This window comes from Nicotiana tabacum, chromosome 16, assembly GCF_000715075.1.
Source record: "Nicotiana tabacum cultivar K326 chromosome 16, ASM71507v2, whole genome shotgun sequence".
Taxonomy (NCBI): Eukaryota; Viridiplantae; Streptophyta; class Magnoliopsida; order Solanales; family Solanaceae; genus Nicotiana; species Nicotiana tabacum.
In genome coordinates, this window is record NC_134095.1 from 26,308,902 (window position 1) to 26,380,990 (window position 72,089).

Below are 72,089 nucleotides of genomic sequence, written 5' to 3' on the forward strand. Positions count from 1 at the left end.
GATTTATTTGAACTTAATATTTTTGATGCGCAATATAAATTTATAACAGCAATCACAACAACAAATTCAGTGTAATCTCATAAGTGACGTTTGAGGAAGGTAGTGTGTGTACCTAGACCTTACCCCTACCTTATAAAGGTAGAGAGACCCTCGGCTCAAGGAACATGATAAGATAAAGCAACCAAAAAAAAAAAACAATGGTAACAACAATGTAATGTAGAAACGAGCGCGAATGACACAACATGTAATAATAAAGACATGATAAGATAATACAAAAATAATCCTACTACTACTGGTAGACCTAGGAGGAACACACTACTATCAGTCAACCTACAACCCTAATCCTCGACCTCCACACCTTCCTATCGTGAGTCACATCCTCGGTAAGCTGAAGCAGCGACATGTCATGCCTAATTACCTCTCCTCAATACTTCTTAGGCCTACCCCTTCCCTTTCTCAGACCCGCCATGGACAACCCCTCATACCTCCGGATCGGAGCATATGTGTCTCTCCTCTTCACATGCCCAAACCATCTCAACCTCGATTCTAGCAACTTGTCCTCTACAGATGCCACTCCCTAATAACTTCATTCCTAATCATGTCTTTCCTAGTATTCCCGCACATCCATCTCAACATCCTCATTTCAGCTACTTTCATCTTTTGGACATGGGACTTCTTGACGAGCCAACACTCAGCTCCATACAACATAGTCGGTCTAACCACCACTCTATAGAACTTGCCCTTAAGTCCAGGTGGCACATTCTTATCACACAAAACCCCCGATGCGAGCCTCCATCTCATCCACCCCGCTCCAATACGATGAGTAACATCCGCGTCAATCTCCCCGTTGCCTTGAATAATAGACCCAAGATATTTGAAATTGTCTCTTCTGGGGATGACTTGAGTACCAATCTTCACTTCCACTTCTTCTTCATACATCCCATCGGTGAACTTGCACTCCAAGACTTAGTTTTTGACCTACTCAACTTGAAACCTCTATACTCTAGCGTCTGTCTCCAAACTTCCAACCTAGCACTAACTCCGCCCTGCGTCACGTCAATCAAAACTATGTCATCAGCAAATAGCATACATCATGACACTTCTCCTTGTATGTGTCACGGCAACACATCTAGTGCAAAGGCAAACAAAAACGGGCTAAGAGTCGATTCCTAATGCACCCCATCTCCACAAGAAAATGATCCGAGTCTCCTTTCGCAGTCCTCACCCGAGTCTTTGCTTCCTTGTACATATCCTTAATCATCATAATGTACGCCACCAGGATACCGCTAGCCTCTATACATCTCCATAAAACTTATCTCGGAACATATATTTATAGGTAAAATTTGTTAAAATTACTATGAATATCTAACGAATATATATGCACACATAATTTTTGAAAAATATTAAAATTATAGAGTTTAGAACTTGAATCCGCCTTTGCCAATATAAAGCCCCACTTGCAGGAGCGTGGCATGACCACTATTTTCTTACTTGCAGATACGATTTTATTTTACTTCTCTATTGTTCTCACTAAATTAGATAATATAGTCAAACCTCTTTATAACAACCTTATTTGTTCCGAATATTTTGGATGTTATAGTAAAGCGTTGTTATATAGAACATAAAGTATAACATAATAATATAAAAATTGGTTCCAGAAAAACTTGGATTTTATAGTGAATTGTTGTTATATAGGGATGCTGCTATAGAGAGGTGTGACTGTATTTTTTTCTCAGGCAAATACAAAATAAATGTCCTTTTCGCTGTCGAATTTTGTCATCAGACTCCATAATGAAACATGTCCAAATGGTTCAAGTGCTCCACAAATGATTGTTCCGTTATACTTGATGTATTTTTCTCTTCTTCTTAATTTCGTCTTGTTCATTTTTTTTCTTTCTATGTTATTTCTTTTTGGTGAAAGAACACTGCCAAAATAAAATTTAGAAATCAAATGCAGTCTATTGCGCAGATGAGTAGGTACTTTATATTGGTGATCATTTGACATTTGAAATAGCATTAATGTTGTAATTAGCTTGATTGAATCTTTTCCCGGACACTAGCTTTAATTTTTCTTCTCCGGTAAAAACATTTAGTACTCACTGCGCCATTTATTCAGATTCAAAGTACGGCTAGATCTATTAAAAGGGAACTGCTCCTTATTAAGATCTCGAACACGAAATATTTAGTAAAGAGTGTATGGTTCTCATCTATCTCACAATGGTTGACATTAGTTATTTGTCGGCAGAAGATGCTTGGGATGATCGATCGGATAAGTGGATTCCTAGATACTATCTCTAATTATTGGGACCAAAATGAGTGAACCAGATTAAACTGCTTTGATATATGCTTTGGTTCACTGTACCCGGTTCCACACGTTTTAAACAAAAGAATTAGCCGCTCGTCCAATTACTTAAACTAGAAATAGCAAGCGGATGTATAACCTAAGCAATGAATCAGGCAAGCTATTTGTGTAAATATTGTAAATTGTTTCCGCTAGTGTTCTAGGTCGGGCTTAAGCCTACACCAAAAATCGGCTCTGCTACTGCCATTGCATGTTACCTATATTTATGTTGTAACAATAACCCTACATGTTATATATATAATATATGTCGTGTTACATATGAGGTTCCTTTTACATATTGAAGCAACAACCTGACTAGAATACGCTAAACACACACGACGAGGTTAATGAAATGGGTTGAAGCGAGAAAAACCTCCTTATAATGTAGACAATGCTTTTGTATAATTTGTTGTCGAAGTAGTATTCTATACTTTAGAATGTCAAAAGTGATTTTTGCAAACTGAATTCGAAAGAATACGTTACGAGACTTCTTTCAAAAAATATTTCCACTCATATTCAACTCTACAATGTTATGAATACACGTTTCTCCTTGGGCACGTGGTTGAACGAATGGTTTTCCAGGAACGGAAAAAGCAAATTTACATAAAATCTTCCTCAAGTTTTTGAACCAAAAGCCGGCCTTTAACTTTTCTTTTTTACTTTGGTCTCCAGACGTATACCCACAGTGGTCGCAACTAATCCCAAGTCGCGCTGCTAACGTCCATTAAAACCAGCTTTTGGTTAGGAAAAATCATACATGAAAAGAACAAGTTTTTGTGTAGTTTGCACTTTGCACCTAAGCTGGCCCAGATCCGTGGCAGCAGAAGCCCCAAGATATACACTCAGGAAAAAGATGATTCCGTTGCCGGGACTTGAACCCGGGTCTCTCGGGTGAGAGCCGAGTATCCTAACCAACTAGACTACAACGGATTTCTGATTTACGTTCTCAAACCTTGATTATTATCAATGTCAAGGATAAACATTAATCCTCCACCTAACACCTGAATAGAGCTGCATATCCGGTTATCGCTACCAGCCATTACAAGAAATAACAAAACAAAACCACGCTTACTGATTGCCGTAGCATAAACTTCCAAAACCAACATGATAGTCTCTTCAGTTCTTCTAAACTTCCAACTTTAAACAGAATTATTTGAAGGGTACAAACCACAAATGAACGATCTTCTCACGCACTTCCTCAAACAGCGGAACACTCATTGCCCAAACAATTACACGTTCATTTCAGACTTCTCAAGTAGAACCAAGAATCATTCAGTGAATTGTCTTGTTACTAAGTTTCAAGACATTCACTATTATCTGTCACAATGTGTTCCAAGCTTTCCTCAACAGAAAGGCTGCGAACCAGCATTGAGAAAAAGGTTATGCAACCGCATGCCCATCCTTTCCAAAGGAAAGCGAGAGAAATCAGCACATAGTTCTGTTGAACCACTAGGAGACACTCGAGCGGGAACCATCGCCAAAGAGTAAACTGTGTCTTTATCGTCACGCTGCACCAACATGTTTATGGCAAGCCTCACATCGACTACATTCCTTCAAACCAAATGCATGCAATTCATGGAGGGACAACTGACAAGGCCTAGGGCAAATTAAACTGATTAACCAGAAATAAAGCCGTGTCAGATACCAGACCACTAGTTCAAGGAACTTACAAAAGAGAAAGGACGACCACTGAACAGCCATTTATCATACACTTCCAGTAGATCGTTAACCTTTATTAACATATAAAACTTCAAGAAAAACAGTCCAAACGTGTATCTCCCTTTTCCTTTAGATGATAGGAGATATCTTTAAGATTTTCCAATGCGTACAATGTCTCCTATATGGTGTTTTTAAAACTCTGCAATGGTAAACTGTGATTGTCCAGTGATATCTAGAATAAATCTATCTATTCACATTCAGGCAGACATTCATCCAAAATATCATTCCTTGTAGAGGAAGACTAAACAACGGCATCCAAGCTCCCGGCTATGAACGATGCCTTGCACATACAACTCATGTTATTTACGGCATCCTATCAAAATGTATTTACAAAAAAGTATGAATTACCCAGATTCACGAAAAGAACCACTCTCGTCATATATGTTATTTACAGCATCCTATCAAAATGTAATTTAAAAAAAAAATGAACTGCCCAGACTCAAGATAATAATAAAAAGAGCACCTTGATTTGCAAGGGTTCTATGATTGCTATCAAGTAGACCACACTGTGCAAAGGACTTCTTTTGAGAAGAAGAAACAGTGAGATTATATATCTGCAGCACAAAGACACTGCTGGGAACACTTTTTAGCTCTCAGGCACACTCCCGAGGAGCCTGAGTACAAGAATTTTTAGCTTTCCATGAACACCATTAGACAGCCCCGAGATTCCGACCACTCCACTGAATCTTTTCCGATGAAGCAGCCTCCACGCGCGGCCCTTTCCGGCGACCTTTCCCACACGCGCCGGGCGCGTGAGCCAAATTCCGGCAGCTTTTCAAAAAAAAAATTTGGGACAGCTTCCTTTACTGCAAATTCCGACCAGATTGGTACAATTTTTTTAGATTTTCGACGACTTTTATTTTCCCGGGAGTGGGAAACCTCTGTTTTGGCCCAAATTTCAGTTTCTTTTACCTCAACAGCTCAACTATGATGACCATCAAATACTCCTTATAATTTCCATAACCTTAACAGTTGGGTTGTACAATATGGGAAACAACCGAATTTATTTCAACGCAGGATTCAAATCTTTTGACATCACCAGATGGAATTCCAACAAAGAGGTATGGTTCGAATGGGTGGAGAGAAGCCGCAGCATGATGAGACGTTCATCCATGGGCAGAAAGGTAATGGAATGGATTTGTTTTGTACTTAAAGAAGCGTCGAAAGATCAAATGAATTTAGTGAAGCGATGGAAGTGCAAGGAACATATGACAGAACATTTCTGTACCAGGAAATTCAACGTTCACGGAAGATACATGAGCATTCTGTCACTGAAGGGAGAAGGGAGGTCTGTTATTATAATTCCAGAGTTAGCCTTGAATGCAGGTTGGAATGACATAGCAGCTAAGATAGAAAGATTCATACATCCCCAAAATGAATCCCACAGTCCCACCTAGAATCACGGTGGACAACTACCCTTATGTCAAAGCAATCAAGGAGAGTAAATGGCAATCCAATACCCTTCGAGAGGCAAAGGTCAGCATAAACAATGGAGATATCTCTGTTGTGGAATCGACAGGTAGCAAGGATTCTGGTTTACTAAAAAGATGCATTGTCGGGTTTTTTGGGAAAGAAATCAATGAGAGACCCACTTTAGCATACATAAGGCGATGGGCTAGTGCGTCATAGAACAAAGCATATGGAGTAAACATGTATAAAATGACAGGCAATATGTTTCTTTTTGAATTTCCAAACAGATTCATGGCGGAGCAGATTATGCAAGGAGAATGGAGTTGGAAAAAGTTCAAGCTTCATCTGGAATGGTAGAGTCATACTGCTGGATGCATTCCAAACTCACAAATCGAGGAAACATGCTGGATTAGAGCCATGGGGATTCCTTTACATCTATGGTCACAAAAGATCTTCAAAGAAATAGGAGATCTCTGTGGGGGATGGATAGCTACTGAAGAAGAAACTGATCTCAAAAATCATCTTAAGTGGGCAAGAATTAAAATTGTTGGTGATGGCAGAAAGACTCCCAATGAGGTTGGGATTGTAAGAGACGGTATCAAATTTTTCATCCCAATCTGGGCTGAAAGACAGACAAGATATGAGCTGAAGATGCAAGAAAACGAACAATGTTTTGAAATAGAGAGATATTTGAACAATCAAGTGGGGTGCACCATATTGCAAAACACTGATAAAGGAAAGGCAAGTGTGCAACTTACACAAGGTTCGAGTTCGATGAATCAGAGCAGTAAAGTGACAAACAACGAGCTGAAATCCTATGACTCCGACTTGGCTGCACAAGTCATTTTTAATGATCTCTCGTGTGAGTTTTCTGATGATATTAGGCTGAAGCCTTGTATTGAGGAAATGGGAGGACCTTCTTACCTGGGGGCAAAAGAGTCCACTCCAGGGGATCCAATCCCCAATGAAAACCTTGAAAGTATGACAAAGGCAACATTCAACAGCTGCAGTCAGCCAGAAGGTGGACCAAAGATAGCAAGACTGGAACTGAAGGCAGGGAAGCAGAGCATAAACACAAATATGGGGGAAGATCAAGTTGGAAGAGTTTTGGAACAACTAAAATACTTTAGCTCTATCCAAGATTGGTAAATCGAGGAGGTGAATCCTATAGCAGTTCAGCAACACAATCCTTTAATGGATAAAGACATGGACGCAACACTATGGGTCCATCAAAATATGATCAAATTGGGGAAAATGTTTGGAGTAGATTTTCAAGGACATGAAGAAGAAGCATTGGAGTTATTAATGCAAATTGACAGTTGCAGACAGGTTAGAAAGGTGGAGACAGAGTTGGAGGTGAAGAAACAAAGATTCAAAGGATCACTGGAATTAAAAGGTTTAACTTCGTTTGATGTCAAATTCAAGAGTGGCGGTAAAAGGAGTAGGAGAAGAGATCTATCAATCATTTCAATATGAAGATCAAAGTAATTTCCTGGAATGTAAGGGGTTTAAACGACAAGAAGGAAAAGGGAGATCATAAAAAGTCAAGTGCAGAACTAGAAGGCAGACATTATATGCATGCAAAAGACAAAAGTGGAGGGAGATATTAAGAAAATAGTCAGTCAAATATGGGGTGGTAGATGGGTGAGGTATGCAAGTTTAGAAGCTAGCGGCACGAGAGGGGGGATTTTGTTATTATGGGATTGTAGAGTATGGAAATGGGAGGTGTTGCAGACTGGTGCATACACTTTGACTTGCAAGTTCGAGGCTCTTTTATAGAATTTTCAATGTCATATAACATGAGTGTATGCCCCAAATTGTAGAATTGAAAGGAAAATAGTATGGAGATAAATTGGTGTAGTGAGGGGATTGATGGAAGGTCCTTGGGCGGTCTGTGGCGATTTTAACGTTACAATGTACCCTTCTGAAAAACGGGAATGTTCAAGGAGGTCCAAAGCGATGGTGGAATTCTCGGATTTTATTGAAGATATGGAGTTGATAGATCTACGACTTGAAGGAGGCTACTATACTTGGTTCAAAGGGGACAATCATACAGCCGCTTCAAGAATTGATAGATTTCAGAAGAATGGGATGAAAGCTTCAGAAACATCAAGCAAACTATCCAACAAAGGTTAATTTCGGACCATTCACCTGTGGCTCTATACTGTGGTGCGTGGGAACAAGCTAAATCATACTTTAAGTTTGAAAATTGATGGCTGAATGTGGAAGGTTTTGATGACAGAATTAAAGACTGGTGAACATCTTTTGAATTCTCAGGAAGACCAGATTACATTTTAGCTTGCAAGTTAAAAGCTCTCAAGGGCAAGCTAAAAGAATGGAGCAGAGTTTATGAAGGTAATTTGGAAATGCAAAAACAAAATTGCGAAGTCAACTAGCAGGTTTTGAGACAACACAACAACTAAGAGCGCTGACAGAGGAGGAATCAGTGAGGAAAACAGCTACTCTAATGGAGATTGAGGAACAACTCAAGAATGAAGAAACTGTATGGAGACAAAAATCAAGAGCTTTGTGGCTCAAAGAAGGGGACAGGAATACAAAATTTTTCCATCGCACTGCAAATGCACATAAGAGAAACAACAACATTGATCAACTAATGATTTGACATGAAGTAGTCGAGGATCCAGACAGAATAGAGATTGAGATAACTGAATTCTACAAGGAGTTATACAAAGAGCCTGAAGAGTGGAGACCAACGGTCAATTTCGAAAAATAGCTCAAGAATTTCTGAATCAGAAAGGGAGCTTTTACAGAGTAACTTTGAGGAACAAGAAGTTTTGACCTATCTGAAGATGTGTGCAAGTGACAAGGCCCCAGGTCCGGATGGATACACAATGGGTTTTTTCAGAAAGTGCTGGGACATTTTGAAGGAAGACATCATGGCGGCCCTCAACAACTTCCATTCTCAGGAGATGTTTGAGAAAAGCTTCAATGCAACATATATAGCTTTGATTCCAAAGAAGACAGGTGCGAAAGAATTGAGAGATTTCAGACCGATCAGTCTGATAGGGAGCTTCTACAAATTGCTCTCAAAAGTCTTAACCGAAAGACTTAAGAGGGTGGTAGGGAAAATTGTCGATGCTCAACAAATGGCTTTCATCAAAGGAAGACAAATAATAGATGCAGTGTTGATTGCCAACGAAGCTGTGGATTCAAGAATAAAAAAGAAGGAACCTGGAATCTTATGCAAATTAGATATTGAGAAGGTGATCATGTAAATTGGAGCTTCCTACTCAGAATGTTAGAACTAATGGGTTTTGGGCAAAAATGGAATAGATGGATGAAATTTTGCATATCTACCGTAAAATTCTCCATTCTTATAAATGGATCTCCTAAAGGGTTTTTCCACTCACATAGAGGTCTAAGACAAGGTGATCCTTTATCTCCCTTTCTATTCATTATAGCCATGGAAGGATTGAACAACATTATCAAAACGACTAAAGTCAGTGGATGGGTTAAAGGTTTTGAGGTAAACATGAGTGGGGCAAACAATCTAGAGATCACACATCTCCAATATGCTGATGATACTCTAGTTTTCTGTGATGCCGAAAAGGAACAACTTAGATTGCTAAGAATCATTTTGGTCTTATTTGAGGGAGTCTCAGGATTACACATAAACTGGAGAAAGAGCAATATTTTTCCCATTAATGAAGTTAACAACATGGAGCAACTGACACAGATATTGGGAGGAGAAGTTGGGTCCCTACCAACTGTTTACCTTGGGATGCCTCTTGGTGCAAGATCCAAATCAAAAGAAATCTGGAATTCAGTCATAGAACAGTGTGAGAAGAAGCTGTCAAGATGGAAATCACAATACCTATCATTGGGGGGCAGGCTAGTTCTAATCAACTCAGTATTAGACTCATTTCCTACTTAAATGATGTCTTTGTTCCCAATTCCAATAGGCATTAGAGATTGGACAAACTCCGAAGATCATTCCTTTGGCAAGGTAAGAAGGAGAAAAAAGTCTTTCATTTAGTTAAATGGAAGACACTCACAATGGATAAAAAATAAGGTGGTTTAGGAATAAGGAATTTGAAGAATCATAGCAAGGCTCTTAGAATGAAATGGTTATGGAAGTACTCTCAAGAACCCAAATCTTTATGGGGCAAAGTGATCAAAGCAAAGTATGGTGAGGAAAATAACTGGGTGTCAAAAAAGTCAGAATATCATATGGAGTAAGTGTGTGGAAATCCATCAGAGAATTTTGGCATATAATGAAGAATCACTCCTCCATAAGAGTGAACAATGGAAGGAACACATCATTCTGGAATGATAATTGGTTAGGAAATGAAAGCTTAAAGGAAAGATACCCCGACATGTTTGGTTTATCACAAAACCAGCATAAGACAGTAGCTGATATGAGGAGTCATCAAGGATGGGAAATCGCTCTAAGAAGACAGTTGAACGACTGGGAGATAACAAGATTAGCTGACCTTTACAAAGAGCTGGAAGCATTTAGAGGATTACAGGAAGGTTTTGATTCACTTTGGTGGATGAGGCACAACAGAAGGGTATACCGGGTGAAGGATGCATATAAGATTTTGAATCATAATAATCAACAAGTGGACCCATGGCCTTGGAAACATATTTGGAAGACAAAGATTCCATACAAGGTAGCTTGCTTCACTTGGCTACTGGTAAAAGAGGCGGTATTAACCCAGGATAATCTCATAAAAAGGGGAATTTCTCTGTGCTCAAGATGTTTTCTGTGCGGGAAAAATGCTGAAACTGTCACACATTTGTTTCTACATTGCAAGATTACAGACCAACTATGGAAAATCTTTATTAGTCTTAGGGGTATTTCATGGTCAATGCCATACATGCTTAAAGATGTCCTTTATAGCTGGGAAGAAGCTGGAGCTGAAGCAACTAGTAGAGATAGATGGAGGACTGTCCCGGCTTGTATCTGGTGGACAGTTTGGAGGAAAATGAATGCTAGATGTTTTGAAGATAGGAGCAATCCAGTGCAGAAGATCAAACTCAATTGTATTCTTCTTTTTTGTTTTTGGTGCAAACAGAGTTACATAAAAGATACATTGACAATCATAGACATACTAGGATCTTTCTAAGTCTCGAATTAGAACATCTACTAATCCTCTCCATGTAAATTTGGTTTTCAGTGCAACCTATGTACTGATGTTTTTAATATATACAATAGTTACTGTAAGCATGTAATTTTTGCCCTATGTGAGAATTACTCCCAAAAATTAAAAATAAAACAATTTTCTTTTGTGTGCAATTTTGAGAATTTTCGTGGCATTTTTGGATAATTATTTGTATTTGTCCGTGCATGTTTATTTGTTAAATTAATAAAAAAAAATACAAAAATATGTCGCATTTGCACTTAGGATTTGATTCTACAATTAGGAGCAATTAAGTTTATTTTGCAAGAACAAAAATCATAAAAATAATGTACGTTGTATTTTTAGCATTTAATGTCCAAATTGTGTGATTTTATCGTAATTGCTATTTAATTGTGTGTTAATTGTTATTAAGAGTTAATTAGCACTTTTATAAATCAATTTAGTTATATAGGTTAATTTAGGATTTTTAGAATTTTAGTTTTATTTTAAGAAAAATAAAAGAAGAAGAAGAAAAAATGGAAATAAAAGAAGAAGAAAATCGGATTGAGCCCTTTCTCCAATTTAGCCAGGCCCAAAACCAAAACTCAGCCAAACCCAAAGAGAATAAGAAGAGGAAAATCTGGTTGGGCAAATTTAGCCAGGCCCAAAACCAAAACTCAGCCAAACCCATTGAGAATAAGAAGAGGAAAATCTGGTTGGGCCAATTTACTAATTGAGAAGCTTCTAATAGTGGTAGGGTAGTATTTGCATTATCAAATTAACTAAAAGCACTAATTGAGTGGACAATTAAGTGGATGATTAAAGAAATAAAAAGTTAAATTGGTAGTGGAAAATGCACTAATTGAATGCCCATTTAAGGGAGTTGAAAATCAGATTAGAAAAGAAAAAAAAAAGAGGGGGCGGAGAGAGCGGTATACACTCGATATACACTCTAGATACAGGGACAGAGAGCTAAGAAAACTTGGAAGAGATTCTGAGAGAGGGAGAACATTAAAAGAGGGTATAAGGCTAGGAAATTCGGAGAGGAGAAGAAACAAAAGGGGGCGGAGAGAGCAGTATACACTTGATATACACTCTGGATACACTGAATATACAGAGGCAGAATTCATTTTGGAGAGTTTTGGGAGTTGAAAAAGAATAGCTATTGTTTCATTGCCTCGCTTAGGATCTGAAATAGCTAGAACCTTTCTTCCTTTTACTTCTGCTCTATACTTGGAGTCGCTTATAGGTTTGGATCTGTTTGTTTGAATCAAAATTCAATACCAGTTGGTTTGGTCAAGGTTGTGTTTGGGTGTTCTTTTTTTGGTTTCTACTGGGTTCATACTATTCCTGGTTTGGTCGAGTTAAGCTCTGGGCTGTTGTTGATTTCTGCCCGTTACTGCTGCTTGTTGATTGTTGAATACCAGTTGACTACTTGCTGCTGACCTCTCCTTTTCTATTTGATTCGATTTCCAGGTACATATCTCAGACTGTTTCAATGTATCGTCTCCTGTCGGAATAACGAAAATGAAACTGAAGTTTTTTGCCGTAAATCTGTTGTCCTCATAATTTCATTATGTTTTTATATAACTTATGTAGTTTGGTTTGCTGTATGCTGTAATTAATTAGGGTGTATAACTGGACTGATTAAGTTGAATTATGTAGGCTGCTGGACTGTTGATTTATGGTTATTCTAGCTTTAGACTTAGTATGGTTAGTATTTATTTAGTTGAACATTTGGCTGTTTAAAATTTAAGAACCAAAAACAGTTTAAAATTACAACCAAGTTGAAAACAGGAGGCACTGACCACATCAAATTCATTTCTAAGCCAAACGTGCTTCACTAGTTGGAATTTTGACATAACGGTTAATATTAGTTCAGGGCTTAAACCATTTCTCATGAGTAAGTTTCTTTTATTTTGATTGGCATGTGAACTCAAATGGCCCTCCCAAATTAATATTAGTGTTTGAGTATAAGTCAGTGAAGCAATGGTCAAGTCTGTTAAGTTTTGGTCAATAAGTTGGTCAATTTGATTTAGGTAGCATAAGTTGAATCCATATGATAATCGTGTTCTCTATTTCAATAGCATGTTCATTAATGCCAATTAGTAATATTAGTTCTGATCAACCTAAAAATAACCGGGTTTTCACGATCGTGTTTCCAGTATCTAATACATAAGTATTCTGAGTCTTAAACTAGGATTCTAGGAATCACTATTTCATTAATTTCTAATAAGTAAATACAACTTCTCCTCGATTCTAATTGTTAAGCACGTTTGAATAATCTGGATAATCTCAGTGAATAAATTAGGATTTTTTTTAAAAGACGAATAAAGTAGAGAATCATAGTTGCTTTTAGGTTTGCCCTCTTAAAAACACATGAGATGGGCCTCGCCGATCAAAACAAATGCATAAATTGTGCGGTCCTCTTAAATCGTTATAATGAATATATAGAATTCGGGATGAGCCGTTTAGCAAATTTCATGACCTTCCCCAACATAATAACGCGTTAGTCACTTTAAGCGCGCTTTTAATAACATTACCTCCCTAAACTGGGGTGCACATTTACGTGACCCAAATCCGAATCTCAACGGAGTCGAAATATGTCAATAACCACGGGTGCATTGATTATGACGTGGTTCGAGATGCATTTCCACGACGTTACAAATTCCTTTTAAAAATAATGAATGAGACGAACATCGACAAACAAAAATACACAAGCTGTGGGGCCCTCTATACGTGTTGGTAAAATTACTTAGACTTCGGGATGGACCGTTTAGCAAAATTTTACGGCCCTACCCAAAATAATGATACGCTAGTCGCTTTAGGCGCGCATTTAATAATGTTATCTTCTTAAATTCGGGTGCACATTTATGTGACCCAAATCCAAATCTCAACAGAGTTGAAATGTGTCAACAACCACGGGTGCATTGATGTGACGTGATTCGAGATGTATTTTCACGATGTTGCAATTCTCGGTAAAAGTAATAATAATAAAAGCGGTACACAGTTAAAATTTGCACATAGATTCAACATGTATTAAAAATCAGATAAATAAGCCGAATATGACAGTTGAGCGACCGTACTAGAACCACGGAACTCGGGAATGCCTAACACCTTCTCCCGGGTTAACAGAATTCCTTATCCGGATTTCTGGTGCGCAGACTGTTAAACAGAGTCATTCTTTTCCTCGATTCGGGATTCAACCGGTGACTTGGGACACCACAAATCTCCCAAGTGGCGACTCTGAATCTTTAAATAAAATTCCGTTTCGATTGTCCTTTAATTGAAAAAACTCCCTTTTACGTCCTTTAGCGGGGGGTGTAGCGGAAAAAGGAGGTGTGACAGTTACCAATTCAAAAAAAAAAAAAAGACACTGCTGGGAACCATATTTACAATTAAGGCAAAACCCAAAAGTGGCTTGATATTCTTACAAGGATCCAATAAAGTCTAGTAAATGATTTACATCTTCTATGCTTCCAATCTAATCTATCTTCATTAGCTGTTGTTCCTTGAATAAATTGTTCCAGTACCTGGAAAAGCTTAGCAATCCTATTAATCTCCCCAGTCATTTAGTAATCTTCTGAAGTTTATATTCCAACCCTGCTGCCCCCAAGTCTCATGAATAGTTGCATCAGGTGCTTGTGAGGTTGAATAGATCTGGATAAATCTCCTTCACAGGCTGAGAGCCAACTTTGTAACTGATATTGTTTGCAAAAGAACGCCCCATACTTACACTCGACTGTCAGGTGCTTATACCGGAGTACCTTAGTACGTGAAGAACTTGGGTCCACAAAAACCTTACCCCTGAAAAGAAGTTTATTTAAGCAGTAATGTAAGTGACAAGAGATGACATAACAGTCAAAGAAGAATGTGAGCTCTTCTCTTTTCCACTTCTGATATAACAATGACATAATGAACTGTAAAACTGATTAGAACAGAAGACACCTCTAAGAGAAGTGAAACCGCTTACTAAACAGAAAAACAATTGCTGATACCATGAGCACCATCACATGAAGCACCAAGTCCAAAAGGACCGTTGGCCTAAAGGAACGCCAGTAACACCAATGCACAAGGAGAGGCAAGATACTGTCAGGAAAAACTGTTGTAAGATATAAATCATAAGCTAAGGTATCACTGAAGAGAGTATCTAATGAGGAGTAAGATTCACTTAATCAGATTCCCGTTTTCTATTCTTCTATCATGTAATCAGATTCTGTAATATACTGTGATCTATTAACAGCTAAGATCTGATCACATTTATTAACAGCTAAGATCTGATCACAGTTATCACATGTGATTAATACTTGACAAACAACTGTTGTGACCATGAGACAGTTATTGCTCCTGGATAAATCTGGACAACTGATGAGTCTCCACGATGTTGTGTTCATGAGTCCAACTGTCACCACTTATTAGTCCGAACTACACAGGATGAGAAACATACCAAAGACATAATTTCTTCCATATCAACACCAACAAATTCCTTACGATTCTCAGCACTTCATACAAGTCGCAAACAATTGATATACAGCAAATTAGCATTCAGTATAATAATATCCACATTTCATGTTGTTTAACTGTGGCAATTATTATGGGTAGGGAAGTTTAAGTAACAGCGTGCGTTTACGGAAAAAAAAAAGGAATAAAGATGATACCATGGGTACCATAACATGAGGAATCCAAGTCCAAGAAGATTGTGGCCCTTAAAAAGCCACTAAACCATTACAAAGGAGAGACAAAACACAGTAAGAAAATGTTATAAGGTAGCTTTACATTATTCCTTTCTATAATTAAAAAGCTAAGATAACATCGATGAGAGCAGAAGACAGCCTATAACCATTTGAAAGATCTATCTACAACAGTATGTAATTGGCATTTAGATTCAGGAAATCACATTCTGTAGTGTACTGTAATGTATTAAAAGCTAATATTTGATTAAAATTGTCAGTAAGTAACTTAAAGCTTCACAAACAACTGATGTGATTATGATATAGTGATAAGTAATAATCAACAAATACATCTGGATACCTTACGGGTCTGCACAATTTCGCGTTCCTGACCGTCTTAATACTCCAAATCACCGAGGATGAGAAACTTCCTCTCATCTTGATAAAGATAACTCTAATGGAACTCATAACTTCAAATGAATCGCAATAAATTGACCAAGCAAGTCTATGTCATACACATTCATGTTATTTAACTTGCCACAATACTTTTGTGGTAATTGTTTTATTAGTAGGGAAGTTTAAGCAACGAGGTGCGTGTTTATGAGAATACCAACTCAAGGAAAAGCCAGGAACGACACCATTAAATTAATTGCTTAAATTAAGATTAAGAAAAAGAGGAGACTCAAAGTCAGAGCACACAACAGTCATGAAACACTCTTGAACCTTGTGATGAGGCGAAGCTTAGGCTAATCACATGTATATAGAAAAGATCATGTCCATTTCTTCTGTTGTACAGATTTTATATCCATCTTCTTGCACTTTTGGTGATAAATACTACAGGTAGGAGTCAAGGCCTAACCACCCCCTCCCCGACCAACAGTTAGTGGTACTTCTAAAAAAAAAAAAAGAATGAATATCCCTGGTGTTGGTCCTAACTTACAGGCAAAGGTTCCAGAGAAAACAAAACAGATAAGACACATGCCGTCAGTAACTGAACAGACAAACACTGCTAAATGTTCCAGTGAATATAAGCAACTAAAAGAAATTATAACTTTCTTAGACTACATGACTAGTTTTGGCAGAAAATCTTCAAACAGAAACCTAAGTTGGCCATTACTTCCCTTGCCAACTGAACTTTAGTAAGAAGAAACATAAACAGATGCTAAAAATAGAGAGATAACAGAAAGTCTAAAGAAGTCATAATCCAAATCACGCGACAGTAAGAAATGGATTTTTGCCAATGAGGCTGCCGGACTCTTTGAAAACTGACTTAAAGCACCACATTTTATCTCTTCTTGCTTGTGAAATTTGATGACTTCCTGACTTACAAAATAAAAGTTAAACCCTAACCCGACACAGATCTTTGTTCAGTTCGCCAGTTCATGAATAAAGTCGACCCTGGTTGGCCATCAAAGGAAGGGTGAAACTCGCATTTAATGCACTTCATGTTCCCAACTACCAGTCATGCCCTCTACAGTCTGCTTATTAACCTAGTTAAGCATCTTTAAAGTTTAAAGCATTCACCAACCCAAAAATATGATACCCACTAAATGAAGAAAAAGTCCACACTGTCAAATCCCAACTGCAGCAACATGTAGTTGCTGGATGGCATAGATAAATATCAACATTCAAAAACTTATCCATGGAACACAATAACGTGGAATGAAAAGCATAATAACCCCATGTGCTAACAACATTTACACACACATTATTGCCAGTCATTAGCCGCTTTATCCATAACAGTACTTGGTGAAAATTTTAAATAAAAAAAAAAAAACTCTCCAATCATATGGTAAGAGGTCTTGTATTCGACATAATTCAGTAAGTAACTTCTGCTCTTACATTAAAAACAGATAGATAAGTAAAATTAATTCCATTTACAGAAAAGGTAAAAGAGTCAGCGTCAAAACCTAAAATACACCACCTAGACATGCAAAAACAACTTCTTCATGCAAAGGTAACATAGCCATCTCTTTTGAGAAGTAACACAAGCACAAAAGCAAAGCAGCTAACTGTCCCATATACTATCTCACTTCCATCATGTCATAGCACACATTTGTTTCTAAACCACAAGCAATAACTCTGATCACGAGACTTACTACTTCCAGTTTAGCCAAGTCAACCATCAAAATTTGCTTAAATGTCTCCACATATATTTTTACTTTATTATGACTATGCAAGGACCTCTAACTGGTAATAAGAATTATTTCATCTTAAGAATAGGCAAGGCATGTATCCTCCAACCTGTGGCATAAAATACAGACAGCATTTAGCAGGAAACCAGCCACTGCAAGAAGATTACTGGTGCTTCTTCTCCAATGAAATCCAAAGATCTAAACATAATTTTAGTTCAAGGAGAAAAAAGGCATGCACACAAGGACATACAACATATCTTTAAATAGTAGACATGAATACGTCATAAATGCGTCGACTCACCAGAATGCTAAGTTACATTTCACAAGATCACTGCAATTGGTTCTTTACCACTACCTGACAATCATTCCATACTCGACCAATTATACGTTAATATAGGTTGGGTAATACATCAATATAGGCTGCTACCCTCGTCACTACTCGAAGGTGGGCAGTTGCATACAATGCCTGTAGCTTTATACTCAACCCTGAATTCTTACTATTGAAGGGAAACTTTTGCAACAGATAGTCTACATGCATTATGCGAAGCAAGGTCCATATGGCCAAGTATTCAATTATCTGCTAACGTAGGCTGCCATTCTTGTCACATCTCAAAAACAGGCACTTCCATAGAGAACTCAGCCACTAGCTTTAGGAAATTGGAATGGTTACTACCAAAAGAAACTTCTCACATGAAACAGTATATACATGCATCATGAAGAGTAAAGTAAGATCCTAATCAAGTAACCAGAAGGAGCACGTAAAATATCAATAATCAACTTAAGCAGCTAGTTCTGAGGAATTCTACAAAATGAACAAATATACATTTCTAAACTCTTCCAAGTCAATGTAGATTTTAAGAAGAAAAAAAGTGAAAATATGGACCCAAAAGAGATTGGCATAATATCCAAAGAACATGAACAACAGACACAAATAAAAAGCTTTAAGATAAACCATATCTAGTCATAACTGCATGAAGCAGTATTCAAGCTTCAGAACATAAGGCAAGCAATTTAGAGTTGTACACTAGCGCTGCACAATTCCCAAACAATATTTCACATGCAAACACAAAGACAGAAACCGGATATGGGAAAAAAAAACGTTGTCATTTGAACTGGATTCTACTTCCACTGAAAGACAAAACCGTCCAAGCTCTTTAGTAACATCACCACAACAACCTTTAGAAAAGGTACAACAAAAACAAAATGTAAGTCTATAACCTAAGGTGTATCCTGCTTCCTACTAATGAGGCTTCCCTCTGTAAAAGGTAACATTACACTTTTGTTGTATAAAAACGGAATTATCAATGAGAACACATCCCATATTCTCACGACAAAAATTAAACACTAAAAGAACCTCATCTCAGCCACGAATTTCCAGAATAGTCGAACGCAACAACTCATCTCCAGCAACTGATCGTAACTGTCTCATGAAAACTTCTTTCCCTAATTTGCCTTCCTGTAAACAATTTGTAGGAGAAGAGAAGTTAAGAGTAGTCAAAACACAACATAAAGATGTTACACCAGATTCATCACCCTGCGTATAACAAATCATATCGAATGTGCAGTGTTAGAAAATCCAATGCAACTTACCCGGTAGGAGCCATACAAACTTTGCAACTCCTGCACTTTCGGAGGTGGAAGCAAAGTACTTAGCTTGGATATTAATGTACCCATTGCATTTGAAGCATGAGGAGCCCACTTCATGGATGAAGCACCATTTGCTTGACCTATATGGGCACATAAGTGTTTCCATTTCTCTTTCCAAAATTCAAGAGTGATTGAAACAGATTGAATGACAGAGAGGAGCAACATTTACCTGACTTATGACGTCCAGATTTGTAGCTAACTATGCATTCGGGAAGAATGTGGGTGTTCATATTTGCAGACCACACCACATACCACTTCGGGTTTGTCAAATCATCAACCCCAGTATCAAAATCCACACTAGAAGGATACCGCTGTTGAGATCCTAACTCAACCTTTTCAAGCTTTCCCAATATAACCCGACACAGTACGATATGCTTTTCACCATATTCATCTACCTCAGACATCATTGCACTACACACACAATCAATAACAAGTAAAAAAAAAAAAAGAACACGTGCAATTACGAGAACACAAAAATGAACTAGTTAAAGAACGGCATACCTATTTTGAGGTTGGCGTAAGGGCGACAAGTACACACCAAGGCCATGAGCATTAGAACCATGTACCACGCTAGGCATTCCAAAGCCATGACGCAGAATGATCTCCACGTTCTTGGCTGATGTCCCATACCAAGCATATACAACATTAAGGTTCCCCCCTCTAGCTCTCTTTATGATCTCCATATTTGTGTGGAAAACCTCAAGACGAGCCTTTTCCAATGGACCAGTTCTAACACACTGATGAATCGAAGTGACTGTAACACCAGGGTCCACAGTCCTCAAACCCGACAACAGTAAACCCTTTACCATCTGATAGCCTTTCTCCTCTTCCCTCAATGACCTTGCCTTTGGCCACCTTGGTGAATGCAATTCAGTAGCAGCAATAACACGCCGCTCTTTCGCATTGGACGAACTCCGTTCTCCCTTCTTCTCCACTTCATTCTCCTCACTTCCCCTCTTTCTCTTTCCTAACTTTAACTCTTCTCCTGAATTGTTAACTTCTTTATCTGAGTTGTCATCTGAGATTCTTATCTCAATTTCAATCTTCAGATTCTCAGAGGAAATTTTTTCATTAACATTCGAAGCTTCAATTTCCTGATTTTTATCATTTGAATTCTCACTGGAATCAATGAAGACTTTAGGGAAAAAGCACTTACCATTAACATCAATCCAAGAAATAGAACGCTCTTTCCCAGTGTCCAAGTCAATCTCTAACATGCGATAAAAATCAAAAAGACATTTTAACCCTTCCATTTCCACATCAATCATAGGCTTGCCACTCACGAAACCTGATACCATCACATCCATCACGTTTTTCTCGAAATTCACCCACGATCCATCCTTATAGAACATAAACCTCACCGGCTTCCCACTCTTTTTGAAATTCCCATAGTTCTGAACCAATAACTGCGCATGATCAGTACACGACGCCGTCTCAGCGGATGGAAATAACAATTCCCTCGGAATAGGAACCTCAATTTTCACTTTCTTCTTATCTACCACATCGTCCTCGCCGCCAACAATTTTCCTCGGAACAGGAACATGAATTTTCAGTTTGTTTCCATCGATAACCGGTGAAACGACGTTGTTTTGATCGCCGGCGATTTTCAACGGAGGAATGGAATCAGCCGGAGTTTTCATCATCATAAACTTCAAAACATTGCAGTTGAAATCCATGGCAAGGAGATGAGATTCGAAACTGTACAAACAAAAATATCTTTGAGAAGCTCTGTAAAAGTAAGCACGCTGTCAAACGAACAAGAACTTCTGGAACTAAATTTCTTTGCCGCCCCGATATTTATACAACTGTTGATTGGAGAAGACGGTACCAAGAAATGACGGTAATAGCCTTGGGTATAGGTCGGCTTTGAGAGTAACGGGTTTGTAACTCCGAAGGGTGTTTCGGGGAATTTAAAATCAGAGCGTGAGAAGTGTGACTTTCTGACGAGGATATGGATTACGTTAATACTAATAATCTGATTATTTTTTAATTATGAGTTGGGGTTTTTGGACTTTTTTGGTTTAATTAAAGGATTGCTTCGGCCCAAAGAAAATTGTGTGGAAAGGGACAATCCTGAAGTAAGGAGAAAGATTTTTCCAAGGGTCTTTCTTTTTATTCATTTAACATAAATTAAATACTGCTTCATCAATAAGTACGAGTTGACTATTCGATAGTTGTTTTTTTATATTCATACATAAAATTTGACAACTTTTAGCATGATTTTTTAATACTAATATTTTTAGTGTGTCACAGACTCATAGGGCAAGCTATTGAAATTCAAAGTAAGTCATTACAGTAATAAAGAAGGTTGAGAAAATTGGCCCACTCATGTTTGACCGTTTGAGAAGGGGTATTTGTATTTATACCCAGTTTTAAGGTCACTATTGAATGTATACTCGTTTTGCACAAAAAATTATAAGTCTATCCATTTTTCGGATAACTTCAGACATAAGGGCCAGAAATAGCAAAAAATTATGCCTCAAGTTTGAACTTCGGAATTTTTTGTCTGAAGTGTGACCTTATCAAAGCAAAATTTCATGTATTTTCGCCTGAAGTTTGGCCTGAATTGCTAAGGCGATCGGAATTTAGTTTGTAGTGCAAACTTCAGACCCACTAAAGAACTTCAGACTTAAAATTAGCTGAAGAACACAACAAAATTAGATAAAACATCAAGAATTTTTCTAATCCCTTGGAAACTCCTTGATTTTCTTATTGTAATACTACAAAATAATCATACAAAGGATTACAAATTCAGTGTCTTCTTCCTTAAATAGCTTCACACATATCCCTCTATATATCCCAAACACTACCACTTCTTTAAAAGCATATCTCTTTCTCTCCAAGCAAAAGTATTGGTCTTAGTTTCTTCTTCTTCTTCTTCTTCAAGAAAAGATAGATAAAATGGCGCCAAGTGGGACAGAATCGAACTCAATACATCGTACCAATTTCTTTCTTAATCTTGCCCTGAGTTTCAGTGCCTCCTCCAATGCGCATAGGAAAAATTTGGCTTTGATCACGACATGGGCATCATACAACGTACTTAACGCAAAAGTGTGTATTTCATATTCAATCAATAATAATTACACAGAGTCTCATGTGTTTGAGAGAAAAAAGAAGAAGAAAGAGGAGGAAAAGAATTGGAGGAAGAAATGAGTGCACAGGTCGTAAGAAGAAGAAGAGAAGACGACCACTGATATGAAGTTATAAAAATTAGGATATAGGTTAAATAATTTTAAAAATATGGGTATATGTTAAATGGGGGCTGCCAAATAGGGCGCCCCCATGCAATTTTTACGTTTGAGAATGAGGCAAGTTGTTAAGGTTCTTATTTTTTTAAATTAAACATATATTACTATACTATTTAGTACTTAGGGAATGAGATATTATATAGGTGGGGACCTCATACCAAGCGAGCTACCTTGTTTGATTTTTGAATTGAGGCAGAGTCACGATTTGAATCTTATGGGTTCGAGGTTGCAATCATTTTAAGTTAATGTTTTGTACATATTCAATGGTTAGAACAAAAGTTATTGGGTTCAATCGAATCTATACCTCCCACCCTGACTCCTCCCTTATTGGTGAATAAATTATTTCGGAATTAATAATGATGAGATTATAATAGTAAGATTAATAATGATAAAATTATTTAATGGATATATTTTATATTATAAGTAGATATTTAATTTATTAGAATAAAAATGAGATATACGAAATATAATATAAAATATGCTTTTGGTTTAAACTAGATAAAGTAGGATAACTTTTTATTTTCAATTTTAAGCTTGAATTTCATAAAGTACTTTGCAATAAGAGTTTTGGAGGAGAGCAAGTGCATCATTTTGGTGTTTAGTCTTGTATACGGTAAAAATTGGTCTCAGAAGATGGGTGAATTAGAAAGCAACGTGTGTCAATCAGCAGTGATTCAATTGTGTTCACACCGAATATAGACATGTAGTCGGATAAGATATTGACATCGGATATAAATCTGTGGCCGGATAAGAAGCAATTCAAGATATGACCGTTGCAGAGATGTTACAGAAGAACCCAAGATTCCTCCCGTCTTTATTAGGCTTTATTGCCGTTTATTACCTTTTTTGTAGCATTAATATTGGTAAACAATTGGTAAATCATACACCTCATAACTCTAGTATAAATAGATGCTTTCATTCTATTGTAAAACATCAAGAAAATACTAATAGAAAAAGACTAGTATTCTCTATCTCAAGCTTTATACAAGTGCTATTGAGATTTTCATTTATTGTTAATTCCGATGGGAACATTCTAAAGCAGAGGCTTGCATTTTCCTCAATTGTTCTTATTTAATTCGCTTTTGCTATTCTTTACTTTATTTTATCGGATCAATTTAATCTACGTATCTATAAACCACGATACAAATTCAACTATACCATTTTACGGATAAACAAGTCCAAGGATTAGTAATCCCAAAATTATTATCCCACATGAAGCGTGAGATAAAAATAATATTACAATTAGTATAACAAAATTACTATTCCTAAAATAGGAAATTCTACCAAATGTGATAGAAGCTAATTCCGAATTTATTTCGAGATTATAATCCCTTATTCCAAAACAAATGACCCCTAATTAAGGCTCTAACTACATTTATTACAGGTTTAGTTCTTGAGATTTTGCGTGTTAAATTCATAGGCCCTCATCTTAAGTAATCTAATTCTCTTATATTTTATGCAAAACAAAAAGTTAATCAGCATCAGATTACATAATACACACACACATATATAATTTTCTAACCGTTCCTTGTATAAACCTTATATATATATATATATATCCAGATGCGTTGCACGTGTATACCAGATCATATAGTATATGATTTTATAAAATAATGTCATATTATTATAATTAAAACTTTTGTGTTAATAATATGCATGAAAAAATAAAGTATCAGTTTATGTAAGGATAAGTGTAAATCGTCGTATGATAATTGTTTGTCCTCTTCAATAATACCATGGCTGATTTATCTGGTTCCTCAATTACGTCGCATCAATATCTTCAAGTTCATGTATATCTTGAATAATTAAACTCCTTTATGTTCTCGCTTTTCTTATCAATCTTTGACAAGAAAAGTAAATTATTACTAATATTTACTCACTTGTAGCATTGGCAAGACAAATATGTGGCTCATCTTTAACCTATAATATAAATCTTACATATAAATATTAAATTCAAGTATAATGCTAAATATGATTCTTTCCTTCATAATAAACGTGATGTATTTTAACTGGGCATGGAGTTTAAAAAGAAATATTTGTTTTTGAAACTTATGGTTTAAATAAATCATAAATATCTGTGTGGCTATAAATTATTTTAACTAAGGGTGAAATAAAAAGTTTAAAAGTAATATTATTTCTATATATAAAATGTGCATCACATAAATTAGGACAAAAGGTATAATAGATTGTGCTTCTCTCTCAAGAGACACCAAATTCACAAAAGGTCATCAATTTTAGAATACTATAAAAATATAAATATTATTTAATCTCATGATCCCAAAACAATAAATCAAGTTTCAATTATAGATATGATTCTTCCGTAAAAAATATTTATCATCCCTCAATTTAAAATAACCATGATCTTTTTAACATAGTTATGATAGCTTTTTGTTTTTTTGTTATTTATTCGGCTGCGAGATAAGCATATTAAAAATGCCATCCGTATATTTAGCATGAATCTCAAGATCATCACACATTGGATTAGCAACATAAATCATCCCTCTGACAAGTTATGAGAAGTTGTAGCCGTTTTCTTCTGCTTTTTTTCAATAGTACTATTATACTTTTGCACGCTATAAAATGAATTATTGAGAAAATTATTTAGACTATATTTTCCATTTTTGTGAAAATATTTCATGAGACAGAGATTACCACCATATTTCATCTCTGTTTATAAGACCGAATTCATTTAATTTTCAAGCCAGGCCAACGACAAAATTCTAGTAATTGGAATTGTCATAGGTATTTCAAAGCACTGACAACATCACACAACACCATGGCCATACAACTTTATCTTTATACTTTTAGAATGAGTATGCAATTGATGACATACAGTATATCCTTCAATAGATCGAAGACAACATATATGAGATATCTACCATCCTAACATGTATTTCATTTCTTCAAAATTACAAATAATGGAGGATGATTAAAAATAAGTAAAAAAGAGAAGAAATAGAATCCGATTTTGTCGCATTCTTCTTGTTTACTTTAAATTTTTTGATGTCATCTCTTTGACTATATATTAATCCATATGTTGAGGTCCACAAGGGCTTTGCGTCCTATTCCTATTTGAACTTACTTTTTGGTATAAATGAGATTCTCCAACTTCCTTGGTCAATATCTCACTTTTGTATAAGTTTATACAATCATCTAAATATCCAATAGCACTTACGAAAGTCTCAGAACCTCTACATAGAATCACCAACTTTCTGTGCAAGATATTGTGGAGAAGGCCAATCAAATTCTCATTGAAAAAGAAAAGATACTTCAACGATTAACTCCAGGATACGACGAGTCCATTCACGAGTTAACTGAAATGAATGAATATCTTCGTCACTGTAACAACATATATGTAGTGAGGAAATTCAATTTAATGGTAAATCATGTGAGTCAGCAAGCGTCAAACTCGACGAGGAGGACCTTATTCATACAAATGAAGCAACGGTTCTACCAAACAATGTTCTTGTCAAATATAGTCTTTTACTTTGCTACACCAATGTATGGTCAAGAAGTGCCTTTTCGATTCATTTGTACAGCGAAGAGTAAAACTATGTTTCTAGCCAATGAAATAAAGAGAATTATTGGTTCATAACGTTTCATGCTTCTTCCAAACTGAAATGGTTTCTTCAAAACCAAAAGTTGCACCGTTTCTTAAGTGCTTTATAGGTTTTTCTTTTGGTAAATAAATAGGGTGTTAAGATAAAAAGGGTAAAAATATAATTTGACTTTTAGCTTAAGGGGTTCTCACTTTTAATATATATATATAGTTTTCTAACCGTTCCTTGTATAAACCTTATTACTAGACTACTAGTATTTGGTTCAAGTTATCGATTAAAAATAACTTTAAGAATGAATTTATATTTAATTTAGCTCAAATGGACATTGGGAGAGAGGCACCTGTGGCTCACGCTCCACGGTCCAAAAGTGGGTTTGTCCAAGACAGGGTCATCTTCAACTTCAAGCTAGGTTAAAGCTTTTAGAAAATGATAATTCAACCGCTGACTTGATGGTAATTTTCTCTACTTTCATGGTTGATTCGATAAATGTTAAGAAATCCCATTATTTTTTCTGTGTATCATATTTTTATCTAAACCTTTCAATCTGTTAAGGTTTGGAAATTTAAGAAGAAACTATAGCTAAGAATTAAGCTAAGCTAAGGAAAAGAAAATAACAGATTTCATTCATGCCCTTAAAATAAGCTGATGCTCAATACATATAGCCCCAAATGTGAGTAAAGAGCTAAGGACTAAAAAGAAATAAGAAAAACTTACAAGCGGTAATAAAATAATAAAGTAAACTAGCTAATTGGACTCAATTGCAAATAATAAAACTTGTTAGCTACTTCGCCAACTCCTCGCACTAACTCCATAGCATAACCTTGCAAGCCTATTGTACAAGCTCCACTAATAACTCCAACTCCTTCCATTTTAAATTGTATCAGTTCTCCCTCGTTAAGAACTTCCTTGTCCTCAAGGAAGGAGAGATGAAAAAAATGTACTCTGGAAGCATTTGTATCTTCCTAGATCAATGACTGTCAGCCCTGTGCAAGCATTATACATTATTGAAGTCCTCAAATCAATTGGTTTGATCTTTTTTTTCCGCGCCTTAAGAAACATCCAACGATCTTTGTAGTTGAGAAGGACTAGTTTGATGATCTTGTTTTCCTCTTGGCTTCGAAGTAGTTTCAACGGTGAAAAAAATAGCTTGTTTAGGTCCCGAATATAGCCCCCATACTCTGCCAGCTTCTTTGGATCAATGTTCATAAGCTTTACTATTCCAACAGTGTAAGTGCTATCATTAAAAAGTCGAATTCATGATTCAAAATCCTCACCATCAGTGATCACACTTTTGCATGTGAACTTGTTGAAAGAGGGAGAAGAATTCCTTGCAAAACACCACATTTGCTCCTTCACTAAAACAAAGAACCTGTTGGATTTGTCCTGAGAATGAGACTGTGACTGCAAGACTTCAAGTACACCCCGAAAATCCATATGTGAAGTAATAGTATTATATTCAGCATTTCCACTAAATTTTCCTTTGGGGCAACATTATGAGTGTAAGTTCAGCAGAACAAATACATATCTGATATGCAATCCAATTTCTTCTAAGGCCGGACAATCTTGTTAAGCAAATGGGAAGGATCACACACAACTTTCTTGCAATTTTTTATTTCGCTTTGTGGAGTAGCACTAATAGAGACCCTTCCTCTGTCATATTCAAAATTAGTATCAATCACTTTAAAATATAAATATTCCATAACATTACTATGAATTAGCACCTACACACTTTCCTTCAAAACTGCAACAATAAATAAGGAACAAAGTTTCCCATAATATCGGCATGCCAGCTTCGACAATAAAGGAAATAACTTCAACACTTTAATGCCATCACTTTTAACTATAATTTCAGCATCCATATCACAGAGCAATTTACTAAAAATGCATAGAACTTCAGCTTTAATGAAAGCAAGTGAAAGTTGGTTCTTATGGCAGTGATCAAGTCCAAAAGAAAAAGAGTTCATATTCTGCCACTTCCACGCTAGATTTCTTGCAATTTGCAATGCATGAACTACACTAATCTTAGCATTTATCAACCATATTTGTAGTTTCAACTTCATTCCTTGCACTAGCTGCAACAACAACTAAAGGGGAAATATGCCCACCTCTCATCCTTGCTAAAGCTATCAAACTGGTTGTCATGACCCAAAATCCACTAAGGGTCGAGATGGTGCCGGGCATCACTGTCAGGCAAGCCTACTCAATTAAATTCTCGTTTTAATAATTTTTGAAAACTACAATTTTCCTTCAATTTTACTAGTAAAAGGTAATCATTTCAAATTAAATATAAATGTTAAGAAGTTAATATAAGATACCCCATAATTATCCCAGAACCCGGTGTCACAAGTGCATGAGCATTTACTAGGGAATGAAATAAAATACAGTAATACAAAGTGGACAGAAATGGAAATGCAGTACAATACTCTGAAGGAGACTCTGTTGGCTACGGATCGTCTCGATAAATGTAGCTTACCTAAGTCTCTGTATCAACCATGCCGCTATGCCACTAAGCCACTAGCCACACATGAACCTGTGCAACAAAATGCACAACAAGTGTAGTATGAGTATGAAAATAACGTGTACCCAGTAAGTATCCCATATAATCTCGAAGAAGTAGAGATGAAGGGTCGACTTCGATACTTACTAGTGGTCCGATAATAATATACCAATAATATAGTAAATCGTGGATTTTCATAAAGACGGGTGTAACTCAATAGCATGAACCAAGTAAACAATTCTTTCACTAATAGGAGATTTCCAAATTCATTTTTCATCATTTATACATGTATCTCAAGTCAGGGAGAGAAAATACCAACATCTATAAATCCCAAGGCAAGCAATACAAGCATGCACAAATCATGCCGAGGACGTACGACCCGATCTAACAATATTTAAACTGTGTACTGCCAGAGGGTCGAATGGAGCAAACCATAGATGCATCTATTACCCCGCTCGCAAATCATACATGCGACACGGTCAAATATAAATAAACACAACAATCAGTCAATCAAGAATTCATCAGGGAACAATTATCCAAGGAAAGCCAATTCTCTTTTAACATTTTAAGAAAATGAAGTTTAATCTTTTTAGAAATTCAGTTACTAATTCGATGTGATTTAAGCAATTCAAACTGTCAATAAGATTACATTCCAAGTATAGTATGCTTTTGGGTCCTAGACTACCTAGACTTAAAGCATAATAGTAGCTACGCACGGATTCTCGTCACTTCGTGCGTACGTAGCCCCCACAAATAGGAGCACAAATTCAATTAATTCACCTATGTGGATAATTCCCTCTTACAAGGTTAGAAAGGAGACTCACTTCACTCCGAGGTTCCATAACCGGCTTCCAAGCCCTTCCGACAACTCAAATCAATGCGCAACGCTTCAAAACTAGCCAAAAAATGAGAAAATCCATAAATATAGGTTCTAATACTCACAACAATTCAATTTAGATAAATTCCTAACTCCGCTCGAAGAGTTGACAAAATCTTCCTCGGGCCCAGATTCCAAAAAAACTCATAAATCCGACAACCCATTCCGATACGAGTTCAATCATAACAATTTTATCAAATTCCGATAACGAATCGACCTCCAAATCTAGAATTTTCGTTTTTGAAAAGATTACAAATTTTCTCCATCACAAATACTTGATGAAAATAACCATGGAATCATTAAATATAATCACTTTTGGATATAGAACACTTATCCCAATCCATATGGTGAAAATTGCCTCAAAAATCGCTTTAATCCGAGCTCCAAAGCTCCAAAGATGAGTAAAAATCTCGGACTGCTCGACTTATATACTGTCCAGCATTTTCGTACCTGCGGTTACTGTTCACGCAGGTGCAGTACTGTTCACGCACCTGCAAAAAACACAATAGCTGCCCAGAATTTCAGCAGCTTTTAATTTCACTAAAAATGTTCTAACTCCATTATACGAACTCAGAATTCGACGATTCTTGTTCCTATGTGTCACAAATAATAATACGAACCTATTCCTTCAATCAAAACTCAATTCAGAGCTCATTTACTCAATGCAATACCAATTTTGCTCGTTAAACAATTAACTCATGTTTTGCGCTAAAAACTCAATTGCGACTTGATAAAATTAGACCAAACTTTCCAGATCACTCCTATAATTCATCATCAAAATCTTGAAAGTCTCGAAATCGAGTTTCGATCTCTAGAACTAAAAATGGACATTTGGATCATTACATGCTTATGCTCAACTCTTCCAAGAACTCCTCCAAAACTCATCCGAGTCCCATGGGATCCCAACCAAGTATACTAACAAGTCCCATAACATGACACGAACTTAGTCGATGCCTCAAATTACATTGAACAATACTAAAATATGAATCACACTCTAATTCAAGCTTAATGAACTTTAGAATTTCAAACTTCTACATTCGATGTCGAAACCTATTAGATCACGTCCGATTGACCTCAAATTTTGCATACAAGTTGCATTTGACGTTACGGACCTATTCCAACTTTCGGAATTGGATTCCGACCCCGATATCAAAAATTTCACTTCCGGTCAAACTCCTTAAAAACCTTCAAATTTTTATCTTTAGTCAAATGCTTCCAAAATGACCCCCGGACCTCCGAATTCACTTCCGATCGATCTCCCAACACCAGAATCACCATACAGAGCTATTCCCAGACTCGGAATCCCAAGCAAATATCTATAACACTGAAATGCACTTCAACCCAAACTTATGAAATTCTTCCAAAAATGCTAACTTCCACTATAGGCACCGAAACGTTCCCGGGTCTTCCAAAACCCGATCGTGATATACGCCCAAGTCCGAAATTATCATACGAACCTGCTAGAACCTTCGAATCCCGATTCCGAGGTCGTTTACTCAAAAATCTAATCTTAGTCAATTCTTTCAACTTAAAGCTTCCGAAATGAGAATTCTCTTTCTAAATCAACTCCGAACTTCCCGAAATTCAATTCCGACCATGCGTACAAGTCATAATACCTGAAGTGAAGCTACTTATGACCTCAAACTAATGAACGATGTGCGAGAGCTTAAAACGACTGGTCGGGTCATTATATTCTCTCCCACTTAAACTGCGGTGGAGTTTCCTGAAATCACTGTTTAACACCTCGTGCACCTATCCGTGCTATCACAACTCAGTTGAGCATATTAGCTCGATCAATTCTGAAGATATTCCCTTTTATTCAAGAAAATAAGCTTAGAGCCCAATTCCAACATCCGAAATTCTCTGCCAGGACTGCTTCCAATATATGAACACCGTATCAATCACTACACGAGGTACCAGAACATGACTGCATGCCTTTGCTGAATTCTCACCATGCATCACATTATTCACAAGACTATAATAACATTCTCTGATCATAATAACCAACATTCCCCGAATCTGATGCTCACAACACACCTCAAGATATATATAAGTCTTGTTCCAACTCTCGCAATACTGCCACGATAGAAGAGATGTGTAGAAATTCATAACCAACTGCCAAGTCAATAAACCATTGAGGCTACACTCCTGACAAGAACATTACTTCATTCTGAACCAAATAATGCCCTTTGCTCGTTAATATACTTCATACAATTCGATTGCACTGATCCTAGATTCAATAACCTTGTCTCATCCAGTATGAACTGCTTAGGCAACAAGCCACCCCAAACATGACCAAAAGTATCGTATGATGCCACAATGTGCCAATAGGCTGCCAACTCGAACGTGATACATAAGGAAATCGAACTCTGGAAGGGACTACTCAACTCACGCTGCTAATATGGACGTTCCTCATAAAATGGAAAACAAGACACACAAAAATTAGAATACAGAAAACTGTACTCAACATCATACTATTGCGGCGTGCAACCTAATCCAAACAACATACCCATGGCGGTGTGCCACCCCATCCACACATAAAATTCACATAAGGAGATATACACCGAGCTAAATTGCTCATTACAACAAAATACCGAATATCGGTCCCAAGCACGCTAAGTGCATATACCATCTCTGAGGGGACATATAGCGCCATAAGCTAACAAACTCAAGCACAACTGAGGTGCGATATATGTTCTGAAGCTAAAGAGCCATCTTGCTCACATATCACCATCGCTACGCGGAACCTCAATATATAAGAAAATTATCGAGCCGTTCATAACTCGCACGACACAATATAGCATTACATGAAATAGCTGATGACGAAATAACACCCCACGTCTAACTACTCCTCCATAAGGAGCGCTATGCTGAAATGAACACATTCGGCCTGCTATAAGGCCCATATTCGTATGTAAATCCATTCACATACCTCAAGTCGATTCTGATTGCACCGAACTAAGTCCATAATTTTTCCTAGGGTCCATAATAACCCTCTCCCATAACACACATGAACAACCATCATAACCGGAGTAATCCTCCACAGTTCACAACCCAATAAATTGAGTGCCCTCCAGGCATAAATTCTCAATTTAATGATATCACCACAATCTTCATACTTGGTTTAATTCTTCAATCAATCAAGTATCTACATGCCACACTTATACAATCTTCCTGTGGGTCACGCCCCCACGACCTTCCGTAATAGATAACAAGTCTGCACATCCATACCACCAGCCGCACTAACGTTAAAAAGCAATCAAGACTCCATAACCAGAATGCAAAGCCTCTTTCACAAATCACTGACCTCAGGCGACGCTGTAGACAATACCAACTTACTCCAAATATCCAAATCCCCTTCCTGCTCATCCAAGCTCGTGACATCCTCGTCAAACACCGAACTGCAACCTTGATCCTCACCTTCAAATTTCATACTGTTCACTACACCTAACAAGCCATGCGATAGAACACGATTTTTTTTATCATAACTCCGGAACCACTACTAGACTAATACTTCATCAAATAGAAACTTTTCACTTAACTCATTTCAGGAGAACCATAGCAACACACAAGTGAATTCTCATAACTGTAGAACATCCAAATCCTCAAGTAGTGGCCTAAACCACCACACCCTTCCGGGACCCACCTACACATAACAAGCCATAATACTTGAATACTTCCAAACATTATCAATTACGGCGGCCGTCGAGCCTCACACGCATTGCCATCACTATGCCAATTCAACTATGGCTAACCAATCTATCTTCTTCTAATTCATCCTTAACTTGCCTTAGAGATAATAATAGCTCCATTCCTTACATCACCAACCTGAATCTGCACTCACCTTGAGTGACCCCATCCCATGAGACCACCCTGAATCCAAACCTATGAATCGTTTCATACACTCCTTGCACGCACCTTCTTAAACTTCAACTAATACACTCGTTCTGATAATTCCTTTACAAATCCAAAGTAAACATTCTGAGCCTCTTATCATAAGCTACTACAACAGCTTGATTCTTAACCATACTGCGGGCTTGAACCCTTAGGCACCATATTTTTGACCTTTGAATTCACTAGGCCCGTTATTGAGAGTCACCCACTCTGATATGGTCTCGAATATAATCAACTACAAGGCTCTGCTAGCACATGACCACCCTCTCAAAGAAGCACCCGACCGAATCACCTTCCTTGCAACTCACTTCTGCGCGAAGCATAATTCTTGAGTCTTCCCAATGCCCGAACATGAATCGATGATACCAATTATAAAACTCATTCTTCAATTCCTTTGCTTAAATTACTACTGATGTTCTCTTTTCCTTAGTCGCGGTAACCCATCAATATGCCGATATCTAGAAATCTCACAAATAGGCGACCAGACAATCCAACCGTAGGCGGTGGGACTCTCCCACTTAGCTTGAAGCCACTATTACACAACTTTGGAACTTACCAAGGTTCTTTATCTCTTATTGACATGACTTTGCTCAATTAAACCGGCAGATTCCTCGAAATCCTTCCTTTAGCATTTCATGAGCACTTTGAATCTCTAGCAACATTCACACATTAGGCCTCTTACCGGATAGTTAATAGAATCCTTCATTAAAGCTTTGCCAACCACGCGACCGCTGATCTGCTCATAGGAGACATCCCTCAAATTTGGAGACTACGCGCCAACATCTTCCAATGTCGCAGCACGGGGTACAATAACTACAACATCAATAATCCATCCTGAGCCCGTGCTCATCCACCAGCTGCACAAGTCCATTCACTCCTCGTGCATATTAACTAAATGTGCGACAATATCTTTCAATTCAAAATTATATTATATCCTTCTTCATATCAAGCAGCTCCTTTCCTTCATATCGAATCTCCCGCCGTTATGCTAGCCAATATTTCAAATTAAGCTCGTAGACCCTATCATCGTCCACTAAAAATTCCCAAATCACTCCAACTTTCCTTAAGGGTGTAGTTATCCTGCCACTGAATCCACGTGCTGCTCTGCCACTCTCCCACTTTGGCCGGACCCTCTTCTTTAAGCAACTATTCGACTTCCGCTTCTTACACTTGGCTTTCTAGAAATTTAACCACTGCCTGACACTTCCCATATGTCCTTCCTCATCCTTTGCTGCTCAGCTGATGCCTTAGATCAAAGTCTAATTCGGTATCACTTGAACCAATAAACCGCCACTAACTTTTAAACCTTTCTGAAGATCATCTTTCTCGAGCTGTCAGCATTAGAAATACACATTAAGTCCTGAACCACCGCACCCCGTGATCTTTGACAGTCACTTCTCTAATACTATCTTACAATATCCTGCCCCAAAGGCGAATTGTTGAAGGTCTTAACACCGGCGAACTTAGTACATTCAACAAGGATAACAACACCTTATCACATGTGAAAATTCCACCACACTCGCAAATACCAAGCCTCGTTACTCCATCAACCCAAATCTGAACATCCTTAGCTTGATTGCCTTTCCCTCACCAGGAATAAAATATCGAATCTCTAAATCATGCACTGAGTAAACCTCCCTTTAAGTCGTTCACTAACCCGACACGTAGGCAAACATCCCACCATCACATTAATACTGCACGACAATCGTTCATAAGCATCATGGCAACTTGTGCCTAGCCTCAGAGCTCTTAGAAGTACAACTACTAAGCTGAAACGACAAAATATCCTTCTACAAGGCAACGACAATAGTCAAATCAACTACGCCGGGAGAAGCAACCCGTACCACCTCTATAGTACCTTTAAAATTTTCAATTCCTAATTTATAATAAGCGCTCCACGTCACATAAGATTAATAGGAAGGAAATAAAGGCATAAGCCTCAAAGGAATCAAACCGCACGATGAGGAATCAAGAAGGGAAGTGCTCCTAACAGCCATGTAGCCTCCCGAAGATAAGTACAGACGTCTCCATACCGATCCGCGAGACTCTACTAGGCTTGATCATGACTTATGAGACCTATGTGAACCTAGTGCTCTAATACCATGTTGTCACGACCCAAAATCCACTAAGGGTCGTGATTGCGCCGGATACCGCTGTCAGGCAAACCAACCCAAATACTTAATTAAATTCTCGTTTTAATAATTTTTGAAAACTACGATTTTCCTTCAATTTTACTAGTAAAAGGTAATCATTTCAAATTAAATATAAATGTTAAGAAGTTAATACAAGATACCCCATAATCATCCCAGAACCCGATGTCACAAGTGCATGAGCATTTACTAGGGAATGAAATGAAATAAATACAGTAATTGTCCGGAATACAAAGTGGACAGAAATGGAAATACAGTACAATATTCTGAAGGAGACTCTGCTGGCTACGAGTCGTCTCGATAAATGTAGCTCACCTAAGTCTCCGTACCAACCATGCCGCTATACCACGAAGCCACTAGCCACACATGAACCTGTGCAACAAAAATGCACAACAAGTGTAGTATGAGTACGAAAACAACGTGTACTCAGTAAGTATCCCGTCTAATCTCGAAGAAGTAGAGACGAGGGGTCGACTTCGACACTTACTACTGGTCCGATAATAATATACCAATAATATAGTAAATCGTGGATTTTCATAAAGATGGGTGTAACTCAATAGCATGAACCAAGTAAGCAATTCTTTCACTAATAGGAGATTTCCAAATTCATTTTCATCATTTATACATGTATCTCAAGTCAGGGAGAGCAAATACCAACATCTATAAATCCCAAGGCAAGCGATACAAGCATGCGCAAATCATGCCGAGGACGTATGGCCCGATCCAACAATATTTAAACTTTGCACTGCCAGAGGGTCGAATGGCGTAAACCATAGATGCATCTATTACCCCGCTCGCGAATCATACATGTGATGCGGACAACACGTAGAATGTTTGCAGAACAGGGGGATCTTCTGGAATACTGTTCCGTAGCCCCAAAGTAAATATGTAAAACGCCGGGGAAGGGAGGGGATCTCTCAGAATACCACTCCGTAGTCCCAAAGTAAATATGCATAACATGGGGATCTCTAGGAATACCGTTCCGTAGTCCCAAAGTAAATATGCAGAACAGGAATATTTTCAGGAATACCGTTCCGTAGCTCCAAAGTAAATATGCAGCGCAACCAACAAAGATAACAGTTATAGCACGACAGAACCCTCGTGCAATACCGCAACAAGTACAACTGCAACAATGACAATAATACAAAGTACAACAAGTAAATCAATTCAAGAACTTTAAATCACAAAGAAACGGTAGAACTCATTCACAAGGAATAACCAAAGTAAAGAATGCTAGGCATAAAGAGGACAGCTTAACAAGGGAAAACTAAAATATAGCAACGAACCCACAATATACAATTCAACAACAAGGAAACTAACACGAGCCAAATAATTCCAAATAAGGACATGTCAACTAAATATAGGATGTCTAAACTTCTTTTAAGGTTGGAAAATTACGAAGGTTGTTCAACAATTCAATTAAGGATAAGCGACAGAAAGATAAGCGCAACCTCAATTAAGACTAAACAATTTCAGGAGAGATAATAATGATTCCCAAATAAGACAAGCAATTATGAAAATATAGCATGACAATTGGAGAGGTAAAAATCTTCAGTTAAGTCCGATAAGAGTCAAATAAGCAATAGAGTGAATCATAAAGCAATTAATTCCAATTAAAGCATGTAGATGTGAATCTAGTAGGTAGGAAACTCAATCATATCAAGAACGACTTCATACTCAGTGAATATAAGGACCTAAGAACCCTAAAAGTCCAACTTTTCACAAATAATCCGAGCACGAACTCGTCACCTCGCGTACACTAACTACAATCAACATAGAAGACTCAAATCCTAAGGGGAAATCCCCCCACAAATTTAGGCAAGATACTTACCTCAAAGAAGACAAACTGATACTCTAAAATGAACTTCTCGGGTGCAAAGACCTCCGGACGACTCAAATCTAATCAAAAATAACTTCAAAGAATAATTAAAACTCATAAGAAACTATTCCGGATCATAAAATCTCAATCTTTAAAAAAATCCAAAAAATTGGTCCAAAAGTCGAGCCCCGGGCCCGCACCTAGGAACCCGATAAATTTTAAAAAACCCGAACATCTATTCCGATACGAGTTCAACCATACAAAAATTATCAAATTTCGATAATGTCCCTCAAATCATGATTTTTCATTTTGAAAACTTTCTTCAAAAACCAACATTTTCCTCAATTCGAAACACAAATTAAATGATAAAAATGAAGATAAAATCATGAAATATATTAAATTCTAGGTGAAGAACACTTACCCAATCAATTTGCTTGAAAAACCCACAAAGAATAGCTCAAAACTGAGCTTAACAAGTCAAATTATGATAAAATGGTCTAAACCTCGATTTGGAAAACTTATATTCTGCCCAGATGTTAAAGCATCGCGAACGCGGAGAATGGATCGCATTTGTGAAGAAGAAAAAATGGAAGCTGCCCAGTTGTGCTTCGCGAACGCGACAACACATTCGCGAACGTAAAGAAGAAAAGTCTGATGGCCCATCGGCTACTCTTCACGAACGCATGAAGTAGTACGCGAAGAAGAAATTTGGGGTGGTTAGCAGAAGCACTTCGCGAACGAGAAAGGCACTTCGCGATCGCGAAGAAGGACACCAGAAGACAGTATCAGCAGTTCAAAAATATGAGGAATTGACCCGTAGCCCACCCGAAACACACCCGAGGCCCGCGGGACCCCATCTAAACACACAAATGCATTCTATAACCTAACACGGACTCGCTCGGGGTTTCAAATCATGTCAAACAATGCTGAAAATGCAAATCACGGCATGAATCAAACTATGAACTTCCAAATCTTCCAACTTCAAAAATTCGTGCCGAAACCAATCAAACCAACCCAGAATGACGCCAAAGTTTTCAGAAAAGTCCCAAATGACATAACGAAGCTGCTCCAACTCTCGAAATCGTATTCCAATCCGATATCACAAAATTCAACTATGGGTCAAACTTCTCTATTTTCCAAACTTCAACTTTTCCAACTTTCACCGAAATGCTCCAAATTAACCTACGGACCTCCAAATCCGAATCCGGACGTGTGCCTAAGTCCAAAATCACCATACGAAGCTGTTGACATCCTCCAAAACTCATTCCGGAGCCATTTACAAAAAATCAAATTCCTGTCAAATTCTCACCACTTAAGCTTCCAAAAGTAGATTCCTTCTTCCAATTCGACTTTGAATTATCCAGTAACTAAATTCAACCATGCACACAAGTCGATACACATAATTTGAAGCTACTCGAGACCTTATGACACTGAATGGAATTTAAATTCTCAAAATAACCAGCTGGGTCATTACATCCTCCCCCTCTTAAACAAATGTTTGTCCTCGAACATGCCAAGATTCGCCTCGAAGTCATCAAATCACTGAATGCACACTTCCAACATACACCCGCAGGTGACCCCACATCACCCCAATCCACATAAGCCTGACGACGCCATCTCCACTATAATATCGCCTTTCTACCAATACTAGTAAGCCTTAGAGCTAAAATTCTCACCTTCCATTCATTTCCAAAAGATCCGATTCCAAATCGATAGCTGGTATCAGTCTCAACCAGCTACATCAACTCATGCCCGCACCCACAAGGTGTGACTACACAACACAATACACCACACGTAGTCCCATAATAACATTGTTTATCACAATAGCTGCCCGAATCAAATCCAGCACCGACAATTAGCCGCATATCCGATAAAGCTCTATTTCAACCCTCTATACTGCTGACAATGATACAAGAGCCACAAAAACCTCATAACTAACCACCCGAATCAACAAGTCACCGCTAATACCATCGGGAACACAACCCACAAGCTAAAACCCAAGAAGCACAGAACAAAAATGACTGAATATGTAAAGAGAAAACACATAAGGAAATATCAAACAAGACCGACAAGCACAACTCTCTAACAGTACTATTCTACGAATCAATATAACAATGAAAGAATTAAAGCATATGAACAAATCACAAGGATCCCATCCTGATATAACTTCCACCGCGGTACACAGCCCGGTTCAAACACATCAAATCACAAGAGTCCCGCCCTAAACTCTAAATCACAAATAGGATATACATCAAACCAACTGGAACCTTTCACTAGCTCAATTTTGTTACAATTACAACAAATACTAGCTCCCACACCAGTGGAGCATAAAAATCACAGCTCGTAGCCGACATACTCAGGAATTACATCAATCTTACCGTAATGGACAACAAGAATTTACTACTAGTCTTATAACTCTCAATAATGAATAGAAACAGACAATAGACACAGGCTATCACTCATAGAACCTCTCAACAAGGCAACATATAAACATAGTGCAAATCATGAAACACACCCATAAGTGGGACAACAAATAGGGGAACTCGCCCCGATAAGAAGAACTGTAATGAAATACGGATGGTGATCCTCTAGAACAAACCGAAAGCATACCTATATGACATTATCTAGTGTAACGACCTCAAGCCTACCATATGAAACACATCAATGGGCCGGGCCTCCCCCTCCTTGGTGCCCTCTACTCACCTGAATACCTCGCTGTGACACATCTGCCCGAAGTCTAGGACAATCTCTCACCATGTGGTTGGTATCTCCACACTCAAAGCAACCTCGCTGCTGATTTGGCCGTGGGAACTGTGCGGTACGAGTACTCTAGGACCCATGAGCACTTGAAATACTGTACGAAGCCTGAAGTGCAAAAATGAACTAGCTGACCCACTAAACCTCTACTATACCGAGCCTACCTCCAAAATAAAGACTAGTAGATCTCTCCGGTCTACGAGGTCTCCTCGCCTCCCTGTCCTCTCTCTCCTGAACTCGCCTGTCCTCTCACTCCCAGTCACACATACCCTCTAACAAGCGAGCTATCCCTACCACCTGCTGAAACAAAACATTTGACTCCAACTCCCAAGCCATGCTGAATCAAATATCATGCCTGAGCCCCTCAATGAGTCTACGAACTCGCTCTCTAACTGTAGGGACCAAGGAAGGTGCATGTCTGGCCAAACCACTAAATTTGACGGCATACTCTAATACTGAAATAGTTCCCTGGCGCAGCTGCTCAAACTCCACATGTGCCATGCATCCCGAAGGGATTGAGATACAAACTCTCTTAAAAACATCTCTAGAAACTGAACCCATGTAAGTGAAACTGCATCGGCCGGACTACCTAACTCATATGCCCGCCACCACTGATAAGTCGCTCCCTTAATCTAGAACGTAGTAAAAGCAACCCTACTCGTCTCAACAATACCCATAGTGTGGAGAATGCAATGGAACTCCTATATAAAACCCCGTGCGCTCTCTGAAGCCAAACCATTGAATGTATGAGGGTCATATTTCTTGATCCTTGCAAGTCTAAGCTGTCCTTCCTCAAATGCTGCTGCCTTGACCATGGGCTGAACTAGAACCACAAGCTGTGTTGCGATGACACCTGAAACCTGACCAATGTGAAATCGCTACTCTAGAGTGTGGGCGGCAAGAGTCAGAGTCCCTCCCCCGGTCTGTGAAGTAGCTGGTGCAATCGAAATCAACTTCGCCTGAGCCAATGTACCAAACATGCTCAGGAACTATGCTAAAGTCTCCTAAAGTCGAGGGTAACATCAGGCAACTTTTGTACCTGCCCCCACCCCCAACTGGAGCTACTGGCGGCTCGTCAACTACTGCTTTGGTAGGTGCTCTAGTTGCGGCACGTACTCCTTGTCGGCATCTGCCTCTACTTCTAGCGACACTTGCTCCGGTAGCAGTGTCATCGATAACTGTAGCTCGTGTCCTCACCATCTGTGAGAGAATATAATGATAAAAGTTCAAACTTAGAGATCAATAAGCTCGCACGATAGGAATGAAGGAAGTGAGATTGTCCTAATAGTTCCATAGCCTCTCAAAGATAAGTACAGACATCTCCGTACCAATCCTTAAGACTCTACTAAACTCGCTTATGACTCGTAGTACTTATGAACCTAGAGCTCTGATACCAACTTGTCACGACCCAGCTTTTCCTCCGTTTGGGTAGCCTAACAATTTCTGATTAACAACAATAATAGAACAACATCTAACAATTTGAAATTGAAATCTCTACAAAATTTATAATTTCCCAAAACCGGCGGTACAAGTCATAAGCTCTACAGAGTTCGCTACAACTTCTAAATACAACTGTATGAGAATAAGTACAACAATGTGAATACAAAGTAGGAAGGTGACTCCGAATCCTACGAACGCAGCAGCAAGGTTTTCTTGAGTCTTCTCGGCAAGAATGCGCACACCTACTAACGATCAATACCTATATCTGTACAAAAAAATATACAGAAGTGTAGTATGAGCACACCATAGCAGTGTCCAGTAAGTATCAATACTAGCCTCGGTGGAGTAGTGACGAGGAACAGTCAAGACACCCACTGGTCTAATAAACAGAACAAGTAGAAGTATAGTGTTACATCTCGCATTTTCGTACGTTAAACGTTTCGTCTTCAGTTAATTGACGTAGACTCGGGGATGAGATTATCTTGAGGTTAACGTATTTATGCTATTTATAACAAGCGATAAGTAAGTTTCATGAAGGATAAAGGGTATACGAATTAAAAAAAATGAGTTTTGTTGAAGGTTGCCGATTTGGGATAAAATATAGGTCGAGTGATAATACCTGATATTTATGGACTAATACCATAAAAGGTACCATATGACCGTGATAGTATGATGTATAAAGTATATTAAAAAATGAGTAGTATTTTCAGGTAATTTGAGATAATTCTTAATTATGCGGGTAATTGGTTAATTACTGGATAACGAGACATTACCTAATTACCTAATAAGTGGATAAAGATTAATAATTCCCACCCCACCCCTCCAAAAACGTGGCAGCTGGCTACAACATTAAGCAAATGACTCCTTAATCATTTTGATAGGTGGAAACTAAGTTAGCCAAGAAAGGGACACTACATTTCTCATAATTATTACATATTTCTCACCATCAGAACATTAGGAACTCTTTACAATTCAAAGACATTAGAATTTTGCAATCTAAAAATATTAGACTTCTTAACATTCCTACAAACGTTAGCCATTTTCAAGCTTTCAACAAAGCTCATTTTTCATTTCTTAAAAACAAAGACACCAACAAAACATTAGAAGCAAGACATTAGTAACGAGATTTCTTGAAATCAAATTCTCCTACAAGAATATTATATGGATTGTCCCCTACTCTAGGTATGTTAAGGCTATCCCATCTTTCTTTTTGGCATGATCCAAATAGTGCAAATTAAACGATCAAAATATGCAACTTTCATAAACGACTCTATTCATAGAAATACTAGGAGTGTCTATATTCTTGATTCTCCATGTGAATTATTATATCTTCTGTTCATGGGTATCAGAAAAATACGTATTTGATAAAGTTTATCCGAAATGTATATTGATTATTTATGGCATTCCGAGAAAATTTTATTAACATATTTCTTATGCATTCCATGCATTTATACATGTACATTGACCTATGACCAGATGACATTATATACGCGTATATATGTATATATATATATATATATATGGGAAAAAAGTTACGATGATGATGGGATGTCCTCAGAGGCTTGATGATATTATGTACACATATACCTATGCATGACACGACATTTATATGCACGTGCATGACATTATATCAGGATTTGTAAAGTTACTCAGATTTACAGATGAATTTCTTTATTCCATGTTTCATCTATGTCTCTTATGTACTAATTTTCATGCCTTACATAATCAGTACATTATTCGTACTGATGCCCTATTTCCCAGGGCCTGCGTTTCATGCTCGCAGGTGCAGGTAGGCAAGCTGACGGTCCCCCTTCTTAGGATCCTTGATCAGCGAGAGTTGGCGTGCTCCACTTGATCCAGAGCTGCTTTTGATTTTGGTATGATATGCTTGTATACATATATGGGTATGACGTGGCTCAGTCCCGTCTTTGTACAGTTGTATTTCTATTAGAGGTCTGTAGACAGTTATGTATAGTTGGATAGTATGTGGCCTTGTCGGCTTTCAGTTTTGGGTATATAGTTGTCTATAGCAGCCTTGCCGGCTCGCTCCACTGTATTGCGTATGTATATGTATATATATCTATATATATGTGTGTGTATATATATATATATATATGTGACTTGATCCAGAGCTGCTTTTAATTTTGGTACGATATGCTTGTATGTATATATATATATATATACATACACATATATATATATATACATACGTGTGTGTGTGTGTATATACATACAAGCATATCGTACCAAAATTAAAAGCAACCCTGGACTGAGCCACATCATATATATATATATATATATATATATATATATATATATATATATATATATATATATATATATATATATATATATATATATATATATATATGAGTATGACATGGCTCAGTCCCGTCTTTGTACAGTTATATTTCTATATACTATATATACATCTTATATCGATATATATATATATATATATATATATATATATATATATATAGATGTGGCCTATCATGGGTTGCTTTTAATTTTGGTACGATATGCTTGTATATATATATATATATATATAAGTATGACGTGGCTCAGTCCCGTCTTTGTATAGTTGTATTTCTATTAGAGGTCTGTAGACAGATGTGTACAGTTGGATAGTATGTGGCCTTGTCGACTTTCAGTTTTGGGTATGTAGTTGTCTATTGCGGCCTTGTCAGCTCGCCCACTGCAATCCGCACGTATATGTATATATGTCTTTTGGACAGGTTTTCCTCGTGCATGTTACTCTCGTAATTCAACAGATATTATTCATGTTTATATCTTAGTCACATGCTTAAGGGTGTTCGACAGGTAGGACTCGGGCACTCATCGCGGCCCATCGGTTTGGGTAGTGACAAAAGTGGTATCAGAGCAGTTTTGTCCTAGGGTTGTCTACAGACCGTGTCTAGTAGAGTCTTGTTTATGGGTATGTTGTGCACCACACTTATAAACAGGAGGCTACAGGACATATAGGATGTTATCCTCTCTTTTTATCTCATATCGTGCGAGATAAGAATTCATGTTCCTAATAATATGTTACGTTTTCAGTGATGCCTCCGAAGATTACAGCCGCCCAAAAAAGAAAGTCCGTGGCTGGCGAGACTACTAGTCGAGCGCCACGAGTTACCAAGGCTCGGGGAAAGTCTCATAGTGAGATTCCATCTCAGACTTCACATACCCCGCCCTTTCCTAAAGAGCTCCGAGGGGCACCAGCTCTAGCGCCCACCCCTGTACATTCAACACCTCAGCCAGATACACCGGGTTAGGAGATGAGAGATGCTATTTAGCTTTTAACTCGATTAGTAGCCGTACAGGCTCGGCGTCAGGAGGTAGGTATTAGTCATGCATATAGGTCCGTCAATGCGAGGGTTCATGGCTTCATTAATTTAGACCCTCTGGTATTCACTGGAGCAGATACAAACGAGGACCCTCAATTATTTATTGATAGAGTGCAGAGGACGTTAAGGGTAATAAAGGCCACTGCGACTGAGTCAATTGAGCCAACTTCCTATAGACTCCGAGATGTTACAGTTAATTGGTACTAGTCTTGGGAATTGTCCAGAGGTGAGGATGCCCCTCCAGTAGTATGGCAGGAGTTTACAGAAGCTTTTCTTCGTCATTATCTGCCACCAGAGCTTAGACGGGCCAGAGTTGATAGGTTCTTGACCACCCGACAGGGTAACATGAGTGTCCGAGAGTACAGTCTTCAGTTTGATTCGTTGGCTAGGTATGCTTCCACTATTGTATCTAAGGTGGAGGATCGGGTTCACCGGTTCGTGATGGGATTAGAGCCTCACTTGCTTAACGATTGTATGGCGGTCTCACTTTAGCCAGACATGGATATTTCTCGTATTCGGGCATACGCTTAGGGTGTAGAGGAGCGTAAGCAAAAATAGAGGGCCGATCGTGAGCATGATAGGGCCCAGAATAAGAGAGCAAGGTCTTCGGTTCCTTCTGATGAGTTTTGAGGTTGTCAGAGACAATAGTACCTGAGATATCCAGCCTAGCCATCGGCTAGTGCACCCCCTCAGTTTGGCAGTAAGAGATTTGATCGTTCCACATATTCAGGGCCTGGTCAGAATTCTAGGGCCTCAGGTTCTCAGTATAGGGGCGAGTCAAGTTAGATGAGGCCGCCCTTGCCACGATGTGCTCAGTGTGGTAAGTAGCATGTCGAGCAGTGTCGTATGGGATTGGGTGTTTGTTATACTTGTGGTTATCTGGGCCACGTTATGAGGGATTGTCTGATGAGAGGTGATGCAAGCATAGCTCAGCCAGCGGGATTTGTAGCTGGTTCATCATCATCAGTACGCCCTACTGGGCAAGGTTCACAAGCACCAATGAGTCATGGTAGAGGTAGAGGCAGAGCATCTAGCTCGAGCGGTCCTCAGAACTGCAATTATGCATTGGCAGGACGACATGATCAAGAGTCATTGCCTGATACAAGTATATTATCAGTCTCCTCATATGATGTATATGCACTGATTGATCTAGGTTCCACCTTATCATATGTTACTCTATTGGTTTCTAGTAAGTTTGCATATTGGTTAAACCTTTTGAGGTGTATACACCTTTTGGGGACTCGGTGATAGCTAATCGAGTATATAGGGGTTGTATAATAGTAGTTCATAGTCAACCTACCGTAGCAGACCTAATCGAGTTAGATATGGTAGAATTTGATGTTATAATGAGTATGGATTGGTTGGCTTCTTGTCATGTCAACGTTGATTGTAGATCAAAGATAGTCCGATTTCAATTTTGAGGGGAGGCTGTTTTGGAGTGGAAAGGTAATACAGCGTCGCCAAGAGGAAGATTATTTCATATCTCAAGGCAAGGAAGAAGATGATCAGAAAGGGTTGTATTTATCACTTAGTTCGGGTTCAGGATGTGGAAGTAGAGTCACCAACCATTCAGTCCATCCCTGTGGTTAATGAGTTTCCCGATGAGCTTCCAAGTCTTCCGCCAGAGCAAGAAATTGAGTTTGCTATTGAACTACTACTAGATACTCATCCAATATCCATTCCTCCCTATAGAATGGCCCCCATAGAGCTAAAAGAGTTAAAGGAACAACTAAAGAACTTGCTTGAAAAAGGCTTTATCAGGCCTAGTACATCACCGTAGAGGCACCTGTGTTATTTGTGATGAATAAAGATGGTTCCTTATGGATGTATATTGATTATAGACCGTTGAATAAGGTGACGATCAAGAATAAGTACCTTCTCCCAAGGATTGACGATTTATTTGATCAGTTGCAGCTGCCAAGTAATAACAACAATTCCAGTTTGATCCCAACATGTGGGGTCTGGGGAAGATAGTCTATACGCAGACCTTACCCCTACCTAATGCAGGTAGAGAGGCTATTTCCAATAGACCCATGGCTTAGGAAGGGAAAGAAGAAGAAGAGGGAAGCAAGGAAGGAAGAAAGATGGAAGAGAAAAAAGGGTGAGATAAAGGATAAGTAGTATCAAATAATAGCAACAGGGAATAGAATACCTGAGGTGAACAAAATCACATATCGTAATAAAAATCTAAGAATATGAAGGGACATGCACGCTACTAAGCCTATCGATGAACACTATAAATTACCTACTAACCTTCCACCTTAATCCTCGACCTCCACACCCTCCTACCAAGGGTGCCAAGTGTTTTTCAAAAATAGACTTGAGGTCCGAGTACTATCAGGTAAGGGTTAAGGATTAAGATACTCCAAAGACAACATTCCGGACCAGATATGGGCACTTTGGGTTTCGTGTTATATTGTTCAGTTCGACCAACGCCCCAACAATATTCATGGATTTGATGAACCGTATGTTCAGACCCTTGTTAGATCTGTTCGTAATTGTATTTATCAGCGATATATTGGTGTATTCTCGTTTAGAGGCTAAGCATGCAGATCATCTACGTACTGTACTCAAAGTTCTACAAAAAGGGAAGTTGTATGCAAAATTCTCTAAATATGAATTCTGGTTGAACTCTGTAGCTTTCCTTGGGCATATCATTTTGGGAGAAGGCATTGATAACTAGGGATTCTAGCCTATTTTATGCTCCTTTTTGCTTAGGTTTTGGATTAAAAGTGTGTACAAGTATTCTCGAAAGCTAACTTATTGTGCTTGTTTGTAGTGTTTGGTCAAAAATAGACAAGAAAGTCAAAACCAACTCATAAAGGAGTGAAACCTGCACAAGTTCAAAGTTGAGTAAAAAGGGCGTTGACAGCGAAGAAATAGACGCGGATGCAGAGGGTCCACCTCTGAGGCGGTTTTAACTACGCTTTCAGCGGTAGCAAGGTTCAGAGAGTCATATTTTGGGCTCAACAATCATCGCTGCCAGCAGTGAAATTGTATGGCAACGGTATTATCTGACGCGGTCGTAGTCCAATTGTCGCCCTCAGCAAAATGAAGAATCAGAGAACATTAGTTGGAGCTCAAATTGAAAACTACGGTCCGCGTACATATTTCGTGGCCGCAGTTGAAGGAGCACTGAGGCAGTTGATTTTCCACTCCCAGCAGACTCAAAGTTTAGGCCAAGATCAAAAGAGAAGAACCGCGGTCCGCGCTTGCTTTTGCGCGGTCGCAGAAGTCTAAGCGCTGAGGCGACCCATTTTTCGCTGTCAGTGGAATCTCGATAGGGACAATTTTGTTCGGAAAATTTGGCTGTATATAAATAGTTCTTTTTCAGATTTTTAGGGTATCTGTTGTTTTGTGGAGCACGTGAACAACCGCCTTTTACCTTTTTGAGTAATTTTAGAACATCTTTAGCAATTAATCTTAGATTTTACTCTTGTAGTTACTTTTTATGGCTTATATTTCATATTCATCTTTGATTATGAGTAGCTAAACTCATTAGCTAGGGTTGTGACCCAACCCTAGTGTGAGTATTTAATGGGTCTTCAATTTTAGGGCTTAAATGTTTATAGGTTAATGATATTTAGCTTGATTCATGCTTTAATTGGAGAATTGGTGGTTGCAAACACTGATTTGTGCCTTTTTGACTTAGGCTCTTCTTGAGAAAGAGAGACTAAGTCTAGGAAAATTTGGCTAACAAGGAACTGGGGTGCACTCAAGAGATTGATAGCCCCAATTAAAGGGTTAAACCTAGAGATAGTAATATCCAACATGAGCCAATTTTGCTTGAATTGTTTAAACACCCAATTGGGCTTGAGAAAGCCAATTAGGGCAAAGTCACTCAAACTATCGAGAGGTGTAGAGTGAGTAGTTATGTGCAATGGTTATATCATGATCCCAATTACAACAAGTTTGCCCTAAGTTTTAGACCCCATTAGATACTCACCTAGGTGTAAGTCACTTCTCTAGTGCCTTTTTACCAATTAAGAAAACCTTACAACAATATCATACTTAGCTTAGTTTCATTCTTCATTAGTGTTAAAAGTAAAATAGTAACCAAAACAAAGCATGAATGGAAGTGCAATTAAGAAGATCGCACATAGCTAGATTAGATAGAAACCCAATTCCTAACTAATATTAGCTCTCTGTGGATTCGATCCCGACCTTTCGGGTAAAAGATGCATCGACTACTCTTTCCATTCTATAGTGGTATAGGGTTGAATCCAATCACTTTTTGGCGCTATTGCTAGGGAGCTAAATGGTTTTGGCTATCTATCTGACTAGTTTTGTGTCTTGTTTTTCTTTCCTTCTATTTTGCTAACTTGTGTGAGTCAATTGATTCAGGTACAAAATGGCAAATAATGATCCTCTTGGAAATGTTCTCCTGGGTGAGGAGGTAGATGATAATGGTGAAGATGAGGTGCCTCTAGTACCTCAAGGACAAAGAAGAGGCCGTTAGGCCAATTAAAATATTCCAGGCCTTCCCCCGCCTCCTCCAAGAGTCGCTCCTCGGGTGCTTCCAAATGCAGGATACACAAGTGCAATTGTCCCATCCCGGATCTAGGCAGGCAATTTCCAAATTACAAATGTGATGTTGACTTTATTGGAGCAACGAAGGTATTTTATAGGTGCTTTCCATCACAATGCATATAAATATCTTAAAGGTTTTGTGGATACCTATTGGGAAAGTAAACAAACAAATCTGTCGGAGGATGCACTGCGATTGAGATTGTTCCCTTTTTTACTTAGAGGGAAAGCTTTGGACTGGCTCGAAAGACTTCCCAACCATTCCATCACTACGTAGGACGAGTTGCCAGACAAGTTTATAACTAAGTTTTTCTTGCTGGGGCATATGGCGACATTGAGAGATGAGATCTTTGCCTTCAAACAGGAACCTAATGAACCACTTCATGAGGTCTAGGAGAGGTATCAGACAATGGTGAAAGAATGTCCGAACAATGACATGACCGAAGCAATGATCCAACAAACATTCTACTATGCCAATAACATGACCAATCAGTGTGTAGTGAACCAGCTAGTAGGGGGAAATTTTATGAACACACCTTATGCTGAGGCATGTGAGATATTGGATGAGATGGAAGATACTTTCTCAGCTTGGCAAAGTTGACCTAATGTACCACAGGGTGATCCCACTGTCATTCACCTGCACAAAGAGCTCCACAACTATGGCCAGGCAATAGCAGAGTTAACTATAACAATGAACCAGTTGGAAAAAGCTCAATTGCAGCAAGTTCAAGCGCCGAGACAAGTAAATGCTATGGAGGTTGTCAATATGTTGGTCAACAAGAGGCGACAAAGAGATCAACAAGGTCAAGGAAGTTCGGATCAATATGATCAGGGTAACAGTGGTTTCAACCAGGATAATGGGTATGATGAACAAAGTGAAGAAGTCCAGTACGTAAACAATTACCAATGACAAAGGGGCAATGCTCCTAACCAACAACAATAGAGGAGATCCCAAGGAAATTAGGGAAATCAAAACCAACAGGGAAATAACAACTGGGGGAACAATAATCAGAATTGGGTCAACTAGAACAACCAGGGAAACTGGAGTGACAACAATAGCAATTGGGGAAATAACAACCAAAGGGGTTGGAATAATGGAATCAAGGGAATCGGGGGCAAGGCTTTCAAAGACCTCCAATGTATCAACAACCAAACAACACACCTCCATTTCTGTCCCAAGGTCCTAGCTCGTCAAATAATGAGATATGAAGGATCGAGATGATGTTTGAACAAATGATGAAAGAGAATGCTGACTTTGATGCTCAGTTGGCATCCCGTAATACTTCAATCCAAAACTTGGAGGTTCAACTTGGCTAGATTTCACAATCTTTGAATACTCACCTTAAGGGGTCTCTACCTAGTAATACGGTAGTAAACCCGAAGGGTGGGAACAATACTAGGCATACAATGACAGTGATTACAAGGAGCGGTAGAGGTGGTGAAATGAATACCTTTAAGCAAAAGGAAGTTGTGAGTGATGAGATTGAAGTGCAAGATGATGATGTTCTTATAGTTGACGAGCAAGTGAGTGAAGAGAATTTGAATGATCAAGTGAGAATTGATATTCATGATAATAAGGTGGTGACTCAAAATGACGTGAACCCGTCTAGGGAACACGTAATAAATATACCGGAAATGGTAGTGCCCAAGGCTAAGGCTCCCTTGCCAAGGCCTCCTCCACCTTACCCTCAAAGACTTGTGAAGCAAAATAATGAAAGCCAATTTAAGAAGAATATTGAGATGATGAAAAGCTTGTCGATCAATGTTCCTTTGGTGGAAGCTCTTGAGAAAATGCCGGGTTACACCAAGTTTATGAAAGAATTGGTCACTAAAAAGAGATCTATGGATTATGATACCATCAAAATGACTCATCAAGTAAGTGCAATAATGCACTCGATGGCTCCAAAACTTTAAGATCCCGACGTTTTCACCATTCTATGTACCATTGGGAGTGCGGATTTTACAAAGGCATTGTATGATTTGGGAGCAAATATCAATTTGATGCCTTACTCTATGTTCAAACCTTTGGGTATTGGTCAACCGAGAGCTACTTCAGTGAGATTGCAAATGGCAGATAGAACAATGAAAAGGCCACTTGGTATTATTGATGATGTTCTTGTCCGGGTGGACAAGTTTATTTTGCCTGTTAATTTTGTGATTCTGGACTGCAAAGTCAACCATAAGGTGCCGATAATATTGGGAAGACCTTTCCTTGCAACAAGGAAGGCATTGGTTGATGTGGAAGTAGGGGAGCTCCCTTCTGGGTGGGTGACGAAAATGTTTTCTTTTGTGTGTGCAAATTGATGAGGCAATCGAATAGTACTGAAGTTTGCTCTTTTGTGAATCTTGTCACGGAGGTGATAATTGATGATACTAGTGCCATGATCAATGTGGAGGATCCTCTAGAAGCAGTATTGTTGAACCTTGAGGTGAATGAGGATAAAGGTAGGGTAAAGACTGTCAATGCTTTGCACGGAATGGGTTCTTATTCCTATGAGCCCCGTAAGCTTTCTTTGGATCTTGAGAACAGAAAGACTCCACACCTCAGGTATGAATTCTTAGGCCCTAGTTCAACTTTACCTGTTATTATTTCTTCTTGTCTTACTAACGTGCAAGTAGATGCCACATTGGAGGTTCTCCAAAGAAGGAAGAAGGCAATTGGATGGACTCTAGCTGATATTCGGGGAATAAGACCTACCTTTTGCATGCACAATATTATCCTTAAAGATGATGCCAAGCCCTCATTGGAACATCAAAGGAGGTTGAACGAGGCTATGCAAGAGGTTGTCAAAAAGGAGGTGATCAAGTGGCTAGATGCAGGGGTTGTGTACCCCATCTCGGATAGTTCTTAGACTTCGCCGATGCAATGTGTGCCAAAGAGGGTGTGAATGGACTACCGAAAGCGGAATAAAGTGACCCGTAAAGATCATTTTTCATTGCCCTTTCTTGACCAAATGTTGGATAGACTTGCTGGGCGTGCCTTCTACTGCTTTTTGGATGGGTACTTAGGTTACAACCAGATTTTGATTGCTCCGGAAGATCAGGAGAAAACCACCTTCACATGTCCGTATGGCACCTTTGCATTTTCTAGCATGCCATTTGGTTTGTGTAATGCACCAGCTACCTTTCAACGATGTATGAAGGCTATATTTACCGATATGGTAGAGGACTTCTTGGAAGTGTTCATTGATGATTTCAGTGTTATGGGTGACTCCTTTGATGAGTATTTGAAGAATTTTGACAAAGTGCTAGCTCGGTGTGAAGAGACAAATCTTGTGCTTAACTAGGAAAAATGCCACTTTATGGTCGAGGGGGCATTGTCCTCAGCCATAAGATATCAAAGAACGGTATAGAGGTGGAAAAGTCGAAGATCAAAGTGATTTCAAATCTTCCCCTTCCTACTTTAGTCAAGGGGTTAGGAGTTTTTTTTAGGCATGCGGGGTTCTACCGAAGATTCATCAAAGACTTTTCTTAGGTAGTGAATCCTTTGTGCAAATTATTGGAAAATGATGCAAAGTTCGTGTTTAATGATGAATGCATGAAAGCTTTTGAACTTCTCAAGTACAAGTTGACAACCACTCCCATTATTACCGCACCCAATTGGAGATTACCTTTTGAGCTCATGTGTAATGCAAGTGATGTTGCGGTAGGAGTGGTCTTGGGTCAAAGAGTAAACAAGATATTTCACCCGGTGTATTATGCAAGCAAAACAATGAATGATGCTCAAGTTAATTACATGGTGCTGGAAAAAGAGTTACTAGCAATTGTGTTTGCAATGGAGAAGTTTAGGCCTTATCTCATGGGTGCCAAGGTGATAGTTAATACTGACCATGTAGCACTCTGCTACTTGATGACAAAGAAGGATTCTAAGTATCGGTTGATGAGATAAGTTCTATTGCTTCAAGTGTTTTACCTTGAGATTGTTAATTGAAAAGGGAGTGAAAACCAAGTGGCGGACCATTTGTCCCGCTTGGAGGATGAGGAGAGGCCCCGTGATGGCCTTGAAATTAATGATTCATTCCCTGATGAGCAACTCCTCTCCGTATCTGTGAATAACATGCCTTGGTTTGCGGATGTTGCCAACTTTCTTGTGACCGGTATTGTTCCGTGTGAGCTCTCTTCTAACCAAAGGAAGAAGCTTAAATGGGATAGCTTGGACTACTACCGGTATGAGCCTTATTTTTTCAAAATTTGTAATGATGGTGTGATCCAGAGATATGTCCTGGAAGAGGAGCAAATGAGTATTCTGGATGCTTGCCATTCTTCTCCTTACGGTGTTCATCATGGTGGGGCGAGGAGAGCTTAAAAGGTGCTTAGCTGTGGTTTTTATTGGCCTATATCGTACAAGGATGCGGGTGAGCTTGTGAAGAGATGTGATGAGTGTCATAGTGCAGGTGGAATTTCAAAGAAGGATGAAATGCCTCTCACCACTATTCTTGAGGTTGACATATTTGATGTGTGGGCCATTGACTTCATGAGGACTTTTGTGAGTTCATGTGGCAACACGTACATTTTGGTGGCCATTGATTATGTTTCCAAGTGGGTTGAGGCTATGGATTTACCCAACAACGAGGCCCGGAGTGTGGTGGCTTTTCTTAAGAAGAATATCTTTACTTGGTTTGGCACTCCTAGAGCAATCATAAGTGATAGGGGTTCTCATTTCTGCAATAAGGCATTTGACACTTTGCTTGAAAAGTATGGTTTCAATCACAAGGTTTCAACCCCTTACCATCCTCAGGCTAGTGGGCAAGTTGAGGTCTCCAACAGGGAGATTAAGAGCATATTGTCAAAGACTGTCAATGCAAATAGGACCGGCTGGTCAAAGAAATTGGATGATTCTTTGTGGGCTTACAGGACTGCGTACAAGACTCCGATTGGTATGTCTCTGTACCGGTTGGTATTTGGGAAAGTTTGCCATCTTCTGGTTGAGTTAGAGCACAAGGCCATGTGGGCTTTGAAAAAGTTAAAATCTTGAATAGGATGTTGCAGCGAATCTCCGGGTAGAGCAACTCAATGAGCTTGATGAGTTCCGGTTTCATGCCTATTCTAGCTCGTCCTTGTATAAGGACAAGATGAACTACTTACATGGCAAGTATGCCCATAGCAGGGAATTCAAGGAAGGTGACTTGTTTCTCTTATTCAACTCCCAGTTATGACTGTTCCCGGGAAAGCTTAAGTCAAAATGGAGTGGACCTTTTGAGGTGGTGCTTGTAACTCCATTTGGTGCTCTTGATTTGAAAATAAAAATGGTGAAATATTCAGAGTTAATGGGCATAGAGTGAAGCACTATTTTGGCAAGTTTGATGACAACCACGTGATGGCAATGATCCATCTCAAATGATTAATGGTAACCTGCATCGTACCGCGACGTTAAATCAGGCGCTTCTTGGGAGGCAAACCATGTGTTTTTCTTCTTTTTGATTTTCTTCGTAGTGTAGGATTTGTTTTGAACTAACTGGTTGTAAGATTTGTGTAGGAATGTTTGATGCAGTGCAAGATAAAGCTGGAAAAATTTGACAAGTCTGTAGTTGGACTGCTAACAACGCCCTATTTTTTGTGGTCAGTGGAAGCCAGTTCGCGGAGGCATAATTTGGCAGTAGACGCGGGCTTGAAAAGTCTAAAATGAGACTTCTCTGAAGTTTCATCCACGTCTACGGAGGATTTTTCACGGTCAGCGGGTGCCTTTCCGCAGTCGCACCCCATTTTTCGCTCTCAGCGGAAGTGTTAAGCAAGCAACCCTTCTGTAAGTCCAAAGCGCGGACCACAGTGATATTCTACGGCTGTGCCAGGTAAGATCGGTGGGTCTTAGGGTACTTAGTATAAATCGAAGGTCAAGAGACCTTTTACCCTTTTTGACCTTTGAACTCTCAAAGCTTACTTTTTACTGTTCACCCAAGCCCTAATCCGCACAAACACAAGATTAAAGTCTATTCTCATCACTCATTACACATCTGGTAAACTCACTTCCTAATTATTCTTTCATTTGTACTTGTTTTTCTTTTGTTTGTTGGTTTTTACTTCTTCTTCTTTTCTTTTAAGTTTTAATTAGGGTTCATCATTGTAATTAACTTATGCTTAAATAGTTAGGATTGATTAATGAATACCTAGTTGGGGTTAATAGTGTAGATGGTAACTGCTAAATGAATAAAAAATTGAAATCCTAGGATTGCTCAGGTCATTTTTGAATTCCACGGACGCGAATGATTTTCCGCGGTCAGCATTTTTTAAGAAAATCAGATTTTGGAAGTCTTGAATACCGTGGTCAGCGGTGACAAATTCCGCTGACAGCATCCCACTTTACGTGGCCACATCGTATTTTCCGCAATCTGCGGTGCAAATGTTCAGAGCACTACATAAAATGGGTCTGCAGCGCGGTTGTTTTTCCATGAACAGCAGTGCAACTTCCACGACCACACCCAACTTTCCGTGGTCAGCGGGATTGTAGAATCGGAGGATGGGTAGTTGATCACAGCAAACTCAACCTCACACAACAGTAGGAAGAGCGGGCGCTAAGACTTTTATCCGAATAGTGGTATCAGGGTCAATTTCCATAGAGAGCTTGGAATGGAGTTGCGTATTTGTTCAGACTAGGAATGCGTGCTTGCTCCTAATTGTACTTCTAAAGGTTTTTGTTTTTTTTTAATTATTACTATTATCAACTACAAATTTAAGCTAATTTATGTTGAAGGGATATGTTCTAAGTTGTGATTAATATAGAGAAAGTCACTAGGGTTGTGGCATCACCTAGGTGGTTAACTAACGGGTAGAAACTACTAATAATAGATTGACATATTTGGGATCAATGTTATAACCGTTGCACAATTGTACCCACTCTCACACCTCTCGGTAGGGAGAGGGAATTTGCCCAATTGACTCTCTCGAGACCAATTGGGTAGGCCAATTAGACCAAGCAACTGGGGTTCAAGTAGGGTGATTACTCTCTCGAGGTTTAACCCGTTAATTGGGACTACCATTTCTCATGGGTCCACCCCAATTCCTTGTTGGGTCAATTTTGGGGTCATAGACTCTCTTTCTCAAGAAGAGTCAAGACCCACTAAGCTAGAATTAATGTTTGCAACTATCAATCCTTAATTAAACCATAAAATTAACCCAAATAACAAACTCCCAATATCAATCTATCATTAAGAAGCAGCACCCATTAATTACCCACACTAGGGTTGAGCCACAACCCTAGCTAATGGGTTTAGCTAGACATAATTAAAGAAGAAACTGAAGAAATAGAAGATGAAGCAACCATATTAATTAATTACTAATGTCAAGCTACAATAATCTATAATGAAACCAAGCTATAAATGCCCAAAATCAACCAAAACATAAGTCTCGCGAGTGCAGCAGCTATCAGATGTACCAAAACTTTCCTAAAAATGGTAAAATGTTCTATTTATAGTGGGATAGAAAAACTGGACAAAAATGCACCTGCGGGGTTAGTGCGGACTGCACAAAGTTGGCACGCGGCCGCATTGGGTTGCTTGACCTCTTAATCTTGCTCTCTGAAGATGGTGATGCAGACTGCGCAAAGTTGGAATGCGGCCGCATGAAGACTGGCACGGACCGCACAAAGCTGTTGTGCGGCCGCATGAATAGTTTTGACAGCTTCTCTGAACTTCTTGGACGCGGACCGCGTGACTATAGAGTGCGGTTGCATGGAGAGGGACGCGGGTCACATGAAGTGGGACGCGACCGCGTGGTTTGCTTCTGGAATATGACACACTCTGAACTTTTTGGACGCGACCGCATAGCAAGATTGTGCAGCCGCATGAGTGAGACGCGGGCCGCATGAAGTGGGACGCGGCCACATGATGTTTGACTTGTAGTTTCACAGTCTCCGAACCCCTATGGTGCGGCCGTATGACATGATGGTGCGGTCCGCACAAAGTTCTGAATGTCCTTACTTTAGTGATCTTTGGCACTTGAGCAGGTTTCACTCCGGTTTGAGCCGATCTTTGACGATTTGTCACTTTATAGCTCAAACCTGCAATCAAGCGCAATCTGTAAGCATTTTGGGACTATTTTATAGCAAATTACACTCAAAGCGCAAGCAAGTATGGGTATAAAACATGTTAAAATCCTACTTATCAACTCCCCCAAACTTAAACCTTTGCTTTTCCTCAAGCAAACAAAATAAGACCCACCCCTCAAAGGCAACATCCAAGCAATTTCAGCTTATCCTAAAATAACCTCAACAAGCATCAATTGGCACTAACAATTGCCCTCAATGCGAATGCATCATTAACACATTTAAAATTGGAAAACTTGTGGATCAAGTGTGACACATGAGCATCAAGAGTTGACACATTTCATCAAAGAACTTTTCTCAATTACTTTGGTCATTGTGGAACCCAAACTCACACATCCTCAACTCTCCCTAAGTGAACCTCACCTTTTAAAGTATTGACACACAAACCGAGATTGATGGATTTTCACTCATCTCTCTCAAGGAAGAGGCCACAAGTCCGGCTCTAAGTACCATATGCTTGCCCCTTATGTAAGTATACACTAATGTAGGTTCCCTTCAACTCAAAATAATGTAGGGCTTTTGTGGAGTCATTGTGAAGGTTTTTGGGAAAGGGTAGGACATATTTTTGTTCAAGTGGGTTCAATCTTCCCTTAAGCACTTCTTTTGATTCATTTTGGCACACTTTCTTGACTCATTTGAGTATTCACTTTTTTTTCAAGGGGTTAGAGAGACACATTGTCACCCTTTCTTATGCAATTCAACACATTTCTCCTTTTTCTACTTTTTTTCCACACCCCTTTTCCCTTTTGTTTTCTTTGAATCCCCTTTCTGACCTTATTCAATTCGGTCTTTCTTTTTGTCTTATCTTTTTTTTTTCATTACCTTTCTTTTCTTTTGCTTTTGTACCTTTTACCACATTGTTTCCTTTCTTGTATCTCCCCCAAAACTTAAACATTTGCCATCTACTCAAGGGAATATTTGGGTGCCAAGAGAGGGTATCATTAAGAACGGGTATAGGCTTGTAGCTTTGGTTCTTAGAAGAAGAAGGTTCAAGGCTCAAAAGGGTTAACTAGGGATCATTTCATAGGTAGGTCATGGAATTGTTCAATCTTAGCATTTTGGATTAGGGAGAGCCTACAATCACTTCTCAAGCCAAATTTCACCTAGGATTTCGCCTCAACAAACATTCGGGGCAAGTTCTAGACCATCGGCTCGGGACTTGGACTCGCAAATCGACTTCTTACCACACACACTCAAGGATTGCTAAAGATATCAAGTAGAGGGCCCACAATGACCTTAGTTACGATTCAAGCGCACAATGGTCCAATACGACCACATGATGACTGTTTGGTCAACACAAGAGTCTCAAAGGCCACGACATTTACCATCCTGAGCACCACATTATGTCTTTGACCATGGGATCAAAAGCAAATGTGTTAGGCCCAAGCGAAGCTTTGCCTGAGGTACCCTTGACTGCAAAACTTGAAAATAAAATAAAAAAATAAAAATCAAAAACGGACTCAAACCCTTAAGAAGGTTATCACGCCATCTATCATTGGGAAGAACCACCCGGTTCACACAACACTCTACCCTTGGAAAGAACCGTGGCATTAAGAAAACCAAGGGCTTATTGCAAACGCCAAAACAAAACAAAAAGGCTACGAGCCTACTATGAAGCTAAAAACGAAATTTTTTAACGAAAATAGAAAAACCGAATGAATATGTACAATGGGGGAGTAGAATATACAGCGGGGGGGAGGGGGGGGAAGAAATAAATATGGGGGAATGGATATGTACATAAAGTAGAAAAGTAACTAGAATGAAAAGTTATATACATGCCAACTATCAACTAGCAACATAAGCTAAGAGTCTAATAAATATGTACAGTCATCCCAAATGTATCAACCATCAAAATAGTAGGGCGCACCCCCATGAATAAAAGCTGGCATTGTCACCAATGCCAACTACCAAAATAAGCATATAAACAGAGAAAGAATATAGCGTGGCTCCTCAAGCCTGATCCGTCGTCATGGGCTGATCAGTGGTCTCCTGATCCTCTATACTAGCGGGAACCTCAGACTGGTTCCCGGCCTGCTGCTGCTCTGCTGCTGGGATAGGGGCCGGGTCATGGACCGATTGAATATCTGGTGGTGCATTGGAAGTATCCTCCTGAACCTGTTCTACCTCTATCACAACACCCTCAGTGCTAGGAAGCTTCCTCTTCTTCCTTGGGTGCCTAGGCTCCTCCTCCTGCTGTGGCTCCGGTACAACTACGGCTGGTGGTGGTGCTGACTCATCAAAGAACAAGTCTAAAGGCATCTGGTCTGCCGTTAACTTGTCAAACTCAGCTCGGAGCACCTTCATCTCTTCCTTAGATGCCCGGGATTTTCTCATCTTCTTGTGTTCTCTGGCAAGCTCTTTTAGAGCTTTGCCCTATGCATCAACTGCCTTTTTCAAGGCAGCCTGAGTAGCCAAAATCTCCTCCTGGTTGGCCAGAAGGTCTTCAATGTCTCCTCAATGGACTGAGGAATCTCTTCAATGCCAATGGATATGATCACACTGTACATAACATTCCCCACATTGATGGGGAAACCTGCCATAATGGATGCAATGAGAACCGCTCGGGCGATTGGAATGGTCTGGTCATGGGACGAAGGGTCTAACCTGTTGCATACAATAGTTAACCATCCTCTCGCCTTAAAATTGAGGTCCTTTCACAGTATTTTCTTCCCCACCTAAATCCACTCTAGAATAGTACCCTACTGAGCTAAGAACTGTGCCACCCAAGGACGAGCTTCCTCTTTCAGCTCTAACTTCTCTCTGTACTGAGAGTCATCCTCGTCATTGAAACCCAAATACTCATTCAACGCCTTTCCCGAGAACACTATCTTCTTATACCGCACTTTGTTTGCAATTGAACCTTCTTTGGTGTGGGCCACATTGCTGTAGAATTCCTTCACCATATGTTCATTTGCATCGACCAGCTCATCTTTGAAGAAATCCCACCCCACTCTAGTAATAAATTGTTCATGGACTCGGGGAAGGTAGGGTAACAAATCTCGGGTGACTACTCTTCTTTCTGGAATCACCTTCTTCTTGGGCCACACTTCTCGGAATTTATGTAAGGCCACCTCGCTGACAAATCTATCCTGCCATACAACTGGGTTTCTAGTTCTTTCAATTCCCCCAACTCTAAGTACCCCACTATCGGGGACCTCCTCATCACTCTTGTTTTTATCTTCTGCACCCTTCCTGGATTCTGAAGTTGTGGGGGAGGTGGAGTATTTGGCACTGCCTGCTTTTGAGCCCTCAGACGACTCAGGTTGTATAATAGTTGGAGCTTTAGCTGGGCCTGCGGGGGCTTTTCCAGAATCAGTTGAGACATCCTGGGAGGGGAGGTATCACTCTCCAACTGTTCTTCATCACTCATCACCTGGTTTCTTGTTTTTAGCTTTGGTTGGGGAGTGAGTTTCTTCAATTTTGCTTTACCTCCCCGGGAGGGGTCACCTCTTCGTCCGGGTTGTTTAGCTCCACGCCCTCATTGTTTAACCATTTTCTGCACACAAATAAGTCTAACATTGTTAGTTCAGGCAATTGCAGAGTTTAAGTACAGAACAGAAACACAAACAGAGAACAGGTGATAGCAGTGCGAACCGCACAAACAAGACATGCGGACCGCACTGAACAAATTGGGAAATGAACACCTCTCTAATTAGGAACCATGCAGACCGCATGAACAAGGGGTGCAGCCGCGTGGGGGCCAACGCGGTCTGCAGAAACTGGTCATGCAGCCGCATTTGCCATACTATTAAAAACTGGTGCCTTCTGAACCTCACCCACGCGGACCGCGCAAACTTGGGATGCGGCCGCGTGGGGCATGGAGCAGACCGCACAAACAAGGCATGCGGACGCGCTGGGAAGTATCAACCTTTAGGCTCAAGGCTTACGCGGACCGCGTAACAGAATTATGCGACCGCGTAAAAGGCATGCGGACCGCATAATCAGGGAGTGCGGCCGCGCTGGGCTTTCATTACAGGGGCAATTAGGGTTTTACAAAAAAACTCAAGTCTTTCACGTTTTAGCATCCTACTTTGTCCCTACTCATTTATAACATGCCCATCATTTCAAAGAACAACAAGAACAATATAAAACTATCCTAATTATGAAACGACGAAGAACAAAAAAGAAAAACGAAGAAGTTATGACTAGGGAAACATGTATAAAGTTTAAATTAATACTAAGTAAAGACTAATGTGAGAGATATGTTACCAGGAAAGCGAAGAAATGCTCTTGATATTAACACTAAAAGGGTCTCTGATGTGAACAGTAACTTTTAGGGCTCAGGGGTCAATTTTTGCGAAAAGTTCTAATGAAGACCCTAATGGCCTATTTATAAGAAATACCGCGGGGCCCAGCACTTACCGTCTAGTGCGGCCGTGTGAACACAACCGCGGGCCTCGCTGGGACTTTACCATTTACCTGGTGTTGAACGAAGGCACGCGGACCGCATGAGACGGGTTGCGGCCGCATGAGAACCACGTGGGCCGCTCAAAGTGGGACGCTGCCGCGTGAACGCAGTTCAGAGATTGATCATTCTTGGCCTTCATTGGTGTGGACCACACAAGCAAGGACATGGCCGCACTAGCCATCTTCAGAAATTTGGCAATATTTTCTTTGGCCGGTACGGACCGCACAAAGTGGGATTGCGGCTGCACGGTCACTGTTCAGAGACTGTGCACTTTTTGCACAGGTGTTTTGCACTGGTTCAATTACAATTCCTGCAACATCTCACAAACCATTAGCTCAAAAATCCTAATCTACAACAAAAATTAAAAAGAAAGAAAAAGACATGGGTTGCCTCCCAAGAAGCGCCTGATTTAACGTCGCGACACGATGCATGTTACCATTAAAGTCACTTCAAATGAATGAGTGCCACCACATGGCTGTCATCAAACTTTCCCAAGTAATGCTTGACACGATGCCCATTGACCCGAAAAACTTCACCATTTTTGTTCTTGAGATCAATAGCACCAAATGGGGTTACACCAACAACTTCAAATGGACCACTCCATTTAGACTTAAGCTTTCCAGGGAATAACCTCAACCGGGAGTTGAACAGAAGAACCATGTCACCAACTTTGAATTCCTTCCCTCGGGCATACTTATCGTGAAGGTACTTCATCTTGTCCTTGTACAAGGACCAGCTGGAGTAGGCATGAAATCTAAACTCGTCTAGCTCATTGAGTTGCTCAACCCGGAGATTCACAGCGACATCCCATTCTAAGTTCAATTTTCTCAAGGCCCACATAGCCTTATGCTCCAATTCCACCGGAAGATGACAAGCTTTCCCAAACACCAACCGGTATGGAGACATACCAATCGGGGTCTTATAAGCTGTCCGATAGGCCCAAAGAGCATCATCTAATTTCTTCGACCAATCGATCCTATTGGCATTGACAGTTTTGGACAAAATACTCTTGATCTCTCAGTTGGAAACCTCAACTTGGCCACTCGCTTGAGGATGATAAGGAGTGGTCACCTTGTGATTTACACCATACTTGGCAAGCAATGAATCAAAAGCCCGGTTGCAAAAATGAGAACCACCATCATTAATGATAGTACGTGGAGTGCCAAACCTTGTGAAGATACTCTTTTTCAAGAACTCCACCACACTTCGAGCTTCGTTGTTGGGGAAAGCGATGGCTTCGACCCATTTCAACACATAATCAACCGCTACCAAGATATAGGTGTTCCCATACGAACTCACAAACGGCCCCATAAAGTCGATACCCCACACATCAAAAATGTCCACCTCTAGAATTGTGTTAAGAGGCATCTCATCCTTTTTTGAAATCCCACCGGCTTGTTGGCATTCATCACATCTCTTGACAAAATCGCCGGCATCTTTAAACAAGGAGGGCCAATAGAAACTGCAACTAAGCACCTTAGATGTCGTCCTCACCCCGCCATGATGGCCACCATAGGGAGAGGAATGACAAGCCTCCAAAATACTCAATTGTTCTTCTTCTGGGACACATCAGCGAATCACACCATCGGTGCAAATCTTGAACAAATATGGCTTATCCCAATAATAATCCAAACTATCCCGCTTGAGCTTCTTCCTTTGGTTAGAAAGGAGCTCATACGGGATTATACCGGTCACAAGATAATTTGCCACATCGGCAAACCACGACATATCATGCATAAATACCACAAGGAGTTGTTCATCCAGGAACGCATCATTGATCTCAAGGCCGTCAGAAGGCCTCCCCTCTTCCTCCAAGCGGGACAAGTGGTCCGCCACTTGATTTTCACTTCCTTTACGGTCCATAATTTCTAGATCAAACTCTTGAAGAAGTAGCACCCATCTCATCAACCTTGCTTTTGAATCTTTCTTGATCATCAAATACCTAAGGGCGACATGATCTGTATGGATAATCACTTTGGCCCCCATAAGGTATGGTCGGAGCTTTTCCATGGAAAACACAATAGCTAGCAACACCTTCTCGGTGACTGTATAGTTTCTTTGAGCTTCATTCATCGTCTTGCTTGAGTAGTACACCTGATGGAATATCTTGTTGATCCTTTGGCCCAAGACCGCCCCTACCGCAACATCACTAGCGTCGCACATGAGCTCAAATGGCAAGCTCCAGTTGGGTGTGGTAATGATAGGGGTAGTTGTCAACTTGTGTTTTAGAAGCTCGAACGCCTCCATGCATTTCTCATCAAAGACAAACTTGGCCTCCTTCTCTAACAACTTGCATAACGGGTTAACTACCTTAGAGAAATCTTTGATGAACCTTCGGTAGAAACCCGCGTGCCCCAAAAAGCTCCTCACCCCTTTGACAGAAGTAGGGGGAGGTAACCTTGAAATGACTTCAATCTTGGCTTTGTCAACTTCAATACCTCTCTTCGAAATCTTATGACCCAATGCAATACCCTCTTCTACCATAAAATGACATTTTTTCCAATTGAGAACTAGGTTTGTATCTTCACATCGGGCCAACACACGATCCAAATTTGTCAAGCATTCTTCAAAGGAGTCCCCCACCGTGCTAAAATCATCCAAAAAGACCTCCAATATATCTTCCACCATGTCGGTGAAAATTGCCATCATACATCGTTGAAAGGTCGCTGGAGCATTACACAATCCAAACGGCATCCTCGAAAATGCAAATGTGTCGTAGGGACAAGTAAAGGTCGTCTTTTCCTAATCTTCCGGGGCGATGAGAATCTGATTGTACCCCGAATACCCATCTAAAAAGCAATAGAACGACCGACCCGCAAGACGATCAAGCATTTGGTCGAGGAACGACAACGGGAAATGATCCTTTAGAGTCACCTTGTTAAGATTTCTATAGTTCATACAAACTCTCTATCCCGTCACCGTCCGAGTAGGAATCAACTCATTGTTAGCATTGGTTACCACAGTCATCCCGCCCTTCTTCGGTACGCATTGCACCTAAGAAGTCCATGAGCTGTCAGAAATAGGATACACCACACCAGCGTCAAGCCACTTGATAACTTCCTTCTTGACCACTTCTTGCATAGCTTCGTTGAGTCTCCTTTGGTGTTCAAGTGAGGGCCTCGCATCTTCCTCCAATATGATCTTATGAATGCAAAAGGCGGGGCTTATACCCCGAATATCCTCCAATGTCCATCCGATCGCCCTCTTGTGCTTTTGTAGAACCGCCAAAGTGGCGTCAACCTGCACGTTAGTCAAGCAAGACAAAAGAATAACAGGCAAAGTGAAATTAAGGCTCAAGTATTCATACCTGAGGTGAGGAGGAAGTGGTTTCAACTCCAACACCGGTGACTCCTCAATAGATGGCTTGGTTGGGGGAGTTTTGCGATTCTCAATATCCAAGGATAACTTCCTAGGCTCATAAGAATACGAGCCCATACCATGCAAAGCGTTTACACATTCAACTCTCCCGGCATCATCATCAACATTCATGTTCAAGAGCATGGCCTCAAGTGGGTCCTTTACATTCACCATTGCGCTTGTGTCATCCACTATCACCGCCGTGACAATGTCAACAAACGAGCACACCTCGGTGCTATTCGGTTGCCTCATAGATTTGCACACATGGAACACCACCTTTTTATCACCAACACGGAAGGTCAACTCTCCCGCTTCGACATCTATCAAAGCCTTTCCAGTAGCTAGGAAAGGTCTTCCAAGGATAATTGGCACCTCAAAATCCACCTCACAATCCAAGATAACGAAATCGGCCAGCAATATGAACTTAGCAACATGAACACGGATATCATCAATAATCCCCAAAGGCCGCTTCATTGACCGGTCCGCCATTTGAAGCCTCATAGAAGTTGGACGAGGTTGTCCGATTCCCAAGGTCTTGAAGACCGAATATGGCATTAAATTGATACTTGCCCCCAAGTCACAAAGGGCTTTTGCAAAGTCGTCACTTTCAATGGTACATGGGATAGTGAATGCACCGGGGTCCTCAAGTTTCGGAGTCATAGAATGCACAATTGTTCTCACTTGATGGGTCATCTTGATTGTCTCACACTCCATTGATCTCGTTTTTGTAACCAATTCTTTCATGAACTTTGCGTACCCCGACATTTGCTCGAGTGCCTCCACCAAAGGCACGTTGATAGTCAAACTCTTCATCATATCAATGAATTTCTTAAATTGGTTGTCACCTTTTTGCTTGGCCAACCGTTGAGGATAGGGCGGAGGAGGCCGAGGTAAGGGTGCTTTGACTTTGGGCACCACCGGCTCGGGTATATCAATCACGTGTTCCCTAGACGGGTTCACGGCCTCTTGTGTCTCCTCTTCAACCTCATGAATATTAATCCACACATCATCTCTCACACTTGGTTCAACTACATCTTCAACCACCAAAGGCATTTCATTATCTCGTAACTCATCTTCATCCACCATAACTTGGTTTCCTATTGAGGCATGCACATCACTGCCTCTTCCACTTCGCGTTGTCACCTTCATCACATGATTATTGTGCCCACCCTTGGGGTTTACTACCGTATCACTTGGTAGAGCACCCTTTTGGCGAGTATTTAAAGACTGAGAAATTTGGCCAAGTTGTACTTCCAAGTTACGGATAGAAGTGTTGTGGGAGGCCAATTGAGCTTCGAAGTCTTGGTTCTTCTTCATCATTTGCTCAAACATAACTTCAGTTCTACCAAATTCATATCCCGAAGAACTAGACCCTTGAGATTGAAACAGCGGCGGGTTGTTCGGTTGTTGAAACATCGGAGGCCTTTGAAAGCCTTGCCCCCGATTTCCTTGGCCACCATTGTTATTCCACACACCTTACCCATTGTTGTTGTTCCAATTGTTGTTGTTGTTTTCGCTCCAATTCCCTTGATTACCCGAATTGTTGTTCCCCCAATTTCCTCCTTGGTTGTTGTTATTGTTCCAATTACCACCTTGTTGATTGCTCTAATTTCCTTGGGGTCTCCATTGTTCGTTCCGTTGATTACCTCTATTCCCTTGATAGTTTTTGACGTATTGGACTTCCTCACTTTGATCATCATAGCATTCATTCGAATAGCCACCACCATTATCATAGTTATCAAAATTTCCTTGAGGTTGTTGCCCTATTTGCCTCCTTTTTATCATATTCACTCCTTCCATGGCGTTGACTTGGCGCGGGTTTTGAACTTGTTGTAACTGCGCTTTAGCCAACTGATTCATTGTTGTTGTAAGTTCGGCAATGGCTTGGCCATGATCATGTAACTCCTTATGCAAATGTATGACGTTAGGATCACCTTGAGGCACATTAGCCCGACTTTGCCATGCCGACGATGTGTCGGCCATCTCATCTAACACATCACAAGCTTCATTGTAAGGAAGCTTCATAAAATTTGCTCCCGCCAGTTGGTTCACAATACATTGGATGGTTGTGTTGATGCCCCTTTAGAATGTTTGTTGGATCATCACATCGGTCATATCATTGTTAGGGCATTCTTTCACCATTGTTCTAAACCTCTCCCATATCTCGTGTAACGGTTCAGTCGGCTCTTGCTTGAAGGCTAGAATCTTGTCCCATAGAGCTGCTATGTGACCTGGAGAGAAAAACTTAGCGACGAACTTGTCCACCAACTTATCCCATGTAGTGATGGAATGATTGGGGAGCCTCTCCAACCAATCTAACTCCTTCCCCCGAAGTGAGAATGGGAAAAGTCGAAGTCTCAATGCATCCTCCGAAATATTTGTCTGCTTGCTACCCCAACAAGTATCCACGAAGCCCTTCAAGTGTTTATAAGCATTCTGATCAGTGGCCCCCGTGAAATAACCTCGTTGTTCGAGCAAGGTGAGCATCACATTTGTAATCTGGAAGTTCCCCGCCCGGATTCGGGGAGGAACTATTGCACTTGCGTACCCTTGATTGGGTAGAACTATTAGTGCCACTCTTGGTGGAGGTGGATGAGGGTCTGGTATATTCTCATTTGCATTGGCATTTGCATTGGCATGTCGACCTCTCCTAGGAGCTTGAGGTAATACGTCTTCTTGTTCTAGATCCTCAACCTCCTCCCCCACGACCACGTTGCCAAGAGGGTCATTTGTGTTTAAAGCCATGTGTAACTGAGTGAATTGACACAAATAAAATTAGTAAAAGAAGGAAAGATAAGCAAAACACAAAACTAGCTACACAAATAGTCAACACCGTTTGATCCCCGGCAACGACGCCAAAAAGTGATCGTAGCAAACTCAACCTCACACAATGGTAGGAAGAGCGGGCGCTAAGACTTTTACCCGAATAGTGGTATCGGGGTCAATTTCCACAGGGAGCTTGGAATGGAGTTGCGTATTTGTTCAGACTAGGAATGCATGCTTGCTCCTAATTGTACTTCTAAAAGTTTTTGGGGTTTTTGTTTAATAACTACTATTATCAACTACAAATTTAAGCTAATTTATGCTGAAGGGATATGTTCTAAGTTGTGATTAATATAGAGAAAGTCACTAGGGTTGTGGCATCACCTAGGTGGTTAACTAACGGGTAGAAACTACTAATAATAGATTGACATATTTGGGATCAATGTTATAACCGTTGCACAATTGTACCCACTCTCACACCTCTCGGTAGGGAGAGGGAATTTGCCCAATTGACTCTCTCGAGACCAATTGGGTAGGCCAATTAGACCAAGCAACTGGGGTTCAAGTAGGGTGATTACTCTCTCGAGGTTTAACCCGTTAATTGGGACTACCATTTCTCATGGGTCCACCCCAATTCCTTGTTGGGTCAATTTTGGGGTCATAGACTCTCTTTCTCAAGAAGAGTCAAGACCCACTAAGCTAGAATTAATGTTTGCAACTATCAATCCTTAATTAAACCATAAAATTAACCCAAATAACAAACTCCCAATATCAATCTATCATTAAGAAGCAGCACCCATTAATTACCCACACTAGGGTTGAGCCACAACCCTAGCTAATGGGTTTAGCTAGACATAATTAAAGAAGAAACTGAAGAAATAGAAGATGAAGCAACCATATTAATTAATTACTAATGTCAAGCTACAATAATCTATGATGAAACCAAGCTATAAATGCCCAAAATCGTCCAAAACATAAAACTCGCGAGTGCAGCAGCTATCAGATGTACCAAAACTTTCCTAAAAATGGTAAAATGTTCTATTTATAGTGGGTTGGAAAAACTGGACAAAAATGCCCCTGCGGGGTTAGTGCGGACCGCACAAAGTTGGCACGCGGCCGCACTGGGTTGCTTGACCTCTGAACCTTGCTCTCTGAAGATGGTGATGCGGACCGCGCAAAGTTGGAATGCGACCGCATAAAGACTGGCGCGGACTGCACAAAGTTGTTGTGCGGCCGCATGAATAGTTTTGGCAGCTTCTCTGAACTTCCTTGACGCGGACCGCGTGACCATAGAGTGCGGACGCATGGAGAGGGCCGCGGTCCGCATGAAGTGGGACGCGGCCGCGTGGTTTGCTTCTGGAATATGACACTCTCTGAACTTTTTGGACGCGATCGCATAGCAAGATTGTGCGGTCGCATAAGTGAGACGCGGACCGCATGAAGTGGGATGCAACCGCATGATGTTTGACTTTTAGTTTCACAGTCTCTGAACCCCTATGGTGCGGCCGCATGACATGATGGTGCGGTCCGCACAAAGTTCTGAATGTCCTTACTTTAATGATCTTTGGCACTTGAGCAGGTTTCACTCCGATTTGAGCCGATCTTTGACGATTTGTCACTTTATAGCTCAAACCTGCAATCAAGCGCAATTTGTAAGCATTTTGGGACTATTTTGTAGCAAATTACACTCAAAGCGCAAGCAAGTATGGGTATAAAACATATTAAAATCCTACTTATCAGTAGTCTGATCCCCATACCTCCGCGGTAGCGGCCCTTTTTCCGCTCTCAGCGGTATTCATTCCGCTGTCACGATTCTTTATCCGCTGTTAGCGGTTCTGCAATTTTTTAAAACACTGTCAATTGTTCATCAACTTTTCTTTACTGATTCTTTGAGCACCAGTACTAACAATCTTCCACTGATTATGTATGAAGACAATGGTTAAATCTAGAGGAGGTAGTGAAAAACAAAAGGGGAAAGCAGAGTCCTCCCAAGGTAAGGGACGAGGACAAATCAAATTACCCCTAGCAGTCTGACAATCAATTGAGAAAATGCGAAAACGTATCAGAGCTACAAACAGAGCTGCATCCCACTCCGAGGGAAGTGACTATGTTCCCTCCCGAGAGGCCTCAGAGGGTGACTCTTTGCCCACATTTGTACTAGACTTCCTAGGCAGATTTAGATTGATAGACGTGCCTACACCCCCAGCCTCTCCTACTGCTCATGTTTCTTCTAAGTTGTCTGATGGCTCAATGGAGAGTAGTGAGTCCTCAGCATCGACTTCTCCTATAGCTTCTTCACTTGGGCAGGACCCTATAAATGTAGATGCTGTGATATCAGATGACAGGAGAGGGGGTGATACCCAGACTGGAGGTTTGGAAATGAAAAGAAACCCGGAGGTGTGGCAGCAGAGGTTTGTCAGTGAGCAGGCCTATCACAAATTCTGGGAGTGGTGAAGGTCACTCATACTTAAGCGTCAGTTTATAGAAAAGGATCTTCTACCCCACAACCCCAACGTGAAGTGGAACTTTGATGAAAGAGTTGGGTGGAAACACTTCACAAGCGGTATGTCGGATGCTAATAAGCACCTAGTCAAGGAATTCTATGCCAATGTCGCCAACATAAAAAAGGGCACATTTGTGACTAAGGTGCAGAACCTGAAGATCAAGTTTGATGGAAAGACTCCAAACAACTATATTGGTTTCAATGATGAAGATGAGTCGTTGTACTTAGAGAAGGTGGCTATGGATGAGGCGGCCCGCCAGTGGTTGGCATCAATTCTTGCTCTCCCAGATACTACTCCAGCTTGGTTGGCAGCGGGGGTTCCTATCTATAAGAACACCCTGAACTTCAAGGCAAAGGGCTGGGATACATTTGTGTGCAGTAGATTAGACCCCAGTACTCATGATAGTGACATTCCAGTTTCTCGGGCAATTATAGTGGTGGCTATCATGAGGGGGGGGGGGGTTTCCCGATCAATGTCGGGAATATCATATCCAGGGTGATCACTAGAGTGGTCAACAAGGGTGAGAGATCCTACCCCATTTTGAACCTCCTCACCATGTACTTGGAAGATCAGGAGGTTGACAAAAGGGATTTTGATGCCAAGGTGAAGTCCAACCCAAATCCAAGGGCAAAGTGACTACTTCTATAGCCAGTAGTGGTGGTCACTGCTTCTGAGCCTCCCACTGCCATACTAGATCCTCCCCTCGGACCATCTACTTCTATGCCTTCCTCAGTGCCCTCCTTGTCAACATATCCTTTGACTGCTCACAGGTTGAACCAATCTCTCTTTAGCATCAACAACTGGATGTAGGTAGGAACATCAAAACTGTCTGTACTATCCATCTCAATGGCAGCCCAGTCCGTTCCCGCACAGACCCAGGTGCCAGCTTCAGTGGAGGAATCTGTCAAAGAGCTTCTGGACAACCAGAAGCTCATTATGGATGCTCTTGTAATACAAGCAAAATCAATTAAGGAGCTGAGCAAGCAGACGAAGAAGCTAAAAAAGACTCGGGCCTCAAAGGAGTCAGTGAAGTTGTTGAGAGGAGAGGTGGAGAAGATGAAGTCAGTTGGCGACATATCATTGGAGCTATTATTTAAGGATCCACTGCCAGCAACTCAGACAGAGCATGTACATAACCAGGAGGCTGAGAGAGAGCCTAGGAGGAGGAGACTAATTCCCCAGGCTAATAACTTGGAGATCGAGCTGGAGGACCCTGAGGGAGGTGCCTTAGGCCAGCCACAGGACCCCAAGGGAGGTGATCCAGGGACCTAGCCACATGACCCCATGTAGACAGAGGACTCATAGGGAGTTTTCTTTACTTTCTAACCCCCTTTTTAAATCTTATTTTTGCTATTTAGCATTGAGAGCAATGCTAGTTTTCATTTGAGGGGGTGGTCCTATTCTATTATGATGATTTGACAATTGGATTGTAATTATGATACTGATTTTCTTTATTGTTATTTTTCACTTTTGGTATGTATATAACTTTAACATTTACTTTTTTTTACTTTTCGTTATGTTTCAATTTTGGTATGTATATAAAGTTACTTTTCCATGTATATATTCATTCCCTCTTATGTATATTCGTCTCAATCCCCTATTGTACATATTCAGTTTACTTTCCGTATTTTACTTCATAACTTCTTTTGCAATTTTTCTTAATAGCATAACTTCTTATTTTATTTAGTAGCTTCTTTTTCAGTTCGTAGCTTCTTATTTTTACAAGTTTTCGTAATCAATAAGCCTTTGATTTTCTTAATGCAACAGTTCTTCCAAAGGTGGAGTTTGTGTGAACTGGGTGGCTCTTCCCGATGATGGATGACATGACAACCTTCTTAAGGGTTTGAGTCTATTTTCTTTTCGTTTTTGTGTAAATAGTAGCTAGTGCACAATA

The 72,089-nt window shown here is 39.8% G+C and overlaps 2 protein-coding genes and 1 non-coding gene across 3 annotated transcripts; 1 reads left to right on the top strand and 2 right to left on the bottom strand.

The window, feature by feature from the left end:
- Window positions 1-3,198: 3,198 nt before the first annotated feature.
- On the bottom strand, window positions 3,199-3,271 carry TRNAE-CUC (transfer RNA glutamic acid (anticodon CUC)). The gene has a single exon. It is a non-coding gene; the product is annotated as a tRNA-Glu (tRNA).
- A 4,113-nt stretch (window positions 3,272-7,384) lies between these two features.
- Window positions 7,385-8,093, top strand: LOC142170180 (uncharacterized). Its single transcript, XM_075232018.1, has 3 exons — window positions 7,385-7,601; window positions 7,748-7,825; window positions 7,870-8,093. The coding sequence occupies exons 1-3, from the start codon at window positions 7,385-7,387 to the stop codon at window positions 8,091-8,093; spliced, it is 519 nt and encodes a 172-aa protein (XP_075088119.1).
- Window positions 8,094-18,444: 10,351 nt separating this feature from the next.
- LOC107764059 (inactive poly [ADP-ribose] polymerase RCD1) lies at window positions 18,445-20,783 on the bottom strand. Its single transcript, XM_016582582.2, has 4 exons — window positions 19,508-20,783; window positions 19,176-19,417; window positions 18,950-19,086; window positions 18,445-18,815 (listed from the first exon to the last, which is right to left on the bottom strand). The coding sequence occupies exons 1-4, from the start codon at window positions 20,680-20,682 to the stop codon at window positions 18,720-18,722; spliced, it is 1,650 nt and encodes a 549-aa protein (XP_016438068.1). The 5' UTR covers window positions 20,683-20,783; the 3' UTR covers window positions 18,445-18,719.
- Between the last annotated feature and the right edge of the window lie 51,306 nt (window positions 20,784-72,089).

Coding starts and splice junctions, on each gene's coding strand:
- LOC142170180 (XM_075232018.1), top strand. CDS start 7,385: ATGTACCCTTCTGAAAAACGGGAATGTTCAAGGAGGTCCAAAGCGATG. Junction 7,602..7,747: donor AAGCAAACTATCCAACAAAG/GTTAATTTCGGA, acceptor TTGAATTCTCAG/GAAGACCAGATTACATTTTA. Junction 7,826..7,869: donor ATGGAGCAGAGTTTATGAAG/GTAATTTGGAAA, acceptor GTCAACTAGCAG/GTTTTGAGACAACACAACAA.
- LOC107764059 (XM_016582582.2), bottom strand. CDS start 20,682: ATGGATTTCAACTGCAATGTTTTGAAGTTTATGATGATGAAAACTCCG. Junction 19,418..19,507: donor TTACGCCAACCTCAAAATAG/GTATGCCGTTCT, acceptor TTGTGTGTGTAG/TGCAATGATGTCTGAGGTAG. Junction 18,816..18,949: donor GTTTGTATGGCTCCTACCGG/GTAAGTTGCATT, acceptor AATTGTTTACAG/GAAGGCAAATTAGGGAAAGA.